Raw genomic sequence first — 60,948 nt, 5'->3', positions numbered from 1 at the left:
AAGCAAGACAGACTGCCTACAAACTGTAGCCAGCTGCTCCTTTAAGTTGCTTATTCCAGGTTAATTCTTACCTCTTACCACCTACACTTCCTTCGCACTGGGCCACAGGGGAAGGAACTTGCTGCTTTTAGCTACTGCTCATAAAGCACAGGAACACGGTAATCCCCAGGCAGCAATGTTTCCTTAAAGCAGAAAGGGTTATCATCCATTCTAGGCTTTTATTGGACTTTAAAAACCATATAAAACCTGCCTTGAGCAGAACCCTGGCAGAGTGTGGCTTCATTGCTGAGGCAGGGTTCATTGTTCAACACCGACAGCTTTATTCCCCAAAGCCAAAAATAGAGGTTCAAGCTTATAGGCAGACAATAAAACTGGATTACCCAGAAAGTGCATTTCCCGGAAAAAAGCATCTCGCTATGAGCTGTTGAAGCTTACTCCAGCCTGGTTCAGCTGGAGAAGCAAAAGTGGGGACTGAATTATTAGCAGCAGTGTTCTTGCCTCTGTGTTGCACAGTATTACGCTGCCATTCTGGCTAAGCCAACACTATTAAACATCTTATGAAAAAGGTTCTGGTTGCTCATGTAAAGACACTGCTTGTAGTTTATTTAGGAATAAACATCTGGAGGGATGTTGCTTGCTACTAAAATATTTTTAAACAAATCTTGTGTAATGTACCATTAAAAAAATCATCAGAAATCAGAAAGACAGGCACAGTACAACTCTTTCCCTCCCCGCCCCCCACCTGGCACTGCCACTTGCACAGAAGCCCCCATACTGGTTCTAGGCTTAAAATCAAGTCAGATTACAGCAGGTCTGCAACTTTAAGATAAAAATTATGCCACCTGATGATTCAGAGGACTCAAAACCTTTAAAAAAAAATCAACAGCTATAAGCAGCAGGTTTGCTAACCTAGACTGGGTCTTTAAAGCAGCAAAATAGCCTTGATATTGGCACATAAACAGGCAAAGAATATTTGAGCAATTCTGACATTTTATAAAAGATATAAAAACCTCCGGTACAACAGGCAGCAGCTCTGAGTAAAGTATTTATCGGAGAAGATCCCAATAAAAGTCATAATAAGCAGTACTGAGGCAAAGAATCAGTTTGCAAAGTCAAAGGCAACACTTCAGTTAATAACCACCCATTTCTTTCAATGATTTGCTTATTACCAAATTAGAAAGCCTATACTTCCAAAAACTGATCGTCTGTTCTGCAGTTCATTCTGTGGCCCAAGGTCCACTAAAGCACAGGAGTTCTGCACATCAGCCAGGCCAGCTGGCCTCCATTTTCATCAGTGTTTTTGTTGCGTCACCATCCTAACCATTTTCAGTGCCATCTCCCCTTGATCAGCTGGTACCTAGCATAGAAAGACAATGCATATTAACTGCTTTGCAGAGGCAGGACTCTAGATAGTTTGTAATCATGCTACTATTTAGCTTGCTTTTTGGAGGACATCCTTTCAGCCTTTTACCCAATATGAAGGCTTGTAAGTAGATAAAGGGGTAGCAAAGTCACAACGACCTTGAAGTGACTTGCCAAGGGTCCAACCAGGTCTGTGGCAAAGCCAGGAAGACTAAGCAGGAAAAGCAGAAAAAAATATGCGTACAACTGTTCTCATCATTTTCCTCTATTTTTTTAAATAAGTGTGTTACTTGCCATGTGTCCAGCCCTTAGAATCCAGTAGAAAGCCAAGTTCTCATAGGACTTATAGAAAGCAGCTGTCTCGGTGGATTCTGGGCATATGTACAGAGCCTTCCACTTCTGCTGGCTGAACCGCTCCAGCTTAGGCCATTTCAGCTTCCGGACCCACGCCTCTTGGCCTGACACAGGGACAGAAGGGAGTTATGCATATTATTTTAATCAAGGCAACACTGGAGATGTCCCCCTGTACTCACACTAGCATGAACAAAGCAAAGTTATTACAAAATCTAATGAAAGATATCACACATTCCCAAAGAACCTTGTCTGCCTATGATCCGGAGAGACAAATCCAGTTTGAGAACTGAAACTAAGCATCACAGAGATCCTCAATGAGATCTTCTAGACTGAACACTGAGTTCCACTGGGTAGAATGGTTTTCTTTAATCTTTACTAATGTAGAGGAGCCCCTGGGAACCCCATAAGATTGGGCCCCTAATATAGTCCATGGCCCATTGTGACCTATTTATAAGAGGACTGGAAAAGGGCCAATGTGGTCCCCATTTTCAAAAAAGGCAGGAAGGAGAACCCAGGAAACTATAGGCCGGTTAGTCTTACCTTGGTCCTGGGGAAGCTCTTTCAGAAAATTATCCAGGAGCACATCTGCGAGGGACCAGCATGGGAGGTTATGCTTAGGGGCAACCAACATGGGTTCATTAGAGGCAGGTCCTGTCAGACCAACCTGGTGGCCTCCTATGACCAGGTCACCAAATCATTGGACACAGGGGCAGCAGTGGACATAGTCTTTCTGGACTTTAGGAAGACCTTGACACTGTCTCTCACCCAATTCTCATTAAAAAAATTAGACAACTGTGGCGTTGATGCCTACACAGTCAGATGGGTCACTAGTTGGCTGGAGGACCGCACCCAGAGAGTGGTAGTGACCGGGTCATTTTCGACCTGGAGGGATGTAGGCAGTGGGGTCCCCCAGGGCTCGGACCCACATTGTTCAACATCTTCATCAGTGACCTGGACGAGGGGGTAAAAAGCACCTTGTACAAATTCACAGATGACACTAAGATGTGGGGGGATGTGGGCACGATAGAAGGGAGGGACAGGCTACAACTAGATCTTCACAGGTTACAGGGGTGGGCAGATGAGAATAAGATGGGATTCAATACTGACAAGTGCAGGGTACTGCACCTGGGGAGGAAAAGCAGCACCATACCTACAGGCTGGGGAACTCCCTTTTCACCAGCACAGAGGCAGAAAAGGATCTTGGAGTCATTATTGATTCCAAGATGAACATGGGGACGTGGTCAGTTAGGCCAACCGTACCTGGTCATGCATTCACAGATGCATCACGAGCAGGTCCCAGGAGGCGATTCTCCCCCTCTATGCAACATTGGTCAGGCCGCAGTTGGAGTACTGCATCCAGTTCTGGGCGCCGCACTTCATGAGGGATGTAGACAACATGGAGAGGGTCCAGAGGAGGCCACTCGCATGATCAGGGGGCAGCAGGGCAGGCCCAACGAGGAGAGGCTACAAGACCTGAACCTGTTCAGTCTGCACAAGAGAGGGCTGACAGGGGATCTGGTGGCCGTCTATAAACTTACCGGGGGACCAGCGAGGAATGGCGAGTCCCTGTTCCCCCGAGCACTACCAGGAGTAATTAGGAATAACAGCCACAAGTTGACTGAGAGTAGGTTCAGGCTAGACATCAGGAAACACTAATTCACAGTCAAGGCAGCTAGGATCTGGAACCAACTTCCAAGGGAAGTGGTGCTCGCTCCTACCCTGGGGGTCTTCAAAAGAAGGCTACAGTCACCTTGCTGGGGTCATTTGACCCCAGCATCCTTTCTTGCCCACGGCAGGGGGTCGGACTTGATGACCTGCTCAGGTCCCTTCTGACTCTACCAACTATGAAACCATGAAACTTCTAAAAAGTTTACATGAATATAACATCTCAAATAGTATACAATTAGAAGTTATAATCCCTATTCCATTGATGATATCTTTGAACTTTAACATATCTTAAAATTAAAACTATCTTTATATAAGTTTATTTTCTTTAAAAAAGCATCTCAACCCCCCAAAAATATCAAAGCATGACTAAATAAAGAAAAATCTAATTTAAATTAAAAAACCATTTTTATTTTTAAAAAAATGTTGATTTTTTTTTCCACCTTGCATTCAGGTCTATGTGTAGATGCAGCATGGATGTGAACCTCAGGGAGATTCTGCAGCACAAGCAAGTCCAGCTTATCCGTGTTTCCCCTGGTATTCCTGAATCCCCACTTCCTACACCCTGCAGGATGCTACCACAAGAATACTGACATCTCCTTCAGAGATGCAAAACACGCATCACATGACATTATTTCATGATTTCTGACAGCCATCTAACCAAGATCATCTGAGAAGACAAAGTCTGTATAAAAGGCTGGAGAGGATTATAGTTTGAGACAGCAAAGAGAAGCCAATTCTAGGACATTAAAAAGAAAAAAGCAGCTTCCATCCCACCTAATCTCTGCCTTCTGATTTCTAGAGCAATTTCTACTTTAAGAAGAGCAGTTCAATTTTAGCTCAAAATATAGCAAATTGGTGTGCCATACACTGCTAATCAGTTTTGACAGCCTAAATACCTAAAGATTTTGACAGCCTAGAGACTTATTGATTGCAGGGCTGTTCACTGAAGGAACTAAGTAGAGAATTGGAGCATCTGAGCAGTTAGGGGCCGAGAGATCTAAAGGATAAAACCATCCATAATATAAGATGACGGTTTGCCCAGCCTTGCAGGGGACTATTTGAATGAAGGAGGAAAGATAAGAGAACAAGGCCTGGCAGACTGGCAACAGCCTATAATATTCCAGCAACACCCAGGGTGGAGAGCAGAAAACCACTTCATTGCACAACTGGCCAAACAATGCAACACGAGCAAGCCTTCTGAGCCACTGAGATGCATGCAAGCTGACACCTGCTGTCTTGAGGCAGGTGCCCTTGTCTTTCAACACCATCCCCTTCATCTTAACTATCAGGGTCATCAAGTTACTGATTTCAATTGACGGGACCGAACACCATCAGATTAGATTTTGTTCAATGGACAGTGAGATGTGGTCCCTGTCCAACAGAGATCGCTATCGCAACTCATTAGTAGAAGCAGAGCAGAAGGGAATTAAGTCACATGCACGAATTTCAAAGCTCTATTTACCTGAACGTATAAATGTGTATTGCCTTCCCCTGACTGCTCCCTAGCCTGCACTTTGTGGAGCTTCCTATTGCTCATGCTGAGAAATAGATCTGTGGTTGCTGATGTGTCACAACCAAGGAGCAGATTCTGAGCAGTGTCACTCATGAGAAGTGCAGCCCAACTGGAGGATGGTATAGGAGACAAACCCATCAGAATACCTCCCTGGCCTGGCTTGGGAGCTTGCTCAGCCCACAGCAGGAGGGCCAACAGCCTCTACAGGCTACTGGTTTATAGGCTTTCCTATGGCACTGGCCTCTAATAACTGAGCACCTCACAATACTAATTACTTCATTCTTGTTCTGCTGTAGTGCTCAGAGTAGCCTGGAGTTGCCACTGTAAAGACACAGCAAACAAGACAGTCCTTGCTTACCCTGAGACACAGGGAAGATTGGGGACCCCTGGTTTTCACATGAAGGCGTAAGGGGAGGGCATCAAAAGATGAAGCCAAAAGATGAAGCGATTTGACCAGTCATGCTCTTTTGTTACGGGAGGGAAGGAAAAAAATGGCACCTCAAATACCACGATTTACCAAAAGTCATGTCAGAATAATACTCCCAGTATGGTGGGCTTTAACCTAAAAAACTGAGAATCACTTAGGGATAATTAACCTTGCAAAGGTCTCTGTGGACTGAACAGCTTCAAGAGAAAGCTACTTAGGAGAAAAAGCCATAGCCACCTCAACTCACTTAGGAGAACAGATTCCTGCAGCACTCCTTTGTTCAAGAGACAGCAAGGGGAATATGCCTAGAGGTGGGGCAGGGATGGAAGAGAGACAGCAGCAGCTCCCACATCTCTGTACAGATACTCTTGAGTGCAGGAATGCAGACACATTGGTGACACATCTTTGCTACTAAGAGCAGAAAGTACCATGGCCATCAGGATGCTCCACCAAGAGGGAGAACAGAGAGGCACTGGCCTCAGAGGACTGCCTTTCCCTTGGTGTACCACAGACAGGTATCTGTAGCTTTATGAAGCCTAATACCCAATTTCTTCTGGGGCAGAGCCCATCTGAACCCCAGTCAAAAAACGGTCCTTACCCATAGTGTCGACAATAAGATCCAGCTGCCCATTGTAGATGGTAACATTGACGTTGGCCGCCAGCAGCTGGTCCACGATGTCAATAACAGGCTTCATGAAATCCCCAGCCATGTTCGTGAACACTTCTTCTGACTGCCCTAATCATTTGGACCCGGACAGAGAAAACACACTGTAATCAACAGAGTTGGAAGGCTGAGGCAGAGCAGAGACTGGCTGGGTCCCAACAAGACCCCACGACCAGGAGCAGAACAACACACTAGTGTTTGCAACTGTACCGTGTCCCTTGATTGTTAGTTTCCAGCTCCCATTACAAGCTTAGCAGGTGCTGGCAGGCATTCAGCATCCTCCCTCCCGTTCTCTTGCGGTGGATTTACACTCTCCGCCCCCACACCCTCCCTGCACTGGTTTTCCGTGGAAGAGACTTGATGGGGCTGTTAGGGCACCCAAGGAATGACTCCACTACCCTGTTACCACCCCAGGAAGCACCTTAGGAAGATGTGACATGTTCACAGCACATACTAGGTAGAAGCAACATAGCTGTGTTGGCAAATATAACCCAAGAGGGCCAGGTGGGCTCCTGCTGCTCAGGTCTGAGGCAGACTACCTAGCTTGCTCCTGCAGCTATATGGCTGAGGGCAAGTGAAACTTGGGGGCAAACCTCTGGGCTTGGGCCTGCATGTAGGATGCCTGCCAAATACTTTGGAAACATCTGAAGCCTCAGGTGGGGGTGGAGGATGTTTGCTGGTAGTAAGGCGACATATGGTTCTTGAATGACTCACAGATTTGGAATTGATTTGGCTTGGAACATGATTTTTTTAAAATTGAAAATAAGACTATCCCCCCACCACGGTGTGCACCTGGCTAGTTCACAGTGGGCTGAAGACATGGGGACTGGACCTGACAGCATGTTTGCTCCCACAGGCTTCCCAGTGCCCTGTTGTGAAAGCTCTTCCAGCAATCTGTCCTGGGGAGCCTTAGACAGGGCCAGCTGCTTTTTGCAGACTATGATACTGCCCGTTACAAACTGCTCACGAGGTCTATGCCAGACAGCAGATGATACCTCCCCACTTGACAGAGTCCGGAATGATTTTCAGCTTCTTTCGGATGGGCCCATTCATTAGGTCACTTAACTGGTCCTTGTGAAGGTGTTCAACATGGCGTTGGTAGAGCCTCACTGCAGAGAAAGAACAAGCTTTAGTCTGGCACAGACAATGCTCAATTCTAAAATGGCAGACGGGCATACACGGGATGCAATGAATACCATAGGACAGTGCCGCAATCATCTCCTGAGGCTCACTGCATTTGGATCTGATGAGCTCTTTTTCTACTGAAACTGCAGCATCACAGAGGAAGCCTTGCTGACTTGGAAGAGATGAGCATTCTGACCCTGCTGCGAGCCAATTCATTTTACAGAAGAAAGAAACAGACTATTTACTTCCACTTTCTACTAAGGCAGACTGCTGCTCGCAGAAGGTTTCCTGGGGCTCTGCTTTCACTATTATGCATAGACCAATTGCTTCTTTTCACCAGACCTGTTAGTTTGAAGCTGCAACAACTGGTTATACTTTTGGAAATCAACAGTGCTGTTCACTTCCCTTATGAGCCTCTGAAAGCCAATAGAGAGGCAGGAAGAGGTGAAAAGCAACGTGTGTTAATTTTCACGTCAATGTTGACAGGACCTGAAGGACTGTGGAAGTCAAGTGTCTCACTAGATAATAGCTGGGAGGAAGACTATTTTCATTCTCCTGCTAAAAGAGAGAAGTGTAAGTGTTTGGAAGAAGCTGTTTAGAGGTTGTGAAATTTCACAGCAGTGATATTTATTGCTCATCATGACTAATCCCAAGATCTGTTTTAATGGAAGTGCTATCCATGAAATGGCTGTCCTAATATCTATGCTCCTGCCCTGTCTACATATGGGGCCCAGCAGGTCCAGGTTCTTGAGCAAGTGTGTCAGGCATCTGCTTCAAGGCCTCATTTTCAGAATGTGATTGACAGACATTTCCTGCTCACTCTGGTCACAGGCGTGGGTTCCCAGCAACTCTGAAACTCAGGTCCTTGGAAGCTTAACTGTGTAAACTTGCTTGCCTCAACTTACTAAGATAGATGGCTTCATGTTCTGGTTCCTGGAGAGCAGGAGCCCGCTTGGTCAGGATGTTATAGAAGTTCACGCCGTCTGTGTTCTAGAAAACCAAGAGAACAGCTTGTTTTGCGAAAGGAGGATCAGGATGGATCTTCAATTCCAGTAGTTTAAGAAAAGAAAAATGCTTCTGACATAGGAGGCTCCAGCTCTCCTCCCAGATCAGGAATTAATATGCTCTATTTAAAAGAGACTCCTTGCTGGCTCCATCTTGAGGAAGACCTTTTGTGAAATGATTTCTGGCCCCTTGTTCCCTTAATTTCCTGAGTTCTGGAAGGGGCTTTTGGCAGCTGCCAACATTCACACTCAACTCAGGGTACTTATGAACACAGGTATGTGCTGGTATGTACTTGCAAGTCCTGCTACAAATATTCTTTTTTGACCGATAGGGCTGTGAATCTACAAGGACAGCATTATTCCACCTATATCAGCTACAGCCAAAGACCTCAACAACACAGACCTCTGAGATTTATTCTTCTGCTACGCCATCTCCAAAGCATGAGACCACTCACTCCATTTGCTCTTATCACAGCAGCTTGACACATTGGTAAAGCCTTGGCTGTGCCTTCAGCTACACATGGCAGATGAATTACAGTGGCTGTATTAGCTTAAAAAGAAGAGCAAAAGGTTCCACAAGAGTGCGAGAGTAAGGAAGTGAAACCAGCTACAAAAAAAGCACAAAAAGAAGCAGTTTTTGGCTGGGTGTTTTAGGCTCAGTGGCAATGTGCTACTTGCAGAGGGACATGACTAACTTAAACAGCATTTGAGTCTTATAGCTGAAATTAATGGGGCTCTTCGCATACATGAAATTAAGGACACATTTCAGAGCTTTACCCAATCAGAACTTTAACACAGCCCTATCTGACACGCACTTGGGCCTCATTCTCTATTGCATCCTGTAGCCATTCGGGCCAGTGCAAAGCAAGTGCAAAAATGCTTCCAGGTTGGCACAGCAGAAACTTTATGAGAGACAGCCTCCTACCTGTTCAATTAACTCTTCTGTCTTACTCCAGAGTTGAGTGGCTAGTGCATAATCCTTTTTATTCACTGCATCCATGACTTCTTTGGCAGCAGCAGTGACTTCTGTGAGGCCCTTATCATCAAGAAGAGACTGAAATGCAAACAGGAAGAACCACTGACTTAAAATTTATGCTATGGACAATTACATTGCCAGGTTAATTTATTACATGGCTTTTATGCTAGCCGAATGTTCAAGTTGATGTCAGAGTTCACTCTTGTATTTAAATTGTATGGGCATAAGAAGTTCTTGTGCAAAGCCTAAAAGCTAGAACAGTTATTGCAAATGGAAAAGCTTGGGTAGGTACTTACAGTGCTGTAAAGGTAAGGTCCCCAGGAGAGTACCGAATCTAGAGGAAGAAAACGGACTTCAGTCATCTCCAATTAAAATTTCCTGCTAATGTAGCAGGAATAATAATGACAGGAGCCGATGAAGGCAAAGATGAAGTACTCAGGAAAGAGGCACTGTCAGATAAAATTTAGCTTAAAGTTTAGGTGCTGCAGAAAAGGCTGAGTACAAAGGCAGAAGACCAATACCACCACCACCATGCTAGCTAATGGAAGCTTTCTAAAGCAGCAAACAGACATTTTAATCCCAAACTTTGCAGCACTATGCTAAGGTATGAGAACTTAGACAAAATTGGACTAGTTAGCATTCACAGTCAAGGCATATCTACTTGCAAACATTACAAAAGGAAAGGAAAAAAAAGTCAGATTTTTGACGATCAATACCATAGTCATCCCTGGCTGGGATGCAATGTTTAGTGTGACCCAATAGGTCCCATGCTTCCAGCTTCCCACAGCCAAGGTGAGACAATGTCATGGGCCTGTTGTATAAATCTCACTGCAGGATTGGAAGTGGAAGTCCTTTGACTTGGTCTTTCCTCTCTCCCTCTTCCTCCCCAAGGGCAAAGTTACCCCAGCTGTTCAGCTAATCACCTGGTGGATTCTCATTTTAATGGTATATGGGAAACAACCGTTTTAAAAAAGACAGGCATTGCTGAAATTTAGAAACACGGATTCTCCTGATATACAACTCTCCATCTGGAGAGGCTGGAAAGCTGGCATTTTCCCACCTGCCATTTTGTTTTTAAATGTACTTAGTTGCCAGACTCTTCAAGAATGAACAGAGCTCTAGTGCCCAGCTGCTGAGCACCAGCTGCAGTGGGAGAGGGGTCCTTCAGCCTGCAGAGAAAGTCAGGACTGAGAAGTCTCACACTGGGCATCTTAAGATAGAGAAGCTGCAAGTCAGTGGTTCTCAGATCATCAAGAATACCAGATCACAGCAGGCAGAGGCCAGGTCTCCTCCACTGCACCATCATTTGGGAATCAGTTGTGGCCTTGTGAATCACTGTGACTTCACTTTAGCTGAAGCACTCTTGTATCAAAGAGATTTAGGGGCACCCTCTGCCATCTGCTTATGTGAACGCATGCGTGCTTGTTACTACTACAGAAATGTGAAATTATGACACTTACTAAAAGACAGTCAGTTTGCATCACAGCTCCCTGGAATATCAACACAGCTTTACTAAGATCTGTTTTTTTGCAGTCATTTAAAGCAGGGACAGACCATATATACCAATAGATATAGGAGGTTATCCAACTCTATGAACCTACCTAAGGGAGAAATCCAGGAATCCCCCAGGGCAGCACCACTGAAATTGCACTTTATGCTTCCAGCATGAATTGCCTTTAGAAACACATGAAAGAAAGAGGAATTAGTATGCACATTAGTGAGTTAAGGAAAGGTGCTAAGCACCAGATCTTAAGTAGCAGAGAGAGATTTCCAAATGCAAAAATAAGCAGAAGTGTCCTGGTGTTACAAGAAACGCCCTCTCCTCCTCCCACATTTTAACTAACTTCAAGGGACGACATCAGAAATGAAGGATGACGAAAGCCTATTTGCACCCCAGATGACTGACAGTACATCCCAGCTCCTAGAAGAGCACACTCTGCTTCTGGTTTGGCTATGCTGGATATGGAGGAAAGAAAGGGAAGGAAATGCTCACATTGCAATTTGTGTTTCTGCATGCACTATATACACAAGTGCCAGTTCAGGGCACTTGGTATGCTTTACAAAGCTCGCAAAATCTTTGGAGTAGTTCAAATCTGTGAGAATAAGCTGACCATTTCAACAACCTCCACAGGTGTTCCTAGTGTGGTTTGAATACACTGTCCCTTGGGAAGGGCAAGATACCCATTTGTTAAATTATCCAATTCAGGAAACAGATTTGGGGTTACAAAATTTGCAGGACAGAGTCCAAGGGTGGGGATGAAATGGTCAACTCCCATTGACTTCCAATGGGAACTAAACACCTAGTAGCTCTTCAAGCCTCTGAACGCCACCCCCCGCCCCATCTCCCACAAGACTACCTGGATTCTGCATGTGCCTTGACTGCCAGGGTACCAAGTTACTTTATGGTTAATCATGTCTTAGATGGACTAAGAGCTTTCTCTCTGACAGTAAATGAAGGGGGAAAAAGGCTTCTTACAACAGCAAATCAAAGGTGCTGCTCAAAAAAGCCCAGCTCAAATCCAGCATTAGACTTTTTGTAAAACAGTGACACTTTGGTAGACATGTGGGCAAAGTGGCATCTTACAGAGGCAAGGATACACTTTACCTTATGCAGCTCTAAGGCAATGGCAGCTGTCATTTTGCCTCCATATGATTCTGAGAAGATGTAGAATGGAAGAGTCTGAAGGAGAAGCCACACAGCAAGGATGTTAGGCACCAAGCACAACACATGTCCTACCCACCTTCTGCCACCCACAAAACCCAAACCTCAGGTAGTCGTCACCCAAAGCACTGAATATCTGGAGTCATGGAATGTGACTTTTGGAGAAATTGGTTTTCATTTTTGTAACCAAGAAGGCTCTGATCTGATGAGCCTATTGGATAAGGCAGGACAGAAATCAAATAAACAATCAATCAATCAATAATCTATGCCCAGAGTCCATATGGACACAGGAATCTGCCCTCCTGGACATACAGCTGGAGCCAAAGACAGCAACAGAAATAAATATAGCTGAAATGGCCGTCACAAACAACTAATTCCACTTTTACATTTGTGGAGGGGAAGGGGGGGTCACTAATTACACCTGCAACTCCTCCCATCACACTGCAGCAAATGCTCTCTCTTTGAAACCTGGATTGACACTGCATTCTCTTCTAATGCTATTAAACCAAAGTTAGAAGTCCCTTACCTGGAATTCTGTCTTACTCTTGAAGAATTCTTTAAGCAGCACCAGCATATCAGAAGCGACAGTGGCGACATCTTTTGCAAATGCACTGCTGTCATTTGCATAACTGAATCCAGAGCCAACGGGGTTATCGACAAACAGTATGCTGGCTGCCTGCAACTACAGCAGCCAAGAAAGAGGATTGTAATGCAGTCTCATTTCAGTTGCCCCCTCCCAGCAGGGCCTCAAGGGTGCTCTAAGAAATTTGCAGATGTCCAGACACAGCTTATGTCTGTTGTATAAAGCCATGGACTGAAATAATATCTTTCCATGTTTCCCTTAATTTTAAGCCCAGATGTTTGCAACAGATAATTCATCCAACCACATTTTCTCCACCAAAATCAATGAATATGCCTATACTGAAGCTCTCAGTTGGGTTTTCCTGGCAGCTGTTTTTCAAGCTGCAGCGTTTTAGGGGTGCAGCATTTAAAGCCAAACAAGTAAGTACTGCAAACACCTGAGGAATGATGATTCAAGCAGGTCTGTGGACTCGAGCACAACTAAAAGAAAGATTCTGCTCCTAGGGATGGCTGAATTTAAGATGAACGTATTTCTTGGGGTGTTTTTGTCTCAGTCAGTTATTTGTCATATCATATCTATGAGTCAATAAATAAAAAGCTGAGATTATCCCAATCATAAGCTTTCCATCATACCCAGGTTGTGTTTCTTGGTTTCAGTTTGGTATTTAAGGGACCAATTTCTTCAAAGTTCCCAAATCCACAGCCTGAAGCTCCTGGACCTCCCTATGGAGTGAAAAGAACAAGGAAGTTAAAATCTGGAGAAATCACGGTAAACTAATGGAATATGGTCACTCAACAGGAATAGTTTCTGCACTGCATGCTAAAATACAAAGTCCCCTCTCCACCCATCTCCCTTAATTATATACACGTGCTATTTGTGAACGGAATTCAGAAAGGGAATCAGTCACCAATTAATGAAAACACAGAGGAACCTTCTACTTTGCAGACAGAGCTCTGAAGCTTTTGTTTCCATCCAGAGAGGAAGTCACTTCTACGCAGGATGGTGTGGAAGAGTCAGCTACCAAACTGGTGCACTGCGAATAGTTAGTTCTCAACATGTTCAGCATTCCCCACTCCATATAAAAAGTTGTCTCAGCCTCTAATCCTCTGTATCCAAGGTCTCCAAGCCTTACTTTCAATATAAGCTTCTCAGGGCAAGAGCCATCATTTCATTTGGCAGTGTCTCGCATAGAAGGCACTATCACGCTACAAAAAAATAACAAACTTCCTCTGTTGCTGCAATACAATTTTGGTGAGCAGGTGCAAGCATCCCAGTCACTCACATATTTGCATAACATTTTAATTATTTTTTCCTAACCTAAAAGCCTAGCTCATTAGCCAGGAACCGGACACAGAAAACTACTTGGAAAATGCAGAATGCTACTTCTGAATTACCAGAAGATGATGGCTGATCAGTAGATTTGTATGTGCAAAAATGAAAATAAGATGCCTTTGAAAGCATCTTCCACAACCACTTACCTGCAGCCACATGATGAGAGGTAGTTCTGTGAAGTTTTTGGTAGGGTTGCTTGCATAGTACAACCACCAGAACATGTGTGCATTATTTCTAACTTGTACATATCCCCATGCTTCTTTGGATTCTGATCGTTTTAAAATGGCACCTAAAAGAAAAAGGAAAAATATTCAGCTAAGCCATACAAAACATTTGGTATGGCTTTAACCAAGATGTATTACAATGTTAAATTTGGGTGCAGTAATTACAAAAAAAGGTTTTGGCACTGAATAAAATATCTAGGGTCAGACTATATTCAAAACAATGTTGAGACCATTAGGTCTTCATGAATTAAATGAGGCATGCGCTTACCTGTTTGATCACGTAACTGTGACCTATGCCTCGTCCTATTGCTGGAGTAAATGTTTCTAGTGAGGACGTGGTTAGCACTTCTGAAGATCAGGATGAAATCCCAGCTCTACTGAAGGCAGTGGCACAACCCCCACTCTATTCAGCAGGGCCAGGATTTCACTCAGAAGGCGTAACAGTTTGGTCTCTCTCCCTCTAACAAAACCAACTCATGTTGAGATCCCCAAATATGATAACTTTAGGGTAGATGGGCTGTAAGAAAAGCCAACTGACAACGCACTAAGGACCTCACCTAAAGACCAGCAAAACCAGTATAAGGACTGAATCACCCATGGCGTAGAAATTGAGATTCATTCCAAGGATCAGACCCCTGATGTCACAGTCCCTTACCTCAAACACAGAAATAAGCACTGAGGAAGGCTCCCCAACTGAGAAACAGCATTAGAGAGACCATGGAGGACAGTACTTGGAAAAATACCACCTATTTTAGACTAAATAGAGATTTCTGGGGGAAGATATTTTTGCTGCAAAGAGCAGCAGTAACTGTGGCCTTGAACCAGCCTACATTCCACTGGCAGCGTTATCTATCCAGGACGCCTGGAAAACCTTGCAAGCAGAGGAAGGGTTACTTGGAGGCGGTCTCCAGAATGTTCTTATACACATCATTAGTTTAGCTGCGTCGTCTTTAGCTCTCATGTGTCCTGAAAAATGTCTGTGAGCCACATTACAGCATCAAGACTTTCCATTTCTTCTTACTGCCAAAAACAGATGTAGTTCAGTTCATCCCATCCCATGATCACAAAAATAAAGCTACCCCCAACATCTGCATTACGCCGTCATTGACAGACTTTTCGGACTGGCATGCTCCCGCCTCAAAAATACAATATCTTATGCTCAGTAGAAGGGAACTACAGAATCACCGCTTTCCAATCCAGGAGCAACCTCCACCACACACCAGTACTGGGACAGTCAGCCCAGAACACCTGATCCAGCAATCAGATCCATAACCTTCTCCTGAAAACTGCAGGCAGGTGGGTGCAGGATCTACCTCGGGGAGTTGGTGTCAGTCCGCTGCACTCCAGGGGAACCTTATTGCTTAGGATCAGGAAGTTTGGGTCATGGATGCTGAAACATCCAGGAGCAACAGAGCCCAGATCAGAAGATGGTGGCAGGGTGAAAATTTAGCAAGCTAAAGCACCTCCCATAAATCTATTAACTTATTTTGAGGAATAAATGTGGTCCTAAACCCAAATTATCTATTGGTTTTCAAGCAGAATTCTTTGCAATTAATCCTGCAGCTGCTTCAGATCAACCTTGGTGCATCTCGAAGGTATATTTGTAGCTAATTAGCTGGACTCCTCCCCTCCACTTCTGAAAGCAGAAGTGCAGCCTGGACCCTTCATTTTCACCAGCCTTTAGCTTATTTAGATGCCTCGGTGTTGGCCTGTCCCACGGCTTACAGCGACTCAGAGCAGTTGAAACAAGGGACTGCCAATTCACAGCTCATAAGCCACCACCTCTGCGGCCCCACCGTAGACCTATGGGCTCAGACAGGTCACTAGTGTCGCAACTCACAACAACTGTGAGACACTACAGCTAAAGCCGCTTGTGCAAGGAGACGATAGCTGACACGAGACAACAACATTGCCCCTCCACTTATTTTATCAACAGCCTCCACAGCTCCACGAGGAACTCACAAGCTGAAATCGGTTCCTTATTCCCAGTTCCTGGTTCCTTTTTCAAATCTGATCTTCATACAATTAAAAGCTGTCAGCAATGAATTAGACAGGCTGAAGAGTTCAAATTTCGTCAAAAATGTATCTTTACTAATAAAAATAGAAAATAATACCATGCAGCAAGTACCTAGAGCCCTGAAGAGAGAGCTGAGATGAGGCTGGGCTCATGGGGCAAAATCCTTTTCGGGTCCCCCCAAACCACACCTCTGCAGGACGCTCCTGGTCCATCGGAGCAGGGCATGGCTTGGCCACTGGCAGCCCCCAAACCGGCGTGAAACAGGTTACCTCGAACTGAAAGAGCTGAGACTGGACCTGGGAACAAGGAACTGGGACGCAGGAACACAGGCAATCCTCGACGTTTTGAGTTGCAACGAATGGCACTTACGACCTTTATAAATTGACGCGTAACGTTTATAAATTTATAAATAACCTTTATACGCTGACTCGTAACATCGTTCCTACGGGAAAATCGGTTCCGAGTGAGGACGTTTCGGGCCCGGTGCGTCGCCGGCCCGAGGAGGCCCTACGGGGCAGCCCGTCCCGGACCCGCGTGAAACATCTCGCCCCAAACTGACGGAGCCCAGACCGGGCCTGGGAACAAGGAGCCGGGAATAAAGGACTGGGGAGAGAGCTGCCACCTCTAGGATGGGCTGGCACGCGTGAGTCGTTAGGTCGGCAAGGAGTGGTGCATTTAAAAAAGCCAAACCCACGGGACTCGTCTAGAAATCGGATTCAACATCTCATCGTTTTGCTGAACGCCCTAAAATCGGGTTCAACATGTGATAGTTATTTATTGCTCTGCAGGGTGTGTCGTGGGGGGCTGACAAGGGAGCGGGGCGCCTACCTGACCCCAGGGCGAGCAGCAGCAGCAGGAGCAGCAGCAGCCGCGGCTCCATGGCGCTGGTGTGAGCACGCGGGCGGGGCGGGGCGGGGCGGGGCGAGCGCGTCCGGCGCGGTTTGTCCCTTGCGCCGCGCCGTAGCCGCCTTCCCCAAGATGGCGGCGGCCTTCGGGGCAGACGCGAAGCGGCTGCTGCTGCACTTCGACTTCCCGCCGCCGCGGAGCCCGGGCTGCGCGCGCTGCTGGCTGCTGCTGGAGCCCGGCCAGGCGCGTCTCGTCACCGACTTGGCCAGCCTCGTGCGCGACAAGTTCGGCTTCAGCCGCCGAGCGCGGATCAGCCTCTTCCTGGACGGGGCGCTGCTGCCGCCCACCGAGAGCGCCCGTGTGGTGCGCGACAACGACTGCCTGCGGTGCGTGCCCGCCCCGCGCCTCCTGCTCGCTCCCCGGTTGTCCGCGGCGGGCAAGACTGGGGCAGCAAGGGAGGCACATAGTGCTTCGTGGTGTTGGGGAGGGGGGAGTATTTTGTGGTGAACCTAAGCCCCCCCATCTTTCGGCACAGGGTCGCAGAGAGCAGATGCCGAAAGGGAGGGTGAATTAGGCATGATCAGGGTATCCCCCCTTCTGTCCTGCAGCCTCCAGCATTTAAGGTCGAGGAGGTTGGGACTTGGAGGCAGTGCCCCTCGCTCCCCTGCTTGATAGCGACTGTGCCTTTTCTCCAGAAAGATTTCATGGATTTCATAGACGTTAGGGCTGGAAGGGACCTTGGGAGATCGAGTCCAGCCCCCTGCCCCAGGGATCCAAGGATCCCAGCAAGATAGGGGTCCAAACGCTTCTTAAAGGAGTCTAGACTGCACCTTTGGTGGCAGTCTGTCCCAGGCCTTGGGGGCTTGGACAGTAAAGAAGGTCTTCCTTATGTCCAGCCTGAAATGGTCTTGCAGGAGTTTGTGACCATTGGTCCTTGTCATCCCTTGGGGCGCTCTGCTGAACAGGCGTTCCCCCAGATCCTGGTGCTCACCCCTCATGTACTTATAGGCAGCCACCAGGTCCCCCCGAGCCTACACTTCTCCGGGCTGAAGAGTCCCAGGGCTCTCAGCCTCTCTTCATAAGGCCTGTTCTCCTGCCCTCTGATCATGTGTGTGGCTGTCCTCTTGACTCTCTCAAGCTTCTCCACATCCTTCCTGAATTGTGGAGCCCAGACCTGGATGCGGTACTCCAGCTGCGGCCTCACCAAGGCCGAGTACAGTGGGAGGATGACATCCTGGGATTTACTTGAGAAGCATCTATGGATACAAGCCAGAGTTTGGTTTGCTTTACCAGCTGCCACATCGCATTCGTGGCTCATATTCATCTTGTGGTCAATCATGACCCACAAGACTCTTTTGGACATGGTGCTAGTGAGTGTAGCACTGCCGCGCCTATAAGCGCGCTGCAGATTTTTTCCACCAAGGTGGAATACCTTGCATTTGTTGGTAACGAATATGTCCCTCCCTTCTGAAATCTGGCTGTCAGCGTCCACTGCATCTGGTGGCAGTAAGGTTCACCCTTCAGTGACAGGCTACATGAAAAAGAACCTCCTTTTGTTAGTTTTCACTTACTAATTTTCAACTTACTGCCTACTAGTTTCATTTTGTGACCCCTCGTTCTTGTCCAGGGAGGTCAGTTTTGAGAGGTGTCTCTTAGGATCCTGGCTCAAGTCTAGAGCAGGAGTGGTCAACTTGCAGCGTGGGTGCCATAAGTAGCACAGGGGTGTAGGTTGTAGCTGTGTTTGTCTAAGGACATAAGCAGACAAGGTTCTTTGGGTGAATTAGGTATCTTTTATTAGACCAACTTCAATAGTTGGAAAAATTCTTCTTTGCAAGCTTTCGGGTATAAACTCCCTTTGTCAAGCTGAGGAAGTATTTGCAGGTGGTGTGTGGTCTGTAGGCCTTGTTACACATTCAAATTAATTGATATCAGCAATCCTTCAGTTCAGGAATGATCTGCACTATGGCTCATTGATGGGTCTTGAGGTGACTTGAGTCCAATCCTTGAGCCACAGATCTGTCTGCAAAATTGCAGGTCTTTTTACAGGGGACAGCCTTTCTATAAGCTGTATGCTGGGATTCCTTTCCTTTTCCTTTCTCCATGCCCTCTTTGCTTAGAGGGTAAGATGCTTTAGATTAAGATGTTCAAATTAAAGCTGGATAGAAACCAGCTATAGGGTTGTTGCACACTCTCAAACACTAATTTTATAGCTGGTTGGCTCTTTTTATAGTCATTTTTATTGTGTGATAAGTACATGTGTTTGGTCTAAATTTATTGCACAATTAGCCAGTTAATTGTGTGATACAAGTACTTTCCACTTATGGCCAGTCTTACTTTGTACGTGTGGTCGGTCTAAATGTATTGTGTGATTCACTAGTTAATTGCGGAGTGTACGTAACGTGTAGCAGGGGCCAGTGTGTGGTACATGGCGGATCAGGAAGGGGACAGGCAACACAGCAGCAGCTGGATAGGGTAGGGAGTAGAAAGCAGAGCAAGCAGGGGATGAGAATTGGAGCGGTGCACCTGCCAAAAGGGTTGGACCCCGCTGGCCTCAAGTTTTGGAGAAAGGCCTGGAAAAAACCAACAACCAGGAAAGCCTCAAGCATCTCATCTAGGCAGGAATGATTACAGGAAGTCTGGGAATACAGGACAAAGAGCTCAGCTGACACAGGCAGAGGGTGCAGCCTGTAGCCCCTGCCTGCTTCCCCTTGAGCTCCCTTCTTCTTGATCTCTATGCTGTGGTACACAGATCTCTTCTGACAGGGAGATGCTGCAGCATCAGCTATATTCTCCCACCAGAGAGGCTGTTTCACTGCAGGTTTTGATTCCTGGTACCATGTGGTGGGTTTTTTAGGTGCAACTCTCAACTGAGGTGAAACACTTCCTTTAGTTAATGCATGAGTATCATTGCAATGAGGGGTTATTACACATATGGTCACTCTGAAAAAGGTATAGACGTTTATGTGATAATTATACTGAATCCTGGGTTCTCTTTGTCCTTTTGACAGAGTTAAATTGGAAGAGGTAACTGCAGAGGGTTATAATGAGGACAGTAATGGCTTCGTTTATTCATCAAGGAAAGTCAGAAAGAGGCACAGGCAAAAGCTGGAGGAGGAGGAAGAAACAACAAGTGAAGATGACAGACCCACAAGGAAAAAGATGACGACTAAACGGAGCTCTGAACATGCTGCTTGTAAGGATGAGAATACAGAAGATGCTGGGAATTATCCAAAGAAGTCCAAGAACCGAAAGAAAAAGAAAGAGTTGAACAGAAGAGATGGAAGAGCAGAATGCAAGGACAGCGCTACTGATCAATCTAAAACTCTTAAAAAGTCAGAAAGGAAGAAGGAGCTGGAGACTAAGAAGAATGCAAAGCAGAAGACAACAAAGGCTGTTGCAACAAAGTCTGATTTAGGACGGCTGAACCACAGCATCCCTCTGTGTCAGAGTAAAAACAGCGCAGTAAAAAATGCCATGCAGTCCAGCAAAGAGAGGGAGGGGACCTCTGATTCCGACTCCTCCAGCTTGTCTGACACGGACAGTGAAACTGATGCAAAGCAGGATAAATTCTCACACAAGTCCGCAGCAGCAATGCAACACAAAGAGAGATGCCAAGTTGCTGCAAGTTCTGCTGCGAAAACTGTTGCTACTAGCAAAGTTACTGCCAAGTCTAAAGAGGAAAACTCCCCTAAGACTGCAGTTAGTAAAAAAGCTAAATCCCCATCCTCCAGTTCAGAATCTGACTCCAGTACAGAGGAGGAGCAAAGCAGTAACTCAAAGAAGAAGTCACCACCTAATAATTCAACCACCGTAGAAAATGATGTTGCAAGGGCCCCCAAAGCAAAGACCTCTCTTACAGAATCTAAGAGTTCTGATTCAGATACCCTTGTCATTAAAAAGTCCATAGCAACAGTTGGATTAAATAATTCCTTAGTAAAAAATGATGCTAATTGGTCACAGATTAGCCTTCAGGGACCAGCCGCAAGCCCCGGCAGTTTTGGGAGGGGGCGAGGAAGAGGAGAGGATAACTACTTCTGGCGAGGGTCTCGTGGCCGTGGGTATCGTGGAGGGTTCAGGGGCCGAGGCCGTGGGAGAGGAGAAAACAGTAGTTTCTTCTATAACTACAGCAATGAAAGCCAGAAACAACAGCAGCTAAATGAAGTGGTGACAAACACTTCAGCTATTATTCAGGTAAGTTTTTCATCCATGTTGCATATTTAAGTTCGTATCATGTGTTTCTTGGATGATTTTAAAAAAATGTTAGTAACTGGAGGGCCAAGAAGACTCGGGTGTGGGATAACTGTGAACATCTGGTTCGTTCAGTGAAGTGTGGCTGATCTGTGTTCTAAACAAGTGTTAGAACAATATTATTTTGCAAACTTAAGCAGAGAGCTTGCACCATACCGCTTGGTTCAGGTGCTGGTGCAAGTGCAGTAGGAATGGAAAGAAATTGGGGTGAGGGGGGAAATTACATCTACAGCATTAATACTGCCTGGTGGTTTTGTTAGTGCAGTGATTAAATCTTTGGGTTTAACATTTGTTTCACAGAATCCAGTGGAGGTTCCAAAGAGGGACTATAGTGTATTACCTCTATTAGCTGCCCCACCACAAATAGGGGAAAAAATTGCGTTCAAGGTAAGGAAGTCTTAAAACACATAATGTTACTTTTGTGCCTCAAAACTTTCAATTGTGCCAATATAATATAGTTTTGTAGAGAAAAGATAGATACCAGTAGCTTAGGCTGACACCCAAAAGCTTGCTTTCAAGAGTTGTATCATTTTGGGACTTTTATTCTAGAAATAGAAACACACATTGACTTTCTCCCTGCTATACAGATAACCTTGAGATGTGTAATTTGTAAGTCTGAAACGGATTCAGTTATCATCTTGATTTTAGAAAAAAAGTCTTTGAGCTAGTGCATCATGGTTTTAATGGAATTACAGGACAAGTAAAAAAATAAAAAAAAAATAAAAAATGCCATGCTCTTCATTGGGAATTCAATTTCAATGGGAAATGTCAATGGGAATTCTTAGCTTAATCAGCCAAACTTCATTTTTCCTCATAGCATCTGAGTCAGACCTCTAATAATTAAGTTGACTTGTCTGATCTTTTCCAGGATCTCTCTCTCCGTGCTGGAAAATCCAGTGTTAAGATATAAACAAGGACTCCCAAAAGAAATGCCTCTTTTCCACCCACTCTCAGAGTCAGTGTCAGGCTAGATACTGCAGACAATGAAAATCCTCTTACCTGTCTTTCTTGCCTGTTGTTGCTCAGTCTCATGTTGTTGCCTTACTTCCTGCAAAAATGATGTTACTCCACTTCAGAATCAAAGTGGATTGGTAGGGAATTGCTGATGAAAAAGCTGAAGTCCTCTCCAGGGATCTCTCTTGGAGGCATGAGCTGAATGCAGATACCCTGCTGCAGTCAGTCATGGAAGACTACCTGGGACCAGAGGGCAGAAGTCAGGATCTGGAAGCAGGATGTACATATTTTATCTAGTTCACTCTGATAGTCAGGTCTAGGTCCGGCAGGTGTCAGGAGTGATAGATGCTACTTTTGATTTGTATTTTTCTTTTAACAGTGTTTGGAATTAACTGAAAATTACACACCAGAAGTATCAGACTACAAGGTATCGTTGCTTTTTTTTAATCCATGTATAGTCCTGTATTGGGTAAAACAATCTTGGATGAATTGTAAATAAATATTTTAAATTTCTGAGCACTTTATGTTTTCCACTAGCTTCCCTGTCTGTACGCAGCTTACTTCCAATGCATTCATTAATAAAACTTAAAATGTGAAAAAGCCAGTCAAAACATCAAATAGTTCCCTTTTAGGAATACCAAGGCATGATGAAGAATTTCAAGCTTCCAGGTAGAAAAGGTGTATAAGCTAAACGACAAAACAGACGTTGTGAAGTTGTTGAGACAACTTTGTGGAATTAGAAACCACCCCCCCACCACCTTTTGCAGCAGTTTCAAATACTTTGATTTATAGCTAACTGCTGATAAAACTTCTGGGACTATCACAATAAGAATTTCATGGGTGATCTGTAGCACTAGCTGCAGTTTGTCTTAAGTTAATTGTTAAATATTTTTCCTTGCTTTTTCATCAGTCAGAGGAATTTATCAAATTGGAAATATTTGCTGTAATTGTGTTTAAGCCTATGAGGATACTTGAACCACTGGAGTTGGTTCAGGCACCTACATTGAACACCTTCAAGAGTAAATTGGCTGCTTATCTTGCTGGGATCCTCTGACCCCAGCTGACTTCCTGTCCCTGGGGCAGGGGGCTGGACTTGATGATCTTCCGAGGTCCCTTCCAGCCCTAATGTCTATGAAATCTATGATACTTGTGCTAGGTAGAAGCACAGCAGATTTGACCCTTTTCTTGTCTTTTTTTGAAGGAAGGAAAAATAGTCAGTTGGAATGCTGAAAGCAAACAGATAGAGATTGAGATTCTTTCATCTTCATCGAACAAGTGTATGTATCTCAACCCTTGAGTACGTAAATGTCTAAAATAGGTTTACCACAACAGTAAAACTAAGCATGACAAATATTTAAACATTTCTGGGCACATTCCTCTCTCAGCATTACTTCTAATATTCTTAGGTTGCCCACATCGTAATGTTACGTACAGAAAATTTGTGGCATTTGTGGGTGTCTTTAGGTTGATTGTCTGCATTGCCAAGTAGATTTGGATGCTTGACAGATGTGGCCTAAATGCAAAGGCCACAGAGTTGTGCAGTCCAGTGAGAGAGCGTAAATTTGCGTCCTGTTGGAACTGCTTTGCTTTGGTGTCTGAAAGATTTGAAGGGTTATGTGGAATAGAAATGGGCATGTGAATAGAGGGAATGTTAGACCCCAATCCTCTCCTTATTGAAGGTAGCAGCAGTTTTGCCACTGACTTTCATTAGGTGCAGAGCTGAATCCTGATATGCTATGAGATCATGCAGACCCCTGACATTTTGGATGCCTGAATGGTTATTGCCATTTTAACCAGCAGTTGTGTGTTACCACACCTGCAGCCTTGAGTTCAACACACTCTTTCTTTCTACTTTCTATAGAAAGTTAATAGTATCATTAGCAAATCTTGACTCCCTTGGTGGATTTTATGGTATGCCCTTAGCTAACAGAACTGGGTGACTGATCTCTGATCATTAATTGCACTATTGGTGTAAACGTGCTTAATGTTGTAACTGAACCATGACAAATCTGTCTCACCTCAAATAATTAAAGTGTGTCAAAGTTCAGAGTAAGGTGGCAGCGCATGACAGTAGCATAAATACAGTAGCATATGGGACTACTGACATGCTTAATTTAAACTATAGAGGATTAAATTAATGTTGAGGTTTTTTTTGTAACATGTAAAGCAGATTTAATATGGGAACTTGACCAGCTGCAGAATGCTTGTGGAAAACGGTAATAAATGACTTTTTTCCTCCCCCTTCACCCTATCTTGCTCAAGTGGTTAAAGAGCCAGGAAAGTTTGATCTGGTGTACCAGTCTGCAGATGGAGCCGAAACAATAGAGTATGCTGTTTCTCAAGAAACAAAGGTGTGTGGATGTTCTTAAAACTGCTTAGCACTGTTCTCTGCACAAGTGAAGTCTTACTACTTTTATGGCACTGTTTGCAGCAGCTGAGAAGCGAATTTGTTTACAGGAGCTTTCTGTTTGCGATACGGCTTGATTAAAACAAGGGAAACTACGAATACACTGCTAACTAAAAATCAGTAGTGATGCTTGTAACAGAATAACATCAACCATTAAAATCAGATTTGATAGCTACACTGGCAGAAAGTGTATATACTCAGAACATGCTCAGCAGTAAATGTTTTAAAAGGCTCAGTATTCTTAGTATAATAGAATATAATGTCTAGCACATTTCAGTTGTCATAAGTTTATCTACTCACCTGATATTCCCCTCTCCCCATACATGTTGGCCCTGGGCTGATGGTGGAACTCCATGGATGTTCGCAGCGGGGAGCTGAGATAAACCATGCGGCTCTCTGTACTGTAACTCATGTTCTGCAGTGCTCTTGTACTAATCAGCTATGCACTCACATTTCCTTAGCACAAGTCTAGACAAAATTTAGAGAAGAAATTACCAATACCTTTGCGCACACAATCTTGTACATGTCTCTTTTAGGTCACAGAAAGCTGGGATGCACTGATTGAGCCAAGACTGATTGTTGAGTCGTCTTCTACTGAACTGAGCACAGAAAATGAAAAAAATTAAGATGTGAACTCACTTTCCCTAGGTGTATATATAACGAGAGGACTGTTTTGTGAAGTACTGCGTTGGTTCTGAAGACAGCTGAATTCACTGTTGGTTTTCTTTTTTTAATAAAGGATTTTAAAAACTGAAATTGTTTTAAATGAAAAGCTTCAAATATAGTTTGCATAGGGAATTCTGAGATATTTAAGTATGGGAAAGTACATATGCACCTCTCTCTTTAAATACAATTTTAACAGTACAGCAACTTTTCTACTACCAAGAGTCACATTTTTAGGAACCGCTGGCTCAAAGACATGAAGTACAGTCTTCCTGTAGTGGAGCTATAGCATTTCTAACAATAATCCAAAAGTAACTTGCCCTACAGAGAATTAAACAGAACACAAATCTGCAGAATTCATTGCACATTCAGTTTCCAAAAGATACAGTTCTCAGTATGTTCTTTGTCTCCACTGCTGCAAAGCTTGATATCAGTGCTATTACTTTGTACTTCTATAGCTCTTTTCATCTGAACATGTCCAAAACATTCATCCATGTTAAGTTTCTGCAATTCTGAGTGATAGGTAAGTGCCTTCATCTTCCTGCAGATGGTGAAGTTGAGGACCTTGGGGCAGAGCAAGGAATAGAACCCAGGTGTCTAGTAATTGCTCCCAGGCAATACTGCCTTCAAAAGGTGTTGATTTGTATGGGCTTTAAAAGCGGTTCTCTTGCCTCTTCTGTCGATGCGCTTTAAGCACAAAGCTGTCTTTTCTCTTTAAGATGTGATTTCACCAAGAACCTTCCCAGTAACACTGGTTACTGTCACCTTGTTCATGACTGCCGAATAACAGTTGTTGGACCAAGAATGCATTTTTACTACAAATTTAAGTGTTAAAGTCTCCATTCAGTAGCTTCGTGGGATGCCCAGATGATGTTTAAAAATGGAACAGTAAAAATGCTTGGATCAAAAGGAGTGCAGGTTGTAGCTGTGTTGGTCTAAGGACATAGGCAGACAAGGTTCTTTGGGTGAATCTGGTATCTTTTATTTAAGTTGGTCTATAAAAGATATCAGATTCACCCAAAGAATCTTGTCTGCCTGGATCAAAAGGAGGATTTTTAAAACAGGTCTTGACTAATTTTATTTGGCCATTAGATGGCAGTGTTACAGAACGGTTCATAATTTTTTCCTTTAAACTTAAAATTTTATAGTCCACACAAACCATCAACCAGCACAGATTAAATTAGTATGAAACTGTTTTTAGTTGGACCATATCAGTTAAGCTAATGCAAGGTTTATAAGGGATTAAGTTATGGCTTTGTTTTAAACTATGCTTACATGTTTATATTGAATACCTTGGATTATATGACCAGTGTTTTAAAAATGTTCTACACCTGCAGTTTGCTTGTATCTTGCTTTTTTCTAAATTTGGTCAATAGAAGTTAAAGTAATCTGATTTTATAAAATTCTGCTACATGGAATTAGTATAATTTTAACGAACAAATAAAATCTACCATTATTCTTGATACAAGCTTTGCTTGCCTTTGCAACATCACATATGATTTCCTGAGCCTTGAGGAAGACCACTTGACTCCTGAACGTTGTCTGACAGCTCTCCCAACTACAAAGTTGCCCAAGTAAAGATCACAAAGAATCTTTTGCCTCTTATAACTCCCTCTAATTCTGTGGCGCTCAACCTTTTTAGACTCAAGGCACCCCCCATCGCTTTTCTGAATTTGGTGGCACTCCGTTTCAAAGAAGGAACATATTTATTATAGTGCAATTCTATTGCAAGGAACTCGGAAAGACTACCACAGGTCAGAATAATGTTTTTGACACTAAGGATTCCCATTTCAAATATCTGGGTTTACCCTGTGAATCATGTATAGGTGTTTGTACAGCTAACAGCATGACTATTACACAGTACCCCACAGCACCCTTAAAAGGGACTTCTGAGCTCTGCCGGGTGCTGGTTAAGACTCACTGTTCATGAAAAAACTTAAATACAGACTTACAGCCAGAGTTAGTAGCAATGCTTACTGTTAGGGGCATCCGATGCCTTCATTTCAGAGCCCCTATTTTCAGTTACTTCCTGTTACGCCGAACTTATCCTTCTAGCTGACAGTGCCTGTGCTAGCTTTCTGCTTCACTCTGAAATTAAAGACAAGTTTCAGTAAAAGCATTACGTTTCCAAGAAAGTATCTTGGGGACGCTCTATTTATCCACATAAAAGTTTTACTAACGCTTCCTTTGAGAAAGGCAAGCACCTTTGGGCTGTGGAACTTTAAATTTGCTGTGGTGGCGTGGGATGGAGTGCATCTTTTTTCCATCCCTCAGAAAAGCCACCCCAATTGGGCTGACTCATCTGTGGTGGCAGGTACCAGAAATAAGAACAGCAACATTGACACTGGCATGCTTCCTTCCTTCCTGTTGTTCCGAGGCTGCATGGGAAGGGGGATAGGAGCCAGCATTACTAGACTACAGAAACAAGCTGTACAGATGGGTTGGGGGACAACGGTGAGGGCAAAGCCATGTTCCAACTGCATGGTATTGTAAAGAGAAATTTAATAACACCTGGGAAACACTTGTGTGTGCAACAGAAATACCTGTAATTCTGTATTCAAGGTTTGGATGGTGTGCACGGGAGTCACAGGGCCTCGTTCATTGATGAAGATAAAAGAAAAGTTAAACAGTGACCTGGCCAGTAAGTGTCGTTGATCTGGCCTGTGGAACAAATGAGGCAAAGGACCAGGGAAGAAAATGCGTTCCTCCTCAAGAGTACCTTGCCAGACCAGGATAGGGACTTCCTTTGTGAGGTTACTAGTAGCGTCGCTTGATGGAGTTTGGCAAGATTACTTTGCCTCATTTCAGTAGGTGTAGGCCAAAATAATCTTGTATCAGGCAAGTTAACAGGTCTGTAAGGATTTTGAGTCATTTAAGATCCTGGGTCAGATCCCAGACATCACCTAAACAGTGGGAAAAAGTTCCAAAACCAAAATAAAAGAGCAAAGCTGGCAGGGAGAGGAGTGGCAAAGCAAGTATTGCTTTGTATTCACTCAACCAGGCGCAGAGAGCAATAATGTATGTTCTGTAGATAGATACTTACAGCTTCCCTTCTGTACCAAGTGACTCAGCTGCATAACTCCGAGCAATGCTTTGGACACGTGAGATCTGAGTGAAAGGTTGGCCTCTAATTTAGAAAGACAAGGACATCCCCAAGGCTTGTTATGAAGAAGAGATGGTAGCTTCTTTGGTAACTGTTTATAAAAAAAACAAAAACACTTTTCTGATAAATTAAGCTTCAAATCTTTTTTAATAGTCACCAGGGATTTTGGTCCTCTCTGATAAAAAAAAAATCCCTAATTTTTGGTTTAAAAAAAAACCAAAACCCCAAATCCATATTTTTCCCGTGATTAAAATGAAATGCCACTTGTATACAAGTGGTGTTTCATTTGAATCAATGGAAAAAATATGATTTGGGTTATTTTTTTTAAAACTGAAATTGGGGTGTTTTTTTTAAATCAGAGAAAACCAGGATCCCTAATAATCACTTAGCAGTTCTCTCTAGCTTAGAAGCCAGGCAAAGAGTTGGTGTTAAACAGAGCTATACTAATGCCCAAAACTGTATATGAATTGTGGCAGACACCATCCCTTTCCAAAGGAAAAGGCTACAGCCAAGCAGGGCATATGTTGCATTAGCCATGACTGCACGAAAGACAAACCCAGTGCACGCAGTTAAAAAATTACTAACATTTTCTGTGCAGAACTGCAAGTGATGAGTTGATGTAGCCTGGGAGCTGTGGTCTGAAGCCTTAAGTAGGTTATTTTGAAAGCTGAAAGTCTTATCTACAAAGCAGAAGGACTTGATCATTCAGACAGGCAAGGAGCTAGGTAAAAGAATTAAATCCACCTTTCTGAGAATTCCCAACCACGGACACAAAAGTCAAAAAGGTAAAAAACGATTTCTAAACCTATTTGGCCTGTATTGGTAGATGTCATAAATGCTTGGTAGCATCCTGAATGCTCTCACAAAGATGCCAAACCCATGAAAGGTGGAGTAGCTGATACTAAGATGTAGCCAGCCCTTTGGAAAAGGCATCTCTCCCACCTATGGGGAAAAGAAGAAATGAAAGCTTTATAGATGTTGATCATCTTTGTTCCCATCTGTCAACCACAGTTCAGGCCAGTTAGCTCATCTAACATTTCAACTGAAGACCTTTGCAAAATCAAAGGCAGCTAAAACGACTTGGGAACCATTGGAGTGACACACTGACCTACCCCCGTTTCTACAGTCTGATGCCATCACCAAGACTTAGGCACTGTTGCCAAGATGAAGTTTCCAAAGCTTTGCCAAGAGATGAGATTCCAGTTGTCCCGGAAATGATTTTGATGGAATAGTAAGAGAGATTATACGTTTGAGTTACTGGTAGTTTCTCTTGCTAAACACTGAAATGTCTGGACTTCTATCTCTGAGGAAGTTAAGACCATTTTGATATGCACTCCCTGGTAAAACAGGTACTTTATAAGCACATGATTGGACTCGACCACTGCCTGGAAAGAAAAACACTCCTAACTTTCAGGCAGACTCAGCCCCACACATAGTATTAGTCATAGTTTGCATTTGCAGATAGAAAACTCAAGAACACACAGCAGCTGCTATCAGGAAACAAAGGTGAAGTAGGTGAACGCAGACATGAATGGCAAGCAGGCAGACGTGGCCAAGCCCAGAGCCCAATCTGGTCAGCCTCCACCTCCCAAAGTGATACCGTGCCTTTCTTTGGTTTAGAAATCAAACCAGCAGCTCAGGAGATCAGACCCTCAAGAGACTTTCTACGGTTACAATCAAGTTGGGCACACTGCAAAACTTGACTTCTCCTGCAAGCTGGACACGAAGCACGTGCAAAAAAAGAACGACAGCTTCACTTTGGGTGTGGAGGTTTCTATTTTTATTCTGATCTAGCCAAGTTTGCTCATCCCTCCCATAAAGAGCTCTTAGGAGTGTCTAAGCGATTACCTTCCCCTGAGTCAGGTGTGGAGCCGCTCCCAGGGCGATGCTAGAGCACAGCTTGTTTGGGGGGGGGGGGTCAGAAACCTGAAGGGGCCTGTAAAGATCTTGCCCACTTGTGCCGAAAAAAGTGGCATGATATCTTTACTAACACATGTAGATGTTCTTCTGCTTGGCCCAATTCAAACTAGCAATACATGCAGTCACGCAAGTGCACCGCAATCTCACTTAACAGAAGCAAGTTTTGAGCTTCTGTGGCTTTGTAAACAAGCTGATTTTTTTCTTTTATAGGTCTCACGATCTTTAAGCCAAGCATATGATTCAGGGGAATCTGACTCATGCTCTCTAAATGCATCGGGTGGCAAGAATATGGATAAGGCTGGTCATCCCCGGCCCTGAGCTGCTGTACCATGCCCCTTGTCACTCTTTTGCCCCTCATCCCTGCCTCTTGGCTGTGCTACCAGGTTTGGTCAGCGACCTTTCAAACCTCCTTGGAGATGCTTGTAGGATTTGGGGCGTGCGAAGACGTCCGACTATTGCCCAAACGCCGGCGCACAGAAAATGTGTCTCGGTCAAATGGGACGGGGGGAAGCGCCACGCGCTTGGCTCGCGCTGTGCTGCTGGTCTAAACCGAGGCCGCTTCCCCTGCCTGAAGCAGCTTGGCACCACACAAGCAGCACTGAAATTCTAGTTGGAGCAGAGCTTTCCGGCCGCTCCCCCGCCTGCGGCCGCCGACAAGAGCTTGGCGCTTTCGAAGAACAAGCAACATTTTCCTGGCCTCAGGCCTGCTTCCAGATGCCCTAAGGCAGCGATTCCCAAACGCCGACAGATTTCCAACTGACACCGCCTGACGTACCACCAGCAAATTTTTGTCCTGTGAAGCGATTAAAACAACCGTGCGTGCCACTGGTGGTCCCCGCACCGCGGCCTGGCACCGCTGGCTCCGGAGGGCCGGCCCGCGGCCCCGATCCAGCGCCCGGGGGAGCAGAGGCGCAGCCGGGCCCGGAGGGGGAGGGGCGCGGCGCCGCTCGAGTCCGCACTCGGCAAGGTCAAAGGTCGCTGCGTACACGCGGCCTCCGCCCTGCGCAGGCGCGCCGCCCGCTAGGCGAGCCGGAGCGAAGAGCCGCGACGCGCCGCGCCCCACGTGACCGCCGGGAAGTGCCCGCCTCAGCCCCGGGTTTCACTTTCCGAGCCGGAGCCGGAGCCGCAGCCGCAGCCATGGCCGCGCCGGCGCTGGCGCTGGCGGGGCTGGAGGACGAGCTGACCTGCTCCATCTGCCTCTGCCTCTTCGAGAGCCCCGTGACCACCCCGTGCGGCCACAACTTCTGCGCCGCCTGCCTGGACATCACCTGGGCCGGCCTGCGGGACACCTTCAGCTGCCCGCAGTGCCGCAGCCCCTTCGCCCGCAAGCCCGAGCTGCGCAAGAACACGGTGCTGTGCCGCGTGGTGGAGCAGCTGCAGGCCGGCGGCGAGCCGGAGGGCAAGGCCGGCGGCGAGCCGGAGGGCAAGGCCGGCGGCGAGCCGGCCTCCTCGCAGGTGGCTTGCGACAGCTGCTCGGAGGCGGTGGCCGCCGTGCAGACCTGCCTCACCTGCATGGCCTCCTTCTGCGCCGAGCACCTGCGCCCGCACCTCGAGAGCCCGGCCTTCCGCGTGCACGAGCTGAGCGCCCCGGTGCGCAACCTGCAGCAGAGGCTGTGCCGGGACCACCACAAGCTGCTGGACTTCTACTGCTCCGAGCACCGCAGCTGCATCTGCTGCATCTGCCTGGTGGGCCACAAGGCCTGTTCGGCCAGCTCCCTGCCCGAGGCCAAGGCGCAGGTCGAGGTGAGCGGGCGCGTGCGCGCGGGGGCCCACGAGTGCGTCTCAGGGACCGACAGCGGTCGGTCGGCAGCCGAGGATCCCGCCCTCCACTCGTGGATGGGGCTCAGAGCGACTTAAAGAGCACGGGCCTTGAGGCCCAGGTCTGGCTGCAGAAGCGGCAGGTCTTTCCTCTCAGCCGGCGGAAGAGCAGGCTGCAAATCCTCTCCTTCCTGCTTTGCAGACAGGACACTTCACCTGGGAGCAGGCTGCCGCTTGGCTGAGGCTGCTGTGCCCTCGGGAGGTGGCGGTAGCAGCCAGCTGCCATCCATTTCGGGGCTGGGCCGTTACTTGAAATCCACCTTTCCCCCCCACAGACAAGTTGAGCCGTGTCCCTTGCGCCCTTCCCAAGATCATAAAATTGCCCTAGGAAGCAGAGGGGAGCCCTTGGGGACTGGGGCTAGGGGCAGCTCAGGAAGCACAGGCTCCCCAGGGGCCACAGGAAGGGTGGGCAGGGTTAGAGGAGGACCTGGCTATGCCACCATGCAATGGATGCGCTGTCCCCGCTGCCCTTTGGAAGTGCTTTTACACCCAGGGCAGGAGCGGAGAAGCAGTCTTGGGTGCTCGGACAGCTGCCGGCTCTGTTGCAAGCCCTGCTTTGCCCAGGTGCGTGCGCTGAGCAGGGATACAAATAGATCCACAGCTGTCCACAGCCACTGGCTCTGAGCTCTGCCACCTCTGGCTGGCCCAGGCACGGTGTCTCCAACGCACGCATCCAGGACCATCGCGAGACGGCAGAACCGCTCTGCCACTGTCCCTTGCGCTCCAGCCGCGAGCTCGGTTCTCAAAAGCTGCCGAGCACCCGACTCTGGTGTGCTTTAACCCCACAAGCCCACGCAGGTCCAGGCTTGGGTGACTTCAATCCAGCCTGCAGCTTTAGGCATCCCAGCCTGACAGCCAGCAGCTTCCATTTGTATTTTGGTAATCACTGGAGACTAGCAGTTGAATCCTGTGCTTTGTCAGCAAAGTGGCAACTCTTGTGGCTCCCTGAATCCTGAGGGAAGGGTGGGCAGGAGCATGAACCTGCAGGAGACAGCATAGCTGTCCCCCCAAGCACTAGCCCCGTTTGTAGCCAGCTCCTTCCAAGTGGCAGGCCTCTGGGTCTGCCTATACAGGGGAGAGCTTTTGCTAAAGTTTTCCTTAGGAAGTTAAGACGTGGGGAGCTCAGGAGCTGCCTGGTAGGGCCGTGCAAAACTCCACCAGCAGTTTCTTTTCAACTTTGAAATGGAGAGCTTTGAAACAGCCTCGAAAGGAAACGAGGCAAGGCAAAACGCTTTGAGTTTGGAAGCTCGAGCTGGGCTTACCTGCAGGGAAACAGAAACTAAAGGGAGGAGAGGGAGGGTGAAGCAGCGGTCCCCTTATTACTGACTGCACAGCTGGCCAGTGACTGCCATCCTTCCCCAAGGCCCCTTCCAATCCCAGCGCTCTGGGGAGGGATGGGGAAAAAAAAAAAAGCAGCATAAAAAGTCAGTGTTGTTTGAAGTGCCCTGCTGTCTGCCTTGGTGTCAGCTGAGTGAGGGCACACCTTAACCCCCCCCCATGTCACAAGTTTCGTCTGTCAGCAGCCAGAGGTGCAGGGCCCCCGACCCCAGGAGCCCTGCACCGATCCCTTCGACAGCTGGCAGGCTTCATGGTGGCCCCTGCTGCAGCCATCCCTGCAGCTGTCACCCCGCTGCGCCTTAACACATGCAGTGTCACCCATGTCACGAGTTTTGTTGGTCAGTAGCTTGAGGGGCAGTTCCCCCCCAAAACCCCTGCACCTAGCTCCTTTAAACGTGGCAGGCTTCATGCCCTCAGAAGGGACTACTATTCCTGCAAGTTTCATCCAAATCAAGCCAGAAATGACAAAAGTTACAGGCTGTTTCAAGCTCTCCCATTACAGCCTATGGGCAGAACGTTGAAACAGCAAAACGGTTTTGATGAAATGAAACAGAACAGCAGTTTTGAATCGAAATGAGACACAACGGTGCTATTTCATGCAGCCCTACTGCCTGGTTTATTAAGGGCCCAATCCTACCGTGGCTGGATTGTTCTTCATGTTTACGAGGTAAAACCAGAGCAAAGCAGGGCAGAGTCCTTTAGCAGCGCACTGGGGAGAACTCGAGCCGAAGTCAGGAAGCGTTCTGGAGCTCAGGAAGGAGCCCGTTTCTCAGGGTCAAGGACGTACTGACTGTGGTATTTCCTTGCTACCCACAAGATAAGAATGAGCCTTCCCATTATTTTAGTTTGTCAGGAAGGGCCAAGAAGGCTGCAGCGCTAAGGGTAGTTTCATAGTTGGTTGGGTCGGAAGGGCAGATCATCAAGTCCGACCCCCTGCCATGGCAGGAAAGAGTACTGGGGTCAAATGACCCCAGCAAGGTGTTTGTCTAGCTTTGTCTTAAAGACCCCCAGGGTAGGAGCCAGCACCACTTCTCTTGGGAGTTGGTTCCAGCTCCTAGCCGTCCTGCCAGTGAAGTCACGCCTCCTAATAGCTAGTCTGAATCTATCCAATGCCAGCTTGTGACTTATTCCTGGTCACTCCTGCCGGTGCCCGGGGGAACAGGGACTCCCCCAGTGCCTGCTGATCCCCCCTGACTAGTTTGTAACAGGCCACTAGATCCCCCCTCAGCCTTTTCCTGTGGAGGCTGAACAGGTTCAGGTCCCGTAGCCTCTCCTTATAGGGCCTGCCCTGCTGCCCCCTGATCATGCGAGTGCCCGCCTCTGGACCCTCTCTGTGCTGGCCACATCCCTCCTGAAGTGCGGTGCCCAGAACTGGACGCAGTACTCCAGCTGCGGCCTGACCCGTGCCGCATAGAGGGGGAGGATCACCTCCTTGGACCTGCTTGAGATGCATCTGTGGATGCATGACAGGGTACAGGTGGCCTTCCTGACTGCATCCCCACGCTGCCGGCCCATGTTCATCTTGGAGTCTATAATGACTCCAAGATCCTTTTCTGCCTCTGCACTGCCGAGAAGGGAGTTCCCCAGCCTGTAGGTATGGTGCCGGTTGTTCCTCCCCAGGTGCAGCACCTTGCACTTGTCGGTGTTGAATCCCCTCCTATTCTCATCCTCCCACCTCTGTAACCTGTCTAGGTCTGATTGTAGCCTATTCCTCCCTTCTAGCGTGCCCACATCCCCCCACATCTTGGTGTCATCAGCAGATTTGAACAGGGTGCTTTTTACCCCCTTGTCCAAGTCACTGATGAAGATGTTGAACAGTGCGGGCCCGAGGACCGAGCCCTGGGGGACCCCACTGCCCACATCCCTCCAGGTAGAATATGACCCATCCACCCCCGCTCTCTGGGGGCAGCCCTCCAGCCAGTTGGCGACCCAATTGACTGTGTGGGTGTCAACACCACAGCCCCCAGTTTCTTAATGAGAACGGGGTGAGAGACAGTGTCAAAGGCCTTCCGAAAGTCCAGAAAAACTACGTCCGCTGCTACCCCTGCATCTAAGGATTTTGTGACCTGGTCGTAGAAGGCCACCAGGTTGGTCTGACAGGACCTGCCTCGAATGAACTTGTGTTGGCTGCCCCTAAGCATAACTTCCCCCCGGCCCCCCGCGCACTTGCGCCAGGATAATGCTCTCAAAAAGCTTCCCTAGGATCGAGGTAAGACTAAGTGGCCTATAGTTCCCCGGGTCTTCCTTCCTCCCCTTTTTGAAGATGAGGACCACATTGGCCCTCTTCCAGCCCTCTGGCACCACACCAGAGCACCACGAGTGCTCGTACAGCTGCGCCGGGGTCCTGCAGTGACCTCAGCTAATTCCCTTCAGCACTCTGTGGTGGAGATCATCTGGACCAGCTGATTTAAATACATCCAGTCCCTCCAGAAGTTCCCTGACTAGATCCTCCCTGACCCTTGGCCTAGGTGCGCCTCCCCTGGGGCCTGAGGGGGGTCCTGATTCAGTCCCTGCTCAGGAAGATGGAGGCAAAGTTGTTAAACATGTTAGCTTTGTTGTCTGGTGTGACGACCAGATTTCCCAGCATGTCTTGCAGGGGCCCCACGTTACTCAGTACCTTCTTTTTGCCCCCTATGCATTTAAAGGAGGATTTCTTGTTGTCCTTGATCTGGGAAGCTAGTCCCAGTCCCATCTCCGCCGTGGCCTTCCTGACTGCCCCCCTGCTTCCCCGAGCAGCCGCAGTATAGTCCTCCCTGGTGATGTCCCCTCCTTGCCATTGGGTGTGCGCCTCCCTTTTAGCTAGGAGACGTTCCCGGATGCTTTTGGTGAGCCATGGGGGCTTTTGCCTCCTCCTTCCCCCTTTGATCTGTGTTGGGATTACCTCCCTTTGGGCTTGGAGGATCGTCTCCTTAAGGAGCGACCACTCTCCTTAGACACCTGGCTCCCCTCCCCTTCAGGACCTCAGTGCTTCCCTGTCTACTCTCCTTAGCTCATTGGAGTCCTCCCTCCTGAAATCTAGGGCTGCTGCCTTGCTGCAGGCCTTTGCCACCTTGCGCTGGATGGTGAATCCCAGCGGGCGATGATCACGGTCACCCAGGGGGTCGAGCACCCGCAGCCCCCTCACCAGGTCATCACCCGTGGCCAGCATCAGGTCCAACAAGGCGTCTCCCTTGGTGGGGCTCTGCGCCTCCTGGGTTCGATGGAGGTCCTGCATTTGGGCTAGGAACCTACGTGAGTTGTCAGACCTGGCTGACTGCTCTTCCCAGCAGATGTCTGGAAAGTTCAGGTCACCCATGATGACCACGTCCTTCGACCTAACTACCTCCACGAGCTGACTGAAGAATTCCTGGTCGAGCTCTTCCCCTTGGTCGGGATGGTCTGTAGTAGACCCCCACTGTTAAGTCTCTTTCCCCTCGACTGCCTTGTATCCTAACCCAAAGCACTTCCCGTGTGCCCCTCCTCGGATCTGTGCTACCTGGTGAGGATGCGTATTCCTCCTTGACATAGAGCGCCACACCCTGTCTTTCCTCCCTGTCCTGTCCTTGTTGTACAGCCTGTAGTCCTTGATATTCACTGCCCAGTCATGCGTGGGGCCCCATCACATTTCAGTGAGCCCCACTATGTCTGGGCTGGTGTCAGCCAGCAGGAGGGTGAGTTCCTCCTGCTTGTTGCCCATACTACGAGCGTTTGTGTAGAGGCATTTGAGGCCTCCTGTGGATGTGTGCACTGGTCCCCCTAATCACAGCATTGCCCTGGTCCCTGTTGCTTGCCTGGGTATAAGTTCTGCTCATCTGTCTAGGCTGGGTTGTACTTGCGAGTGCTGCTCGGTTTAGCGGTCCAAGGCTTCCTCCTCCCTCGTCTTCCCCTGCCGGAGGAGATCCGCCAACCTAGGGTGATCTTGTAGAGTTTCTTGGTTGGCTCCTTTGACAGATATGGGACTGGGCACACATGACTGCTTAGACAGCATGGAGCTGTTGCTTACCTTCCCAGGCATGGACCTAGCATCCTCTTCTTTCCCTGTAAAGAACTACTGCTGGGTTTAAAAAGAACTGTATTTTTAAAGGTGAATTCCTGTGCCATGAAAAAGCTTACAATTCAACCCAACATTTTTGTAAATCTTCTCTCTGCTCTTTCATTGGGAAGAGGAGTGGCTCTTCCTGGCTTTCAATGGAGATCGGATGTGTTTTGTTGCAGTCGCAGCTGAAGAAGAGGCTGACAGAGCTGAGAAGTCAGAATGAGAAAGCTTCTCTGGCAATGAACGAAGTAAAGATACGGGAGAGACAAGTCGCTGTAAGTGGGAAATGTTTTTCTGGCCCTTGGGAGTATGCTGGTCCCAGGGTGGGGGACTGGTTTCTTGTGCTTAATTTAAGGCAGATTAGTTTCTCAAGAGAATGCATGTAAGAATTGTATTTGGGCAGGATCAGACAGAAGCTGCGACTGACTGACAATGCCATCTGCTTGTTAAAACTTGCTGCCACTTGTACCAGCAGTCACACTAGACCCCACAGCCTTCAGCACAAGAAAAGCTGAGCCTCTTAAGCTGCAAGGAAAAGATAAAGGCCCAGATCCACAAAGCTGTATGAAGGCGCTTTAACTCCTCTTGAAAATCAAGCAAAGTTCCACACCTAAATGGCCCTGTGCCTCCAGCATTAACTAATGAAATTCCCTCTGTGAGACATTGCTATAAATCATTTTAAAAAGGGACAAGGACAAAACGCAGAGGTTTTGACACGCAACCCAAGCCTCTCATGGCTTGCAGTGCTTGTTCCCACTGCCAGATGACGCAAGCTGCCCGTTTCATACCCCCTGGGACCCTTTGCCCTCCCCAAATGTTCCTATACATTTGTTTGGGGGCCCATTAAAGGGAACAGGAGACTTGGCTTTCATTTGAGTATAGAGGTATAGGGTTCCTACCCAAGTGCCATTTCAGGGAAATGCAAAAAATCAGCCATCACATTTTGCAGAGCCCAGAGCTTTATACCCCTTTGCACCCTGGGGAGTGTCCTACCTACATGCAGTCCCCTTGAAACCCACATCCTCGTGGTTGGTTTTTAGGAAGCATCTGCCCATAACAAGGATTCACTGAGAAATGAGTTCTTGGAAGTTAAAGCTTTAATTGAAGATCAAGAAAACCAGTCAATAAAGAAGCTCGAAGAGGAGGAGAAGAGAGTGCGTGATAAGTTTGATTACATCCATAAGGTTCTGGGAAAGAAGAAGAGTGAAATTCAGTCCCTCAAAGACAAGCTTGAGAGTACGCTGGCTGTAAGTGATGACATCGCATTCCTAGAGGTAAGGCCTACTTGCGGGTTTCCTGCTGATCTCAAGAACATACAGCCCTAAAAGAAACCACTACAGGGATGCTGCCCTTACTATGTTTGTGTAGACATAGGACCACAAAAAAAGAAAAATCTATGATTTTTTGAGAAAATTAGCTTGGTGCACGTCCATGAGGGGCCAGCAGGGGAGGTTATGCTTAGGGGCAACCAACATGGGTTCATTAGAGGCAGGTCCTGTCAGACCAACCTGGCGGCCTTATATGACCAGGTCACCAAATCCGTGGCTGTAGGTGTCATGGTGGACATAGTCTTTCTGGACTTTAGGTAGGCCTTTGACACTGTACCCTCACCCCATTATCATTAAAAACTAGGTGTTGACACCACAGTCCCCTACACAGTCAGATGGGCCACTAACTGGCTGGAGGGCCACACCCAGAGAGTGGTGGTCGATGGGTCTTATTTGACCTGGAGGGATGTGGGCAGTGGGGTCCCCCAGGGCTCGGTCCTCAGGCCCGCACTGTTCAGCATCTTCATCAGTGACTTGGACAAGGGGGTAAAAAGCACCCTGTTCAAATCTGCTGATGACACCAAGATGTGGGGGGGTGTGGGCACGCTAGAAGGGAGGAATAGACTGAAATAAATAAATAAATAAATAATTGGATCTAGACAGGTTACAGAGGTGGGCGGAAGAGAACAGGATGGGTTTCAACACTGACAAGTGCAAGGTGCTGCACCTGGGGAGGAACAACTGGCACCATACCTACAGGCTGGGGAACTCCCTACTCGTCAGGGCAGAGGCAGAAAAGGATCTTGGAGTCATTATAGACTCCAAGATGAACATGGGCCGGCAGTGTGGGGATGGAGTCAGGAAGGACAACTGTACCCTGTCATGCATCCACAGATGCATCTCGAGCAGGTCCAAGGAGGTGATCCTCCCCCTCTATGCGGCACTGGTCAGGCCGCAGCTGGAGTACTGTGTCCAGTTCTGGGCGCTGCGCTTCAAGAGGGATGTGGACAGCATGGAGAGTGTCCAGAGGAAGGCACCCACATGATCAGGGGGCAGCAGGGCAGGCCCTATGAGGAGAGGCTGCGGGACCTGAACCTGTTCAGCCTCCACAAGAGAAGGCTGAGGGGGATCTAGTGGCCTGTTACAAACTAGTCAGAGGGGACCAGCAGGCACTGGGGGAGTCACTGTTCCCCCGAGCACCGCCAGGAGTGACCAGGAATAACGGTCACAAGCTGGCAGAGGGGAGATTCAGGTTAGACATCAGGAGGCGCGACTTCACAGTCAGGGTGGCTAGGGTCTGGAACCAACTCCCAAGAGAAGTGGTGCTGGCTCCTACCCTGGGGGTCTTTAAGGAGGAGGCTAGACGAACACCTTTCTGGAGTTGTTTGACCCCAGTACTCTTTCCTGCCAGGGCAGGGGGTCAGACTCGATGATCTGCTCAGGTCCCTTCTGACCCTACAAACTATGAAACTAATCTTTCATAAAATGCATAGGTTCACATTGATTATTTGACAAGCACTCTGGGCAGTGGAATTATTTCCCCACTCAGTTATTACTTGGAATTAAATGCTCCCATTACTGAGCACATTCATTTCAGGCTCTTTATAGAGAAAAGTCATCTTCCAATATTAGTTTCCCCATCACCCTCATCCAAAGCAGTATTCTCCTGCCACAGAATTAGTCAAGTAAAGAACAACTTGTCCCATAATTTACAGACACTATCTTAAATCTTCAAATGTCCCTTGAAAAGCAATTCATAGGCTGCTATTACTTCTTGCTATAAATGAGTAATGTCTGAATATATAGCCTCTCTTCCTCATCTGCCACTGAATATCATGAAGTAGTGCAAAAGTAAGATAACTGGAGTCAGTTACTGTTTCAGAGTAGAGTTTTACTACAGAAGAAGCTTACCTCACTGCCTTCATGAGATCTATTTTGTATTTCAGAAAGCAGCTAAACTGCAACTACCCCCAACAAAAGATGTATTCGTCCCCAGAATTGAGTTAGACTCAAACGTAATGCATTCTGTTTACCAAAGTGCCACTTTGCTTAAAGAAGCCCTGAAAAAGTCAGTGTCTCAGCCTGAGAAGACAATGGAAGGTACTGTGTCGATATCAAATAGATGTCTCATTTAGCGGTTCCATGTTGCAAAGTCAAGTGTGCTGAATAGGACAAACCTCTTTCATAAAATTAAGTGTTTGTCTCCATTAGTAAAGAGTCAGCTTGGTTGCATTCTGACAGGGTGTGAGACGTTTCACGCCCTGGTGCACATTTGAAGAGTAAACCTACTGACTCGCCTTACTAGCCAATCTAGATTAGGGCTCATTAGGTGTATAAGAAGATATGATAGTCTTTCAGTAACAAAAGAAGTTAAACAGGGAGGTCTTTAGCAGATCTATACAGGAGTCACTTCCACAGCTAAAAATAAAGTTGAATCCCAGAATGGGGATGCCTTTGAACAATGCTATATTGAATACAGGTAGATTTCACACACAAACTGCCCCAGCTTTAATTAAATGGGATAAAAATCCAGGAGCTGAGATGGGATGGAATCCTAAAATAAGGAATTTAAAACCAGTGGGGAAGGGGAGTTTTGGGTTGGCTTAGAAGTCTTTGCTGATGCTGTGCAGTCTAGTAGCTACCAGGTGGGATAGTGGGAGCTGTTAGTGATGGGAGCATATCTGAAAAGAGCCGTGCTGACTGTCACATGCTTCTTACAGCAAGTGGACCACCCAGACCACTTATGGAAGAGAAGGGTAAGTCTTTCATCTCCCCACCACAAGCTCTCCAACTGCAATCTTGTGCTGAAATAACGTCCCCTTTCCCCGTTTGTTTCCATATTTATATTTGCCTGTAAAATTGCATGCAAATTATTGGCTATGATGCCCAGTAGTCTGGACACAACAAGCTTTTTACTGCATCTTCTGTTGTCTTTATTAAAGGAAGATGAAAACAATGTAGTCACAGACAGATCTTGAGGAGTCTGTGCACTGCCTGTATTAGCATAGGGGCTGGAGTCCCAGCTGAGATCAGAGCTTTGTGCTAGATGCCAGAGATCCCTAGAGTGAGGGACAGTTACTGTCCAGAAGATCTTGCGGTCCAGTGGAGAAAGGACTCTAGGGATGCTGCAAAGTCCACTAGTGATTTCACTATTGCCAATCTGCCTTACATATCAAGTACTCAGGCTGCCCGAGGCCTGCCAGTGTGAAGTTCTGAGGGAGAGACCCCATTTTACAGATACAGGAAGACTAAGGAGTGGCAGAATCAGGCCTCTGATTTAGTCCCCTTCAGTTTAGCACCAGTAGAAATGCTGCAGGAATGAGGCTTAGATGACTTTGCCTGGGTCTGTGGCATTTGAATGAAGGTCTCAACTCTTAACTGAGGTGCTGAACTGCAAAACCATCCTTCCTCACTTCTTGTCATTGCCAATATGATTGCAGGACCCCCAGAGTGGAAACCCAGGCCCTTTTGCCTTCTGAATATGCCACCACCTTCTCCAATCAAACCCATGGTACCCCGTAAAAAGCCTGCTGGACTGCGTAAGTTTGACAAGCAGCATGGTCATCGACACATGAAACACTCACTAGATTCTCTCCTTTACACACCTGGTGTTGTATGTCTCCTCGACCAAAGTGGTCACCAATGCTAAGGGCTACCACCAACTTGAAAGCTGCATCATCATCTGTTTTTGATCACAGTTTTTTTTTTTTTAAATATTAGTAGCATCATCGAAAGAACTAGAATAGAAAGATAGGAAAGCAGTTTTCCCTCCCTGCTTATTCCCTACTTGCCCCTCAAAAGGGCCACACACAATGGCTCTTTGAGTTACCTCAAAAAAACCCATTCCACGCTTAGCAAGGGAGCAGGAAAAGAGATTAGGAAACATGGAAAAAAGGGAGAGGAGAAGTAAGTTCAAGACCTTTAAACCTTCAAGAGCAAGCTCTTAGAAACCCAAGTGAACTTGATGCATGGAGTTCAAGTTGATGGTATTCCCGTAACACAGCTGTGATATGCAGGTAATCTATAGAACCAGAATGGCATGGGACTACACAACTGTTGTGTTAACTCATATCTTTATGCATAAAGCAGCACATAACAGCATTACTAAATGGTGCTTGTAGTTGTAAATGGGCCTGTTGTTGGAAGGCACCTCTGTGATGGCTTTTGATTCATGTGAAGTTAAAGAACTGAGGGTTGATGGCAAGATCACTCCCTTGGCTGCCATGCTGCTGTCTGTGTCAAGATGGTAGCAATCTCTCAACTTCATCGTTCAGCCAAGCTATTTTGCTGGGCCCTGCTCCCATGAGATACAGGGGTTTTTTTTTGACAAGGAACAAAGTAAGGCCTGGTCTACACTAGAAAGCTTTGCTGGGAGAGCTCTGGTAGAAGAATGCATCTAAACAGTCCCTTGCTTCTGTCAGCTGTAGCAGTCCCACAGTGGCTTGCACTGACTGCTTGGGAGAAAAATGCTCTACTGAACAGAAGCCCAGGTCACTCAATCTAGTTGAAAACACTCATTTCCTGCCAGCATGAGCAGACAGCTGCCACCAAGGAAAAGCATGCACCCATTTGCAGCAGAGGGAGGGGCTGGTTCCCAGCCCAACTGTGGACAGAAGCACACGAGGAGACTGCAGGCCATAGGCATAAATGGACAAGCAGTAGTACCAGCCAAGACTAAGGTTCCCCAGCAGTCCTGACTCCAGCAACCCCAGTGAACACACAGCATGGACCTGCCCCTGGCATGCTCACACCCCCTTGGCAGGGACTGGATTTGCAGCCATAGGCAGGGGCCAGCACCTCCTTAAGGTGAAGGAAAGTCTTTGGGGTCCCTCTCTCAGCCAGGGCCTCTCTAACCCCTCCACTTGGTTGTTTTCCCTGGGGTTGTTCTGCTGGTCCAGCTCAGGAATCCCAGAGGAGTGTCTTATGCTCTTGGACAAGAAAGTCTGTGTCCCTAGGGATCATCCCACAGAAGAGGGTTGTAGCAGTAACTCCTGTTCTGTCCCTTGTGGTTGTTAGTTAGAGCAGCCCATGCCCTCCACACCATGCCAGAAGCACTTCTCCAGTGGGAACTGTTGCTGATCACGTCACACTGCTGTGACATGGCTCAGGCATCCTCAGCCTTTGTCTACAGCATTTGCTTTTGCTGCATCTTGATCAGCAGCAGCAGGGAAACACCAGGCAGAACAACAGCCTGTGCAGGTCTCCTGCATTTTTGCTTCCATAGATTGTCTGGAAAACGTCCCCACCCCCATTCTGTCCCCCAACCTGCCACCGTGACACATCTCGGGAGCTCCTGGGTGAAAGCCCTCATGTCCCCCACATTGTGAAGCAGAGCAAGGGTGGGCAGGGCAGCACCCAGAGGCTGGCAGTCGGTCACAGAGCCCTCCCCCCCGCACTGCTGCTGTACACCTCGCAGGCTCCCCATCTTTGTCAGAAGCCTGAAGTGCAGCGATCTTGACTCAAGGCCAGCGTGGGTGTTTCATAGTTTCTGGGGTCGGAAGGGACCTGAGCAGATCATCTAGTCCGACCCCCTGCCATGGCAGAAAAGAGTGCTGGGGTCAAACGACCCCAGCAAGATGTGCATCTAACCTCCTCTTAAACACCCCCAGGGTAGGAGCCTGCACCACTTCTCTTGGAAGTTGGTTCCAGACCCTAGCCGCCCTGACCGTGAAGTCGCGCCTCCTGATATCTAACCTAAACCTACCCTCTGCTACCTTGTGACCGTTATTCCTGGTCACTCCTGGCGGTGCTCGGGGGAACAGTGACTCCCCCAATGCCTGCTGATCCCCCCTGACATATTTATAACAGGTCACGAGATCCCCCTCAGCCTTCTCTTGTGGAGGCTGAACAGGTTCAGGTCCCGTAGCCTCTCCCCATAGGGCCTGCCCTGTTCTCCCCTGATCATACGAGCGGCCTCCTCTGGACCCTCTCCGTGCTGGCCACATCCCTCTTGAAGTGCGGCGCCCAGAACTGGACACAATACTCCAACTGTGGCCTGACCAGTGCTGCATAGAGGGGGAGGATCACCTCCTTGGCCCTGCTCGAGATGCATCTGTGGATGCATGCCAAGGTGCGGTTGGCCTTCCTGACCACGACCCCACACTGCCGGCCCATGTTCATCTTGGAGTCAACTATGACCCCCAGATCCCTTTCTGCCTCAATGCTGACAAGAGGGGAGTTCCCCAACCTATAGGCATGGTGCTGGTTGTTCCTCCCCAGGTGCATCACCTTGCACTTGTCTGTGTTGAAACCCATCCTATTCTCGTCCACCCACCCCTGTAACCTGTCTAGGTCTGATTGTAGCCTGTTGCATCCTTCCAATGTGCCCACGTCCCCCCACATCTTAGTGTCATCAGCAAATTTGAACAGGGCGTCTCCAGGGTGGAGGTGTCTGTGGTGTGGCTGACAGACAAGACTGCGAGAGCAGTGGGGAACTGGGCACTAGGAGCAGAAGTGGAAGGGCAGCAGCAAGAGAGGGAGGGAAACGTGCATGTAGGGATAGCTTCTGGTCAGGCAGCCAAGAAATGGAGACCAAGAAGATGATAAGCCACATGATCCCAGGTGCTGCCTGCCTACCCTTGCCTGTGCCACAGGTGCAGCTGTGACAGTGGCTCAAACTATTGCCACCCTCCCTAGATGACTTACCCACCACGCCTTGTTCTTAAATATTGTATGTTGAATCAAGGAGGCTACTAACAAGCCTTAAAGTGAGCCCTAATCCCAGTAAGTTCCCACTGGGTATTTCCCGAGACCCCTCTAGCCTTAATCCAGCCCTCAGGCTTGGTAACTCCTTCTCTGCCTGACTAGGTCCCTGTAGGGCACCAAGGGCCTTAAGGGCAAATTGCATGGCTCCTTCACCTCCCTGTACCGCATCCCAAGCCTCATGGGTATTCTCTCATTGTTTAGACACTCACCCCACCCTTGCACCCCTGGTCCCCATGCCTGGCCCCTCCTCTGGCCTCTCGGACCCTCTAGTCCAGCTTGGACCGCTCTGGGCTCATGGACCCTCTGGCCTAGCTCAGCCTTTCCCATGACTCTTGGACCTTCTGGTTTAGGTGTCAGCTTTTTCCTAGGCTCTTCACCGGGTCCACCCTCAGTCTGAGGGCTCCTGGGTTACCGGTTTACTAAATATGCCTCGAGCTTGCCCTAGGAGGCCTGACGGCTAAACTACCAGTCTAACTCAAAAGAATAAGAAACGGTTGCCAGAAGGCAGTGCGATCTCAAGTCCTCTAGGGGCTTAACATAAATGAAGGCCACTTGCCTGTAAACCCAGTCTTTCTCAGTCTAAGGAACTTGCCTCTGTTCCTAGGCCTGCAGAGTTGTTCAGCCAAATCCAGGTCCCTTCAGGAGCCCTGCAGCCAGGAGCTCCTCACTTCTTAGTTGCTGGGAACAGACTACCTGACCAGTGCAGCCTGGGCTTATATAGCTCCAACCTGAGCCCTCTTCTGGTCAGGTGAGTCCCTCATTAGCTCCCCTCTGCCACCTGCAAGCAACCTCCCAGGCTACTTGCTTTCTTGAGAGAGCAGGCACATCCCAGTGCCCTGCTGCAGAACATAAACACTTTTCTGGGAGCCTCCTGAGATGCAGGTACTTTCCTCATCCACAAAAATCTTCTTCTTGGTCTCCATTTCTTGGCTGCCTGACCAGAAGCTATCCCCACATGCACATTTCCCTCCCTCTCTTGCTGCTGCATCCTTGGTGCTGCTGGAGAGGGATGTGAACTGTGACCTCATGTTCACCAACCTACTAGCTAGTCAATGCTCAGAAGCACCTGGCACTTCTTTCCTCGGGGCATTGCAAACCCCGGTGACAAAAGTTTTTAGGGTTGATTTTTTGCCTGGTAACTTGCAGTTTGTTCTCTCTCAGCTTTCTTTGATTGAATTTTAAGCACCACTCTACTGCCTGTTACCATGAATAAAAGCTTTACTTTTGAATCCTGCCTTCAATTTGGGTATTGGTCTTCAAGCACAGACATGGGAATGCCCTGCCGCACTGCTGCAGAAGCCACAGGCCTGTAGTCAAGGCACAGCACGAATGTGGGGCCTCTCGCCGCCTCCCAGAGAGCTCTGCTCATGACTCTTCTGGCTGTTTATTCTACCTGGCAGTCTTTCTACCTGCCCTTGCTCTGCTTTGGCTTTGGCTTCACCAGCGTACAGACCATAGCACATACTAACAAACCACAAGGATGTTTGCTTACTAAGGTTGAGCCTTGGCAGGAAACCTTTTCAGTACCCCTCCAAGCACAGGTGCATCCTGCCCCGGTTTAGTTCAACCTTTCATTGCTGCTGTCCTGATTATCTCCATATAACTTCCTGAGCCAGAGGGAAAGCTAGGTTCCCCAGAATTACCCAGGCTTTGACTGTCCATGAATGTACCTTTCAGCCCTGGTGCTAGCAAGTGTAGCACTGCCAAGCCTATAAGCCTGCTGCAGGTTTTTTTTCCCCCAAGGTGGAGAACCTTGTATTTTTCAGTGTTGAATGCCATCAGGTTTTTGTCCGCCCATTTTCTGAGCCTGTTTAGGTCAGCCTAGATCACCACCCTGTCCCCGGTTGTGGATACTTTACCCCAAAGTTTGCACTGCTTCTGCATCCCATGATTCACTGCATTAGGAGATTGTGCAAATGCCATGGAGAGATCTTCCCACAGGGTGGTTCACATTCCTCTGACACAGCCCCATGCACACCCAAAGCACTGTACGTGTTCTGGTGCCTTAGTAATGTTTGCCCTGAGTCAGTGGAATGACTGCCAGCAAAGCCTTGTCGTGTAGGCCTGGGTGCGGGGGGAATCAGGCTCCTTATGGGGTCAAGCACCTTGTGAGCTCTATGAACACAAATCAGATGGGTATAATTATAATATATAATATAAGTCACAAACCCTCTGGGGCTCAGCTCCTGCTACTTCATCAGTGTTGTTAAGCAGGTCCTGCATAGCTGAAATGCCTAGTGAGCTTGTCCTAAATGTCTGTTATTTGAATGAAGGTTCATGTAATGTATCCTGCTTGTAAGCTTGTTTGACATTCCATCTTCTTCCCTCACAAGAGGCTCCCAAAGGAGCTAAAATCCCTCAGAAGCTTCCGCTGGAGTCAAATGTGGCTGCAGATGGCAGTAAGTGATGGACAATAAGCACGAACAGCTACCTGACCCATGCTTGTGCTCGCTAAGTACAACCCTGCAAGGTGTTGAGGGCCAAGGGGGTGGAATTAAGGAGATGGAAGAGGCTGTTTACAGATGGCATCTTGGCCAAGCACTTTTGGCTTGAAGTTTTTCTTCACTCATTTCGACACAAATTCAGACGGTCCCCTGCATCCTGGGAATTTAAAGACATGAAGTCTGTTAAGATGCTGCCTATCATCTGGCTGTATGTCTGTAGACAGAGGTATTTACAACTTGTCTACCTCAAGTCAGATGTGAGCCATGTTGCATGAGCCTCATATTAGCCATATTAAAAACTACTGGCTTCCCCCTACAAGTTCTTGTCATGTAAAACTTCCATTGATCTCCAAGGGAGCGCTTGCAGGTTTGACCTTAAGTTGTCAAAGTTGAACTAACTTGTAGCTTCTGCTTCTTGCTGTTGACCACAAAGCAAAAAGTAAGCAATGCACTGCATAGGCATGTAACTCCTAGCTTGGAAAAAAAAGTTATGTTGGGCTCCAGTATGCCAGACCCTCTGCTGTTTTAACTTGCTGTCTAGCTCTACCAAGATATCCCACCTTAACACTAGCTGCAGTGTTGACCATAATGGATGTGAATGGCTCTTGTTTTAAATATAGAAACATTGTCTTGTATCATCATAACTAATGCAGAACTTTGCTTTTTCAGAGAAGATAAAACCCAGCAAATCTGGTGAGTTCAAAAAGTGTTTACTCTACATACCTTTCAGGAGGGATGTGGACAACATTGAAAGGGTCCAGAGGAGGCCACCCGCATGATCTGGGGACTACAGGGCAGACCCTACAATGAAAGACTGCAGGACCTAAACCTGTTCAGCCTTCACAAGAGAAGGCTGAGGGGGGACCTGCTGACTGTCTATAAACTCACTAGGGGGGACCAGAAGGGTTTAGGGGAGATGCTGTTTCCCCTAGCGCCCTGTGGCATGACAAGGAACAATGGACACAAATTATTAGAGAGTAGATTTAGATTAGACATCCGCAAGAACTACTTCACAGTTAGGGCGGCTAGGATCTGGAACCAGCTTCCAAGGGAAGTGGTGCTGGCTCCTACCCTGGGGGTCTTTAAGAAGAGGCTCGATCACTACCTGGCTGGACTCATTTGAGTCCAGTCTTTTCTCCCGCCCAGGCGGGGGGTCGGACTTGGAGATCTACAAGGTCCCTTCTGACCCGACATCTATGATTCTGTGATTCTTTCATTGTTTTCTGCTTAATGCTAAGTTGGAGATGGTGGCTGACACCACCCTACTAAGCAATAGTTCAGCAATAGTTGAGGCGCCAGCGGGCTCCTGGAGAAAGGTGTGACTTTGTCTCATTTTGTTCCCACCCCTCCCATCTCAAGACAGTGTGGGAAAATGATCTGTCCTGGGTTGCCGACACAGACTGAACGCCATACTTCTCACGAAAGAGTGTCTAGTGTGGCAGTTCCCATCCTGTGGCTTGCAGATAATTTGTCTGTGAAACCCTCGGAGGTGGCATTGTGCTCACAGGAGACCTTCCCCTGCACAATTAGGTGCTGACAAGCAGGGCAAGGTGGAACATTTTCCTCAGCACTGGTCCACGGCCCAGTGAAGTTTGGATAACTAGCTCAGGCTCTAGTGTTTGAGCTAAAGGACTATGTTCTCACTGGCACTTATAGCAGTTTTATAAGCTTTTTACAGAGACCAAGCAGTAGAGGCAACCCAAAACCTCCAGCTTAATCCAGCTCCATCCAAGATGCAACCCCTTCCCCCCAGACCTGAACCCATATTGCCTGTTCACTTAGGGCCTGTTTCCAAAGAGCGAATTACGCTTTTCACCCCCCTTTCCTCTGTGGATGTGGAGCATAGTGTGATTCACAGGTGCTGTACACCTTGCCATGGCATGACTCATGTCTCCTTATATACTTTTCAAGAAAAAGGGAGCTAAGAATATAAAGGGGGAACTGGAGGACGAAGTTAAACTTAGTCATACAATTTGACACATTACACATCTATCACACATCCAGGTCTGGCGAAGGTCATTAATGGTCTCCATGGAATAAGTTAGTGAGGTATCTGCACCCAAAGGCCCTATCATGACTGGCCCTGTGGGCAGGCTCAACAGAGGCCAAAGAATAAAAGAAGCAGAAGAGTGAACTTTATTTTCTCATTCGTACGGCCGGCTGAAAAAAATTATGGCATTTGACAAGGCTTTCTGTATCCATGCTTTGCTTAGCTCTCTTCCTTGTAGGCTTTTTCATATAGCCACTGGAGTCTACCACTGGCTTAAAGGGGTGATTAAGTCAGGATTCAGAGTGAGTTGTAGAATATAATTGGATTTAAGAAGATCATATGAGCTCTGTATTTCCTTCAGTTTAAATTGCATCATTGCTCTCTCTATTCTCTTACATCAGTACCAAATCTGGCAAGTCCAGACCCTGACACATCTATCGAAAGCTTCCTAAAGAAATCTAGAGAGGAGCTTCTGCACTGTAAGTAACTTGTCCAGTCACACAGGTCTTAAAAATCGACGACTTCTTTCATTTGCACAGGGATTATGCGATTGAACATTTTTCACATCGTTGCATAATTATGGCCTTATTAATATTACAGCAGTGGTCCGCTAAGAGGTATAAATGAGGTATACATTTTCAGAAAAAAAGGAAAAACCTGCTAGGGCATTGGATACATTCCCCAAAAAGTTCACCACTAGTATAAATGGAGTACACGGTTAAACTGAGATCCAGTGCCAGTGGCAGACTTGGGATGCTGCTCTAAGTTAGCTTGTTGGGGAAGGTAACAACTTGGTTGAAATTCACAGAAAGCTAAGTGGGTTTAGGAGCCAGACTCGATTTTGAGAATGAGACTGAGATGCCATTGGAAACTACTTACTTCTGGTTTCAGAAGCCTGTTGTACAGATACTGGCAGGGGTCTAGAAGACCTGCCTGCAAGTTTCTGGATGCGTCTATACGTTCATTAACGTGCCATAGTTACTGCGCATTAAGTTTAGCACTTGGATAACCAGGTACTAAATCAAAGTGCAGTAACTTGCACTACTGTGCAGTAGTGCTGGTGCATGGGTTTTTAGTGACGCTAATTGCTCAGTAGCCTAATACTACCACGCAGTAGCGTATCAGCACAGTTTTTGCCCAACACACAACTGTTAGGCTATGGCACAGTTAGCACAGGACTTGCCACAGTGAAGGAAGCTTGATCCATTGAATCCAGAATCTTGCCCTTTACACTGGTGAGCATTAGCAACTCCTCAGGACGTTACAAGAAAAGTCACAGTAGGAAGAGCAGTGAAAACCTTTATACATACAACAGTACAGAAAGGTTTTCTTTATGTATGTATGGACATACACAGATGCAAATGCATACACACACATCTATATAAAGTATCTAAATGTTATATACAACTATATAACCATTATATATACAAAAGAGAGAGAGAACTGGGACCTTTCTGAATAAACTAATATAGCTCCTAATATCTTTTCTTTATATAATCTCTTGTATTCCTCCACAGATGCTACAAAAGTCACGCTGGATTTCAATACGGCTCATAACAAAGTGCTTTTATCAGAGAAAAACACGAAAATATCTGTCTCTGAAATCCCCCAGAATTATAACTCACACCCTCAACGCTTCTCCTACTGTTCCCAAGTGCTGGGCTTCCAGTGTTTCAAGAGGGCATCTATTACTGGGAAGTGGAACTGCAGCGTAACAACTTCTGTGGCATCGGCATCTGCTACGGGAGCATGGACAGGCAAGGGGCAGACAGCCGCCTGGGGAGAAATCCCAGCTCCTGGTGCATTGAGTGGTTTAATGCAAAAATTTCAGCCTGGCATAATGATAATGAAAAAAACCTGCCCAACACCAAGGCTACCAAGATAGGTGTGCTGCTCAACTGGGATGCAGGCTTTGTGCTTTTCCTGGCTGTTGGTGAGAAAGTTAACTTAATCTACAAATTCAAAGCAGAGTTTACTGAAGCACTGTACCCTGCTTTCTGGGTGTTTTCCAGTGGCACTACACTCTCGATTTGCCCACTGAAGTAACAGCATGCTGTGCCCCAGAGCTGTTTCTTTATGGTGTAGCCTGCAAGCCATCTCTGTGGCAGAGCTTTCTTTCTGTGCTTATAACTTTCTCATGTATTCAAATGATGGGGCGTTATCTTTTTGGCTTGCTGGGTGGCTTAATGATTATCCAAAACCACCTTGCAATTCTGTGAGGAAGAAACTGGTTGGAGACTCTAGACCTGCAGGCTGGACTTAGCGCATTAGTTTGACATTTATGCACCAGAAAGGGAGGGAAGCTTCTGCTGTCTGCAAATGTAAAAGAGATTAGAGTATGCTTCAGAGTATGAAGAGTGCTTCCCTGCTTAAAACTAATTTCAGGTCCCTGGTTTTTAAAGCAATTTCCTAAATACTCTGGGGCAAGGGAAAACTGCATGCTTTTGTCTTTGCTGTGATAAGGGGAAAGATGGCTTCTAACACACACACACACACACGCGCGCGCACACATACCCCCCCTCACCAAGCAGTGCCAATGTTTGGGTGAGGGTCTCAGTCACCGACTGTTCATTGCCTGCAGTTTGGTACTTGGCCTCCTGCCCCTCCAGACTGAATTCCTAAATCTTTAAGCAAAATAGACAAAGTGCTGCAGTCAGTGAAAATCTTTGAAGCGTTTCCTCACCGTTGATGCATAACAAAGGCTATTGCATCAACAGTGCTCAAAGGATCCTGACTCTTTTTTTCAAGGAAATGATAATTGTAAAAGATAATTTCAAGGAACGATGATTGTAAGGCACGTCATCAAGTCGCCTTGTCATGGCCAAACCCTGGTGTCCGTGAAGGACCCCAGTGGGAGTTGGATTCTGTCCCAAATATGTGGCATGGCTAATGTTAAACTCTCGGCTTTACTGGGAGAGAGGCGATAAGAATTCTGCCAGGAAACCCACAAACTTGCTCTGCATTTCCTTCATCCTGTCTCTAGACTTTAGTGGAAGAATTTTTACCATTTGCTTTCCTGATACTTGGATGGTTCTCTATAAGCAAGAGATCAGCTTCACATGGAAAGAGTGGACTTCAGAAACGACATAAGTCTGTGAGAGGCAAGATTTGAATGACTTCTGCGCATGGTTAGTTGTAGACACTTGTAGATCGGGTCTGAACTGAATCAGAAATACAAAAGTTTAGCTCTGAATGGTAAAAAGCCAATATGAAAACCTATAAAAACCTGACCAACTTGAAAAAGAAACCAAGAACCACATGTAAAAGCTTAGCATCTCTAGGAAGAAAATGCCCAGAAATTCCTCTGGAGTACCTAGGATGAAGAAGTTATGCAAGTGGGTTTTTTTCAAAGAAAGTTTTGATGGGATGAAACAGCACCTAGTCTTAGCATTTTTCAGGGTTTAAAGTGCTCAGAATGGAGATCAGTTCCTGAAGTAGATAGCTCCTGAAGCAGAGAGATGGAGGTGTTTTTAACATTGCAGTTTAATTAAATCCCTACTGAAAGGAACGAAACTTGGAAAAAAACAACCACCCATGTCTGGTTTGCCAGCTCACTAGCTGGCATGCCTCTTGGAATGAAGCGTTGTGGTTTATGGTGCATTTTACATTGGCACCCCATGGCATTGAAATTTTGCATTATTTTACATGTTGGGGAGCTATGGGTAGGAGTAGAGAGGACCCGTGTAGTAGCACTGACACTACTTGCTCATAGCAGGGGCTGTCCTAAGTTTCTCTTTTCTTGAAACGCAGCATTCCCTGAATACCAAGATTTTTGTGTGCCTCTGGCCATGATACTAAGATTGCTGCATGACTTCCAAAGACTTAAGCACTGCCTTAGTGCACACTTTGAAGCATCTTTTGAAGTGACATTTCCTCTTTGCCTTTATATCTGCACATAGATTAGTGAATCGTCTGAGCTAGAAATGTGCAGGAAAGGGAAAGGTGGGAGAATAGGTTTTTCATTCTCACCATGCCGTGACTTCACTTTGCTTTTTGTGGTATCATAGAATAGCAGTTGGTCTGATTCCATTCAGCATGATGTGCTGCTTGGGAGGCCTTTGCTGCTTTTCATACCTAAAAGCCTGGAGCTGGGAAAACAGCCAGTGAACACAGCTGTAGGCCCGAGACCTAAATGTCTTGTGCCTGTAACTAGGAGTCAGCCAGAGGCTTGTCTCGCTGGAACTTGCTGAGGCCAGCAGTTGCTGAGATGAACGGATCAAACTTTGTCATCCGGTAGAGCTCTCCCCTGTGGAACTTTGTATGCTCTGTGAAATATAATGCTACGCCACTGCAGACATTGCAGGCATGTTTCATAGATGTCCTAGACATTAGGGCTGGAAGGGACCTCGCAATGTTCATGGAGGGTGAATTTCCTGAAGGGTCACAGGACTCCCGGTGGCTGCATTTTACACGAGCTGAAGTTCCTGGAGAGCCTGAGACAATGCAAAGCACTGCAGCAGCTCGGACTTGATTCCTAACAGTGAGTGAACTGTCAAGTCAGAGTTCAGAGACAATGCAAGTCAAAAGATACAGTGAGATTATTTTGGGCCAAAGGGACTTAGTTAGATGCCGTGCTGCACTCATAATGTTCTCTAAGCATTGCAGAGTGTTTGCTGGAATACCTATGATATCAAAGTATGGAATAGGCCAGCACCGTTTCCAAAATGTGTTCGGCACTAACGATCCCCGTGATTCAGTTCAGCACTGAAATAGCCAAGAGATCAGGAAGAATGATGCTGAGCTGGTCAGAAAGACGGGAACCAGTTGTCACCGCACAACACGTCAGAAGCAGGAACAAAAACAGCACAAACGTGAACACAGGCAAAGAATGAGGAAACAGAAAGGCATAATTGCCATGCTGGATAAAACCAGAAGCCACTGGTTCTCAACTGGATAACAACAGAGCTTTATTGTGGTGTCCAGCATGACTACTTAGAAGGAAAAAGTTGCAGTGATGGCACTGGAGGGTTGGGTGGGCCATCCAGCCCATGCAGTGGGGACCATCACTGGCGAATAGGAGTGACTCTCTCGCAAGTGCTGGATCCCTGCACTTTTCCAATGAGGTGAGTTCAACTTCGCCACTCCAGTGTTCAGGACTTCTAGGGTGAGTTCCGTTTAATGCTCGAAGATCTTAGGACTTTCCCCATAAGAAAGGGGCAACTGATATTACTTGAAAATGTTCTCCTCTGTATTCATAGTAGGTACATTCAGGTGCGTGTTCCCCCTGGCTTTGCGGATCCTAGGATCTCTGTCATCTGTCTGTGCGGGGTTTGTATGGGACCTACCTATTCCTGGTGAAGTAGATTTGAGGTTCTGTGGATTTTTGTCCAGCATCTGCGTGATTCCAGATTTTCACCCAGTCAGAGGGGTGCTCTCTGTCAGAGGCTTACCTGGTATTGGGGACCTTTGGGCTCTCTGTCCTCGAAGGAAACCAACTAAGTCTTCAGATGTGCTGAAATGTTTAAAGTGCTCTTCGAGGATGTTCCCTCCAAGGGACCCTCCCTGCATCCTAGGTGCCTGGCTGCTCTCCCAGCCTGTCTGTCCACCTTGCAGTGCACCAGAGCATTGAAGAGCGGGTCTGGAGCACTTCTATCAGCTCCCTAAAAAGATGGAGCTGCATTTTAGCAACACATGCATCCCTGAGCTGCCCAGAGCTGTCAGCTCTGGGGGTCCAGCTCCTATGGGGCTCGGTCTGTCGGAGATCCAGAGAATTAGAACCACTTGCTCCTTTCACCATGGTGTGTCTGTACCGCAGGTGTCTATCGGCTGCTTTATCCACAGTCGACAGCAATATTCAAATGAAGGGGGATTGTTCCATATGTATTATGTCACCGTTTGACAAGCTGAGGGTCCTAAGTGTTGCACTGTTCAGTGTGTAACACGCTGCATGGATTAGCGGTGACAATGAAACAAACGTACTGGTGACTTGTTTTCAGGCTAGGTGCACATGGTAATGCTAGACCCATGGCAAAGAGCTGTTCCTTTTGATTCAGATGAGAAACACTTGACTTGCATTGGCGAGCATCAGTATTTGTCAGCTCTGGGTTACGGTACATTACTGTTTTCCTTGAAATATGTGGGAGACATTCAACCTTTTATTATGAAGGAAAATACCCAAAACCTGAGTTAAAGGATTAGCTGCGACATAATAAACACTTTTCAATGCAGTTCCAAGAGAATGCAACTACAATCTTTTATAGCGAGGATTTTTTCCTTTCCCATAATGGTATAAGAACAATCAGTTTTAATGTCAGAGGTAGAAATAAGCATACATGGGCTTACTGCTCTGCATACGCAGGCCTTTTAAATCATTTAGTCTTCTGGAAAGGAGGCTGAAAAGGAATTTGGGGCTAACAGAGCCTGGAGGATAGTGGCAGGAATGGCATCGTGCACCGTATGTAAAAGAGCGGGGACTGCTTGCAACCTCAAAATGCTCAAAGCCATCTTTCTGCTACCTCACTGCAAAAACCTTGCATGTAGAAACAATGTTATCTGCTCCAGAAATCACAAACATTGTTGAATGCATCATTGCTTAATATGCCTATAGCATAGTAAAATAGTCTCATAATTAGGATTGTGTTATGGATAAGTTAACGCTTCCCCTGCCTCATGATGCTTCAAGGGGGCATGAACATCTGCAGTTTGTCCTGTCAGGGAAGATGGTTGTAGTAGGTTGTGGGTTTCTGTATTATCCCTCTGCCTCCAAATGATGTCAAAGTTCACATTTTGATGTAGCTAATGCCATTTAATCTTTCTGTTGATTGTCAAGTTAATGAGTTACCAACTGTGATTTCAATAAAAATTAATGGCAAACACCTTGTTTAAATCATTTGTTCAATGATTTAAAAGCAGCAGGGAATTGCTCTGACTAGGTGTGGGGAGGACTTTGGTTTTACATACAAGGTAAATTTTACATACAAGGTTTTACATACAAGGTACATTCACCTGTTGATATTGCATTGAACACTTGAACTGCACCAAGGTCAGAAAGGGAGATTCTGGAGCGAGTGCTTTGAGTCCCACCTACAGGTAAAAACTATGGGACTGACCTGGATCTAGTCTCCCACACCGGTGTTCCCTTTCCAGCACTGCATCTCTTTGGTTTGTCACTGAAAAAGTCAAGGAAGCCAAGCTTTTTTTCCCCCTGCCATCCTGTAGGCCTAAAATAAAGGAAAGAGGAAAATGAGTGAAAGTTTATACCTGTTGGGTTGACTTTCTCACCAAAATAAAAAATTCTGTTCTACTCAGGTCTTGTCCTGCCCTCATCCCAACACATCTGAGCACCTTCTAGCAGTTCATCCCGTCTCACATTATAAAGTCTCCTCCTGGGAAGCACTGTGGGCATGCACGAGAACATTGTGGCTTTGGTAGGGGGGTCTGGTTTGAAGTGTTAGCAGTGCTCTGTGTTGGGGACCGCAGTGCCTCACACCGGCAGCCAGAGGCGATGAGACTCGGGGATGGCTCACACACGCACAGCACATTTGAAAGTCTGTTGTGGTCTTGTTATTTTAAACTTTAGAGACAAGAAACCAAAGGGGTTAACACAAGACCGGGGCTGAGCCGCTGTCCTGCTGTGCGTGGTAAGATGCCAGTATGCCCTCCCGTCTGAGTGCGCAGTGTCATCCTCAGCGTCAAAAGTCTCTCTTGGGTGTGGGTTTATAACGTACCTTCTAGGTGGTGGGCGCCTTTGTTTCACGGACACTTCACAACGCTTCTTTTTCAGAGAGACAGTCTGCTTGTTTGCAGGTGATGCAATTAAGGAGGCCAGTTTGGCGTATGCTTTAAAAAGATGTACATGCACGGACCTTTGCAAGGCAAGGACTGCAAACCTGCACCTGGGGTGGGACAGAGAAAAAGTAAAGTCTTATAATAAGCTCATTACCTAGATGCACGTAATGTTGGGGATGAGAGTCTAGAAGAGGTGAACCGACTTATGCCATTTTCAGTCCATTGGTTTCAGTAGATTTGTATTTTGTACCAGATCCGCTCTCTAATGACATCCTACAGACATGCGCGTGGAAGCCTCTGTAAGAAGATAACGTTGCCCAATATTATTCCCCTTCCTGATATGAAATCATTTTTAGCCTTCCCAGAGCTGAAAGAGTTTACCGCCCGCCTCTCCTCTCCTCCCCCCACCTCCCTTGGCCCCCTTCCTGCCTTCGATTGAGTGGCTGCTACTTCTCAAATAATCAATATGTCAGTTAAAAACATGTCACGGTGTGGTCATTGTATGACTCCTATTCAAAGTCCATGTCATTTAGACTTTCATTGGCAGCTATTTTGTCCCATTAAAAAGTTCAAGACAGCAATTTGTGAATCTTGCTCAGCCAAGTAGAACTGTGAAAAAAGGAGTTATTTTAAAAGTCAATTAATTGTGGTCTATCGGAGCCCTCCTCATTCACATTTTTCCAAGCCTTGTCACGGGCTCACATCTGTCAGCCCTGTGTTTCCCAGGCTGCTATCAGATGCCGTTACATTGTAAATAATGGGTTTATTCAGGCCCTTTATTGGACTTTGTGTGGTAGACACATTTGTATATCATTTTACGGTGTAACAATTCCATTTACATAAAATATAGGCAATTATGTGAGCGAGGCCAGAGTGCCGGGGGAGGGAGGGAGGAGCCCCCATTAAAATAATAAAAGCTAATTGAAAAGAGGCAGATAATTTAGGTGAAAAATCCAATGTGAGCGATTCTTGATCCCAAAATAATTCAAGAGAACTTTAGGGAGCAGACTTGTGTTTGTGCGTTTCATTCACTGGAAATAGCTCATATTTGAAATAGCCGTGCCACAATTTCCGCCTCGGGTCTTTTTTTTCTTTTTTTTTAAATCAAATTGTTTTTCATGAAGGACGAGGACTTGCTCCCAGGCAACAGTCATGCTTCAGGATGTGGACACAGCCAGTAGCCACACTGTACTGCTTTTTATGGGCCTGATCCTGTACAGCTTTACATGCTCCAATGACTGGGACAGGATTAGATGCACAAAGCGCTGTATATGGAAGGCAAAAACAGGAAGATTTAGATAGGATTATCTTGACAGCAGCTGAATGGACTGGAAATGTCTGGAACAGGTTGCAAGATTTTGTGAGGAATGGCGCAATATCTGCAAAATATCCTCCCCCTGTAAATGCATGCCATCAGATGACAGCCTGAAATGCCTGATCTTGAAATTGTGGCAGAGCATAACAATTTTTGCTGTAATTATTCCTTATCACCCAAAGAACCTTGTCTACCAATTTTGCTGTAATTATTCATACTTAACACAAGGTAACCATCATGCTGTGGGCTGCAATAACAACGCTCATGCAATCTAATTGGGAGCAGTGCTGTTGCTCGCTGGCATCGTGTGCATTTCAGGTGGTTGCCCAAAAGCATTAGCAAGTTTTACTTGCTCAGAAGTAAAGGCATTTGCTTGGTGAAGTATCAGTGCCACCACATTCTTTGTTAATCCTATAGGACAAACGACACCCCATTTTATTTTAAAGAAATGTTAAGAGTCCTTTACAAGATGCAGTGAGGGAAAGTATGCGGTCTGCATCATGAGATGCACAAAATTAGCAAATCTCACTTTTATCTACTTACTTCTTGCTGCCAAGCTCAAGAGATGTCTGAAAGATATCTAGCTCTTGTGTGCTTAACTGCTTTGCTCAAATCCTGTGTAGAGTTAGGTAGAAGGATCAGCCTCTGTTTACAGACTGGAAGAATGAGGTGAGGAAAGGAATGGATTTGAACCAGGCCTCCTCAGTACGGCTCTTACGGGCTATACCCTGGATTATGGTCCTTTCTCATTACCAGTATTAAACTAGCTGAAAAAAGACAGGTCTAAAACTTATTAATAGGCATGCTTCATAGCATCGGAGGGCTTCTTTTTGGTGTTACATATAGAGCGCATTTACACGTGCATTAATGTGACATAATTATGGCACATTTAAGTTTGCTATTTGTAATGACAGGTACTAAATGCGCCATACTCGGCGCTACTGGGCATTAGTGCAAACGAGTGGTCTTTATGTGACGATAATGCATAGTAGACAATCTACTGCGCATTAGCATGGGTTTTGCCCACTGCACTAATGCGCAGTAGAATGAGTCTACTGCACTCTAAACCTCCCATGTAGACACACCCATAGTGTACGAATAGATCCGATATCCTTTCTCTGCTACCACTGAAATACAGTCTGTAAATACAATGCTCTATTACTGAATGGTTTGATTAAAAAATAGAAGTGGAGAAAGGGAGTGCATGAGGTGCCTAGTACTGCAGACACCAGTTCGGAGAACCCAAGGAAAGGACCCCCAACTGCTTTCCGAGTTTAAAAGGTGAAGGGTTTACCTCAATGGTTCAGGTGCTAGCAGCAGCACACACACATGCAGGTCCAGATCCAAATAGACCTTGCAGGCACCTAAACGGGACCAAGGTAGAATTTAAGCACCTAGTTTGCAAAGAGTAGAACAAATAAGAGCGCATAGTCAGCAGTCGCAAACCAGCTTAAATGTCTCAGCTGAATAGGCGCTTCCATCTTGGCCTGAGAAGATCCATAGGCGCCTAGGCCTGGCTGATTGCAGTGCTCTGAACCGACTTTCCACAGGGGGAAGTCTTCACACAGCCCAGCAGAAACTCTGTGGCTTAGGACAGGCGCGACCAGCTCGCAGCATGTGCGCTTCAAGCAGCATCATCAGTGTGACATGCTGCAGACGGGGGAAGGGACAGGCAGCACATGGGCAGGTAGGTCAGGGAGCAGAAAGCACACAGCAGATCAGAGAGGGAGCACATGGCAAGGCGCAGAGAGCAGAGCAGGCATGGGGAGGGGATCAGAGTGGCAGGTGGGGAGGGCGCAGGGCTAATTTGTGGCGCGCCTGCCAAAATGCTTGCCCCTCCCTTGGCAAGAGCACGCTCTTAGGAAATGGAAGACGTGTGTTCAGATCCCCTCTGGGTGGCAGGGGAAACCGAGAAACCAGGTCTCTGACTTCCTGGCCAAGGACGCTTTCTCCTGTCCCCCCAAGAACAGGAGCTCCTGGCTCAGGTGGGTGCCTACTCGCAGCAAGGTCTGGGTCCTGCCTTAAAAGAGGAGTCCCACACCCCAGCACCCAAGCTCTGAAGGAGCAGGACCTTGTGGAACAAACATGGCTTTCTCTACAGTAGTTTCTGTAAAGCCTCACTAGTTATAGCCTTGTTAGGATGGGACTTTTCCACGAGGATTTTGATCCAACCACTATTGCAGGTTTCACAGGGAAGGTCTTTTCTCTGTCTCATTTCTAACAGACGAGGTTGAATCCATCTACCAAGCAGAAATTGTGGCCATCTGCAGCCAAC

At 46.9% G+C, this 60,948-nt stretch overlaps 3 protein-coding genes across 8 annotated transcripts; 2 read left to right on the top strand and 1 right to left on the bottom strand.

The window, feature by feature from the left end:
- Positions 1–204: 204 nt before the first annotated feature.
- On the bottom strand, positions 205–30,968 carry SCPEP1 (serine carboxypeptidase 1). 6 transcript variants are annotated; one of them, XM_090061131.1, is made up of 17 exons: positions 30,828–30,968; positions 28,073–28,223; positions 26,982–27,117; positions 24,868–24,965; positions 22,005–22,199; positions 13,817–13,959; positions 12,971–13,060; positions 12,282–12,437; positions 11,699–11,773; positions 10,695–10,767; positions 9,390–9,427; positions 9,043–9,171; positions 8,019–8,103; positions 6,984–7,097; positions 5,923–6,060; positions 1,657–1,820; positions 205–1,357 (listed from the first exon to the last, which is right to left on the bottom strand). In XM_090061131.1, exons 6-17 carry the CDS (start codon positions 13,889–13,891, stop codon positions 1,292–1,294), a joined length of 1,203 nt encoding a protein of 400 aa, XP_089917257.1. In that variant the 5' UTR covers positions 13,892–13,959; positions 22,005–22,199; positions 24,868–24,965; positions 26,982–27,117; positions 28,073–28,223; positions 30,828–30,968; the 3' UTR covers positions 205–1,291. The 6 variants fall into 6 exon arrangements, with proteins under 6 accessions (XP_089917257.1, XP_089917254.1, XP_089917256.1 ...); XM_090061128.1 differs by lacking the exon at positions 24,868–24,965 and adding an exon at positions 24,667–24,834; XM_090061130.1 differs by having other exon boundaries at positions 24,667–24,965; positions 27,007–27,117.
- Positions 16,863–25,122, top strand: COIL (coilin). Its single transcript, XM_090061125.1, has 7 exons — positions 16,863–17,143; positions 19,766–20,948; positions 21,306–21,392; positions 22,339–22,386; positions 23,161–23,236; positions 24,222–24,310; positions 24,903–25,122. The coding sequence occupies exons 1-7, from the start codon at positions 16,890–16,892 to the stop codon at positions 24,990–24,992; spliced, it is 1,827 nt and encodes a 608-aa protein (XP_089917251.1). The 5' UTR covers positions 16,863–16,889; the 3' UTR covers positions 24,993–25,122.
- An 83-nt stretch (positions 30,969–31,051) lies between the features above and the next one.
- On the top strand, positions 31,052–56,445 carry TRIM25 (tripartite motif containing 25). Its single transcript, XM_090061124.1, is given in 11 exon segments — positions 31,052–31,795; positions 37,403–37,498; positions 38,264–38,497; positions 40,438–40,591; positions 41,212–41,247; positions 41,932–42,030; positions 47,530–47,595; positions 48,310–48,333; positions 50,032–50,109; positions 51,148–51,306; positions 51,309–56,445. Coding segments are annotated over 11 exon segments (1,920 nt in total). The 5' UTR covers positions 31,052–31,189; the 3' UTR covers positions 51,677–56,445.
- The last annotated feature ends 4,503 nt before the right edge of the window (positions 56,446–60,948 follow it).

Source organism: Crocodylus siamensis, chromosome 8 (assembly GCF_052110815.1).
Source record: "Crocodylus siamensis isolate JL-2025a chromosome 8, ASM5211081v1, whole genome shotgun sequence".
Taxonomy (NCBI): domain Eukaryota; kingdom Metazoa; phylum Chordata; order Crocodylia; family Crocodylidae; genus Crocodylus; species Crocodylus siamensis.
The sequence above is the reverse complement of the archived record's forward strand: the minus strand, read 5'-3'. Positions and strand labels throughout refer to the sequence as shown.

What these genes read in the sequence shown, in the direction of transcription:
- SCPEP1 (XM_090061126.1), bottom strand. Translation starts at nt 16,791, where the DNA reads ATGGAGCCGCGGCTGCTGCTGCTCCTGCTGCTGCTGCTCGCCCTGGGG. An exon ending in CTCTCATCATGTGGCTGCAG is followed by an intron (nt 13,061 to 13,816) that starts GTAAGTGGTTGT and finishes TTCACTCCATAG; the next exon opens with GGAGGTCCAGGAGCTTCAGG. An exon ending in GACCTTACCTTTACAGCACT is followed by an intron (nt 9,172 to 9,389) that starts GTAAGTACCTAC and finishes TTTGCATTTCAG; the next exon opens with TCTCTTCTTGATGATAAGGG.
- COIL (XM_090061125.1), top strand. Translation starts at nt 16,890, where the DNA reads ATGGCGGCGGCCTTCGGGGCAGACGCGAAGCGGCTGCTGCTGCACTTC. An exon ending in TTCATCTTCATCGAACAAGT is followed by an intron (nt 23,237 to 24,221) that starts GTATGTATCTCA and finishes ATCTTGCTCAAG; the next exon opens with TGGTTAAAGAGCCAGGAAAG. An exon ending in CTGTTTCTCAAGAAACAAAG is followed by an intron (nt 24,311 to 24,902) that starts GTGTGTGGATGT and finishes TGTCTCTTTTAG; the next exon opens with GTCACAGAAAGCTGGGATGC.